The sequence below is a fragment of the Corvus cornix genome, chromosome 17 (assembly GCF_000738735.6).
Source record: "Corvus cornix cornix isolate S_Up_H32 chromosome 17, ASM73873v5, whole genome shotgun sequence".
Taxonomy (NCBI): Eukaryota; Metazoa; Chordata; class Aves; order Passeriformes; family Corvidae; genus Corvus; species Corvus cornix.
The window spans coordinates 4954958-5021855 of record NC_046346.1 but is presented as its reverse complement, the minus strand read 5'-3'; the positions used below and the strand labels follow the sequence as shown (position 1 = coordinate 5021855).

The window sequence follows — 66898 nt, the reverse complement described above, 5'->3', positions numbered from 1 at the left end:
GTCCCTCCCGGCTTCCTTTCTGTTCCGCGAGCAAAGGATGCCCTCGAAGCGCGAGCTCGCTCCCCCTCTCTGCACTCTGAACCAGCCGCTGCCATTTGCCAACTTCTGCTTTTTCCAAAAAAAACCCCGCGCCAGATCCCGGTCTGAGCGGCAGCGAACGCCCAAGACTTCAGGGCCGGGGGAACGGGTCGAGCATCGCCACAGGCAGAGCCCCCTCTCGGCCTCCTCGCCCCCTTTGCTCCCCTTTTCCTACGTTTTCGGATGGGACTGCGGATGCGCCGGCGGGGTCCTCTCCTGGGAACCAGCCGGCCAGAGACGGAGCCCAAAGGTACCGGGGGGCTGCAGCCCCTGGGCTCTGCCCGTGTGGGGTGGTCGGGGAGCTGAGGCACCGACGGCGATTGGGAACAGAGTCCTGGCGTCACCCACGATGCCGCTGGCAGCCCGGCTTGGCTCACTAGGGATATATATTATATTATTATTTTTTTTTCTTTTGGTGAGACAGTATTGTGCTTTTTGGTTTGGTTTTGGTTTTTTTTCTTTTCCTTCGGTGGAAAAAAGTGAGGTTTTTTTTTTATACGCCTATCTCAACCATCAATATCCTTATTTATTTGTTGTAAATGTTGCTGCTGTGTTTCGTCTCTCGTGTGCATGTCCACCCACCCAGGTGAGGATTTGTAAGGTTTACATGCTCGTACACTATTGCGGGGACCCAGGAGCCTGCAATAACAATGAAGCCAAAAATCTGCCTTCCCCCCTCTCCTCCCACCCCCTGTATCCCAAGCTCCGTGGGCTGGCTGCTTTTTGGAGGGGATGCTGTAGCTTCTTTTTCTCTTCCCATTCCTGTGTTCCCTGCATTTTTCTGTTCACCCTTCCCTTTGGGAGCTCAGTGCGGGCTCACTCAGCCCAGACTCTGAGCAGACCAAGCTCCATCCCTCAGTCGGGCAGGGTGAGGAAACTGCCAGGCACCAGAACGTCCCCATTTCCTTTCTTTTATTAATTTTCTCACTGCATGAAAAAGTATTAATGGAGCCCAGAGTTGGGTTTTGCTTTCAAGCAGATTCCTTTGCTATTTTCTGCTTTGCAAACGGTGGGAAGGTGTTCGGTGGTGGCTGTGAATCTTCCCGTGTGCCGGTGGGGCTGGAGGGACAGAGGGGGAGCCTTGCTCTGACTTGCTCCGTCCCCCCATCCCAGCTGGGACAAGGTGACAGGGGAGTGCCAGGCTGGGCTCTGCACAGCTCAGGGTGTCTCCTTATCCCGTCACTCCCATAGGACATGGGAGGTCTTGCTGTGAACCCAGGGCACGGCCCCAAGCGGAGCCGCTTGCGCCCACCTTGGAGGAGGCAAAGGGCTGGGAATACACACCTGGGGACACCAGGCTGCAGCCCCCCCGTCATGAGTGGGGCCTGCATGGCCTCTCCACACTCCATCAACACCCACCACTGCTCTGGGATGTGCCCCCAGCTCAGCCCCACTGGCACCCACACCGTGGGACACAGCTGGCATCTCTGCTGGAGAATGAGCCTTGTGTGGGTGATGCCTCAGCTGCCTTGGCCCCTGCTCTGGGAAAGGAGAGATGGGCATTCCCTCAGGAGCAAAGTGCAAGAAGCCTCTGGGACCCCTAAAGCCACCCTGGGGCTCACCCTTCCATCTCTGGTCCAGCTGATGGTAGCAGCATCTTTCCACCCAGCTGTCTCCTAGGATGTCTGCAGCTCCTGTGGCTGAGCCCAGACAGAGGACTGTCCCCATGGCAGTGGGAGGTGACATCTGGATGTGGAGGACAGTCTGACAGGTGTCTCACGATGCAGGAGACAAGGCAGTGCCTCAGCATTTCCTGAATCCTCCCGGCATGGCAGGGACAGATCTTCACCATGCAGCCCTGCTCCCCAGTTTTGGGGTTTTGTGCTTGTGGTACTTCTTGATGCCCATAAAAAGCCACCTTTCCCCATCCCCAAGGACACTGACCTCACGTCCATGTGCAATATTTCTGCCTCTTCTGCAGTTTCTGTCCCCGAGGGTGCCCATGTTTCACTGTGGGGGTGCTTCTGGAGGGTGTCCTTAACTCCCTCCCATGGAAACCTTTTCCTTGTTGCTCTGTGGCCAAAATGCAACTCTCTGGGGTAGGTTTTTGCAGTGCCTCCAACTTGTTGAATGCTCGTCTGCCAGACCGGTCCCTTCCCGGTGCCAATCGATGTTCCCAATGAATGTGACACTGCTGCAATCGTCTCCGCTGATGAATGATGGGCCCCGCCGCGTTTGACATAGTTCCCAGGCAAAGGCAAACCTCATTTGCTCTGACACTTTTCCCCTGGAAAGCTTTTAATTTTTGGAGGACCTGTCATGGGTTGAGCTCCATCAGTGCTCGCAGATGTCTCCCCAGGGAGTCAGCCCTGCCAGGGCTCTTGGCACACTGAGTGTCCCTGAGCAAAGCGGCTTGGCCCCAGTGTTCCCCCCGGCTGCGGATTTGGGACCGTGGCTTGGATGCTTCTAATCTCCCTTTTGGGGAGCACCGAGGGCCCCTGATTCCTCCTGAACACCACCAGGATCTGCAGTGTCTGGGTATCACTGAAAATAAGGCTTGGAGCATCTTGTGCTTGGAAATGTTGGCCTTAACCTCCTCGTGCCTCAATTTCCCCATCAGTGGAATGGCCGGGGTGAGCCATCCCCCTCTGGAAAGCGGTTTGGTGTCTGTGCCCTGGCAAGCATGAGCACTGGATACGGCTCAGGACTGGCTTGGCAGGACCCACCGAGCATCAGGCACGTGCAGAACACCGGGAACGGTGCTGGGGTGGAATTTACATCAGCCAGTCTTTAATTCCAGCCTCTGTTCTACACCTGCTCATGATGAAACAGCCAGCAAGCCCTGGTTGGTCTCTGTTTGTACTCGGGTTCCTGGTGCCTGTCCAAAGTAGATCCCTGGCCATGGGAAGGGGACCCAAAGCACAGCCAGGCAGAGGTGAGGGTCCAGCCCCGATGACTGTGGCATGTCCCCCACTCTCATTTGTCCCTGTCGGTGTTGCCCCATTAAATGCCATGTCTGTACTTTCCTTTCTTTTCATTTTTCTGTCTGTGCGCTGACTGTTGCTGCTTTGTATCCGTCTTTCCTTGAGCTCTGGGGCTGGGCTGGGCTGAGCTGTTTCCCCTGGGAGCAAGAACATGGGAGAGGGCTCTGGGGGCAGATTCCCCCCCGCCCTCTCCTCACAGCACAAACCAGGACCCGAGAGAGAGAGAGAAGTGAAGGGTTTTTCTTCTGGAGCAGGCTGTTAATTAATGCAGTTTATAACGAGACCAGGCTGGTCCCAGGAGCGCTCTCCGCTGGGTTGGTGGAGGGGGGTGTTTGCTTATGGGGAACCCCAGACCCTGTTTGTGCCAGGTACCAGCTGCATCCCACCCTCCTTCACAGAAGCAGATGCCTGTAGGTTCTTCCCGTGCCATCAGGACACCCCATTCCTGTTGGATGGGGAAGCTGAGGTTGTGGGAATCCCAGCCCAGGGTCACTGCTGCTCAGTGGGCAGGGATGCAGCTGTCCAGAAGGTGGAATTGTCTTGGAGTCTTGGGATCTGGGTTTAAGCCCCACTTGGAGGAGGACTGGCTTTGAAGCAGGGCCAGGCATGGCATGGGGGCAGCTGAAATCACTGGCAGAGCTGCCCCCTTCCCATGTATTTAGGGTTGGGGGGTCATTCGGGATGGGTGAGTGACCTGCAGCAAGCTCAGTCCCCCATCCAAGGAGGAGATTTGGGACATTTAGTGAGAGCGTCTGTCCATCCTTCCCGAGGGCACTGGAGGGGAGGGCTCTGACTGGGACAGAAGCAAGGGCTGAGGGCGAAGGAGGGAGCTGCTGGCCCCAGTCTCAGTGCACAGTTTGGGGTGCAGCAGTTTTGGAGTCTCAGTCACACATGCCAGCCCTGACTAGTCCAGCAGCTCTGCAGTAAAGTCGTTCTTCCCTTCTCTCTCTGCTCCCGTGGCCACCAGCCCCGGGTGGGTGTCCTGTCCTGCAGGTGGGACCCTGCCCGGGGGGTGGCCGAGCCCTGGGCTGAGAAGCAGCAGCTCCAGCAAAGAGCCTTGTTTGTGAAGATGAAGCCTGTGTGTGCGTCCGTGCCGGTGTCTCGGCTTGCATGCCCCGCTGCCTTGTCTTGAGATGAATTCAAGAGCAAACCAAGCAAATGAAACAGTTTAATAACAGAACAAAACAAAACCCAGGAACTTTGTGACAGTGGAAATAAAAGCTTAATGACAGTAACGAAGCAGCAGTGGTCTATGATGTGCTGGGGTGGGTGGTCACAGGGCCCCCAAAGCTGTCCTGGCGCCCAGCGGGGCTGGGAGCTGGGCTGGGGGCTGTGGTGGCACTAGCCCGGGTGTAAATAGGGATGCTCTGGGCTCTGTGGGCTGGCACTGTGCCCACACCTGTGATGAGCTGTCAGGTCTCAGCTCCAGGCATCCCAGGGCCCCTTCACCCCTAGAACACCACTCCCCACCTGTTTTTACCCAGACATGTCTTTCCCTCTGCCAGGTCCCATCCTGCCACAGTGCCTGCATCCCTTTTTCCTTTCACAGTGAAGACACTCACAGCCCTGTGCCTATTGGCACTGTCCCTGTTCCCTCCGAGCTCCATCGGGTGGGAGCTGTTGGGTCACTTTTGTCACACAGTGCCTGCAGAGGAATCCTGATATGAGTATTCCATAATTGTGTCCCACTGCCCAGACTGGAGGTGCCCCTCGGCAGCTCCCCCCACCCCTGGCAGGGCTCACGGGGGGCTCAAAGCCAGCACTGGGCTTTTCACGTGCAGCGGGGTCGCGTTGGCCATTCTGCACTGCCAACTCTTCTGGAAACGAGCACTGCCAGGCCTCCCTGCCAGCCCATCTCCGTTTTGTTTGCTCTCCTAACGAGGCTGACTAATTATTTTCAGGAGGCCAGAGGAGATGCCGTAATGGTCCAAACAAGGAGGCTGTGTTTGTGCGGGGGTTTTGTCCAGAGGTGCTTTGTGCCAGCGCATGGTGGGAACTCCCAGGGAGTTCTCCCCTGTGCCATGGAGTGGGCAAGGACAGGCACAGGCTCCAAACCACGGTGGTTACCCAGAGGCTGTGCCTTAACCCCCAGCCAGGAAGGGGTTAAAGCCCAACTAGCACATGTGCTCCTGGGACTGGTGAGTGTGGAAAGGGCTGGCTGGAATTAATTTGGTGATGAGGTGAAGCTGTTGGGGTTTCTTTGTGCCCAGCTCCCTGCCAGTGTGCAGGATGGAGCTGGGATGCAGGTTGGTGACTGGGGATGCTCTAAGGTAGGTTTTGTGGCACTGTGGGGTTGGGGACTCCCCTCAGCTCTGTGAGGCTGGGAGTGCAAGCCCTGGTTGTGGGACAGGAGGGGGACAGGCCACTGGCACAGCCCCGGGGGCAGAAGTGTCCTTGCCCTGCTGTAAGGGGGATGGATGTCCTTGCTCACTCTGAGGTTGGGCTAGGCTGAGCCCACGCTTGCAAGGATAAAGGAATGCACAGGATGCTCATCTCATGACCCACACACACTGTCCTGTGTGTGTGGGCCATGAGATGGGTAATCTCGGGAGGAGTAGGGCTGGTGCTGGGGGTGCAGGAGGTGCCCAGCCCTCGGTGCACAGTTTCACCTGGCGCCGGCGCTTGGCCGTGGCTGAGCCCTGGGTCCCGCTGCGGGGGAGTTGAGCAAGAGCAGAGCATCCCTGTGGAGCAGCCATGAGCTCAGCACTCCGCTTCCAGGGGAGCCAGGAAAAGCTCCGCACCCCCAGCCAGCTCTCCCTGCCAAGGGCTGCCTGTCCCGGCCAAGGGCTGCCTGTCCCAGCCCATGTCCTGGCTCCGGCTTTGTCTGTGCTCTGCGTGGCTGTTTGCTCCCTGTTCGTGGGGTGGGCCCACCCGAGACCCCCACAGAGCCCCCTGACCTCCAAGCCCCATTGCAGACCCCGATTCCAGGGGCCCTTTGCCTAGCAGAGGGGGAGTTTGCTTCCTTGGGGTCCTTTTGGCAGCTGTCTCTCCCCCCGCTGGGGTTTGGCAGGGTTTCCTCACAGGTGCTCAGCTGTGACCCCCGTGTCCTCCCCTAACCCCCTGCTCCCCCCAGCAGAGCAGGGTCTCTCTGAGCCAGGGGGTCGGGGCTGGGGAGGGGCCTGGGCAGTGCTTCTGACAATCCCGTGGGCTGCAGGATCTGCTTCCCAATCCCTGTATCTCCATCCCGATCTCCTCCAACTCCCACCCACATCCCTGCCGCGTCGCTGGCTCCAAAAGTCCGGTTTTTCCTCCCGCCCTCCCAGAAGTTGAACGCTGGAGGAGCAGGTCCGCAGCTGCGGAGGGCTGGGCGTTCCCTGCCCGGGGTCCCTTCTCCGTCCCCGCCGCGAGTGGCCGCTTGCACACCGTGTCCCTCCCTGGTGTGGGGACGGTGCCCGGGGGAAGGGCCAGGACAAGGACACAAGGGGTGTTCCTGGCACCCGAGAGCTTCCCCCACGATGCCACCCCACGGAGGGGTGTTTGTGGGTCTCTGGATGCTGCTGGCCCCCAGTCTGGCCGAGAGCCCCCCAGGGTGGGCCACTCTTGCCTTTGTCTTCGATGTCACCGGCTCCATGTACGACGACCTGGTGCAGGTGATGGACGGGGCCTCGCGCATCCTGGAGCGGACGCTCAGCAGGAGCACGAAGCCCATCAGCAACTACGCTCTGGTGCCCTTCCATGACCCAGGTACGTCTGGGACAGGGTGAGGACATGTGTCCTGGCAGGGGTGGGGCTGTGGGGAGCTGGGCTGCAGTTCCAGTCCGGTCTGGGTCTGAAACATGCACTCCGTAAGTGCTTGCACTGCCCCTTCTCCCTGTTTTTAATGCCCTGGTGGCTGCTGGGATGGGGATGGCACTTCAAGAGCTGGGAGCTGGGCTGGGGCTCCTGTCCCCAAGCTGCTCTGTGGGCACAAGGTGGGCTATTTCCACCGTATTAATCCCAGGGGTGCTGACACTTCATTGTGGGTGGCTCTTCCCCTTCCATCCCGTTCTAATCTCCCCGGAGTGCTCACGGTGGGTATTTCTGTTCAAGTCCACAACGTGCTTCCAGGTCACCTCAATAAAAGCTCCACTTGCTAGAGGCTTTGGTAACTCTCTGTGATACCAGAATAATTTCTTTCTGCCCTGTCTTTGTCTTCCTTTGTGCACACCCATACAAGGGCAGCTGTTCCCCAAAAGAGCCCTGGCCTCCTACAAGGACAGCGGGACCCAAGCTTTATTTTCAGCAGAAACACTGGGTTGAATGAAAACCTTTGGAGCCAGACAGGGAAGGAGGCAGAGGCAGTGAATCGATTCCTGCATCCCTTTGCTGGGAGCCTCCCCCAGTAGAAAACAGCACTGGGTTTGCAGCTCGCCCTGGCTGGGACCACCCAGTGTGTCGGGAGAAATTCCTGGGCATAGGAATGGTTTGCCCAAGTGCTCACAGTACGGGCACAGGGGGGTGGTGTGCCCAAACCCAATTCTCTCCTGGTGCCAAGCCAGGGTAGATGCTGGACTCCGAGTCTCAGGTGTTTGAGGCAGGGCAGGTGCCAGGAGTGCCGGCAGCGTGGGTGGCACCGAAGGAAGCTGGTGCTGGGTCAGGGGGCTGAGGTGGTGGTGTCTGTGTGCTTGCAGAGGTGGGACCTGTCACCCTCACCACGGATCCCCAGCTCTTCCAGCAGCGCCTGCGGGAGCTCCATGTCCAGGTAGGCATCCTCAGCCCCATGGCGCTCTGCCAGGCCTGCCTTGGTGCCTGGCCCATGGCACTTGGGGGACAGCCTGGCACTGCATGGTGCAATCCCTGCATCCCCCAGGAGTGTGGTGGGGGTTCAGGCTGAGCCAGACTGGCGGGGGGCTGTGCAGGGGGTGGGAGTGGAGAGGATGGGTAATGCTGCTGCAACAGTGTCCCCGAGTCCTGCAACAGGGCAGAGAATTCTCAGTCCACAGCTCTTGTCCCTAGGAGAGATACTGCTCCCAGGAGATTTTGCAAAGACTCTCCATGAAACCAAAAATCTCCCCTTCTAGAAGCAGTGCTTGATAATTGAGTTTTGAAATTTTTTTTTTAAATTATTTCATCTGTTTTCTGCCAGCCAAAATGTTCCCTGGGAGCTTAACCCTGCTTTATCCATCCCCACTCTTGCCCTGCCTCCAGTGAATTGCTAAATCCCTGTGGCGTTTCCCTTCAATGCAGCTGTTTTGGCAGGAGGTGTAACGCCGAGGCTGCAAATGGTTTCCCAGCCCTTTGGGGTGCCAAGCCCTGGGAAAGTGGGAGCTGGTCCTTTCTGTGGCTTCCCTGGGCTGGCTGGTTCTTCAGCCACAGGGGCGGGCACAAATGTGCCCACTAAAGGTATTTGTGGGAAACCAGTGGCTTCTGTGAGCATGGATCCCCAAAGGGGTGGTTTAATTATCATTGTTAGTGAGACAGGGCCGGGTATGTGCAGGGGTCTGTCCTGAGTGTCCCTGCAGATTCATCCCGCTGCTCTGGCCTGACTCCAGCAAAATGGGGTAGTTCCTCCCTGTGAGCACCCCCTGGGTGGAATCCTGCCGGGAGCTGAGCACTGGGTGGCTCGGTGCCTGTGCCACGTCCCTGGCTGTGTCCCTCAGGGTGGGGGGGACTGCCCGGAGATGAGCGTGGGAGCCATCAGGGTGGCCGTGGAGATCTCGCATCCCGGCTCCTTCGTTTACGTCTTCTCGGATGCTCGGGCCAAGGACTACGAGCAGCAGGAGGAGCTGCTGCGGCTGCTGCAGCACAAGCAGAGCCAGGTGAGCGGCCCTGGCGCTGCCCGCAGGGCTCCTGCGACAGCGGCTCGGGGGATGCTGCAGCAGCAGCGCATCAGTGAGGCGCAGCGATAAAACCCCTGGGCTGGGGGCAGTTGCATCCCCCGGGCCGATCCGATGTACTGGGATGCTGGTGGATGCCGGCTGTGTCCCCTCCCGTGGCTGTGTGGGGTGTCACGGGGCCGTGGCTGTGGCAGGTGGTGTTTGTGCTGACGGGGGACTGCGGGGACAGGAGCCACCCCGGGTACCGCGTGTACGAGCGCATCGCTGCCACCAGCTCCGGGCAGATCTTCCACCTGGACAAGCAGCAGGTGACAGAGGTGAGTGGGGAGACCTGGCCCCTTGTGCTGAAGTGAGGCCGTGCTTGTCAGTGAGGGGAGATCCAGGTTTAATCCTCACCTCCAGGTGCTGAAGTGGGTGGAAGAGGCCATCCAGGCTTCCAAGGTCCACCTGCTGTCCACAGACCATGAGGATGGTGGGGAGAACACGTGGCAGGTCCCCTTTGACCCCAGCCTGAAGGAGGTCACCATCTCCTTGAGCGGCCCTGCCCCAAGGATCAAGGTCCAGGATCCAGCAGGTAGGAGCCCAGGGGAGAGGGACAACAAGAGGGGGGTGATGTTGTGCCTCTCAGAAAGACCTCAGGTGAGGACAAGCAGGAAGGGGTTCACCAAACCCTGCCCTAAAACTCAAATGAAAAGGTGGAGCTACAAAGCCCTCAGTAAACAACAGCACATCTCCCTGCTCCCCTCCCAGTTTGGCTTTGCCTCTGGCTTTGAGGGTTTTCCCTGCTGCCTTGGCTGTGAGCTGTGATGCGTTCTGCTCTGCCCTGAGCTGTTGCAGGAACCAGGGGATAGACCTGGGTTTCCCATCTGGGACATTCACTTACTGTTACAGGAAAGGTCCTGGAGAAAGGCCGAGGTCTGAAGGAGCTGCTCAGCATCCCCAACTCAGCCATGGTGGTGGCCGTGGAGCCCTACGAGCCAGGGACGTGGCTGGTCACGGTAGGCTGGTGGCAGACCTGCACATCCTCTGCCTTTCCCTGATGGATATTTAGCTTGCCAGGCTTTTCCAGGTGTGGGCTTTCCCCATCCATCTCCAGCCAGGCAGAGGATGTGTGAGCAGGCTGGAAGGGGCTGGCTGCAACCTCCTCCCTTCCCACCTCCTCTCCCTTCCCCTGCCCTCAGCACTTGCCTCTCAATCTGCTTCCAGACCCGGAGCAGTGGCCGCCACTCGCTGAGGATCACGGGCATCAGCGATGTTAATTTTCAAGCCAGCTTCTCCACTCAGCCAGAGTTTGACACCAGCCAGCCCAGAGAGCGGCCGGTGCAGGGTGAGGGGTGGTGCTGCCCACGGGGCTGGGTGCTGCACCTGGGCGTTTTGCAGCCAGGAATGTTCCTGGTGGTTTTTTCTCTCCCCGCTTTCCAGGTCTGCCCATCTCCGTGCTGGTGAACTGCACTGGTCTGAGGCCGCCTGGGCGCCTGCAGGAGATTGAGCTCTTCAACACCTCGGGCCACGTCCTCCTCTCACTGCCCGCGCGTCCCCTCTCCAACTCCTCCTCCAGCTCCACCCCGCAGCTCTGGGTGGGTTCACCGCTCTGGGTCCCCCCGGGTGACTTCCTACTGAAGGTGAAGGGTGAAGATGCCCAGGGCCACCCCCTGCACCGCCTCTCAGGGGTCACCTACACCAGCGTGGTGCCTGGTGAGTGGAACCTGCGGGTGCTGAGCAGGGACCAGAGGCTCCAGCACTGCCTCTGCTTTGGTTTCTCCTTGGTCATCCTGCTTCCCAGTGCAGCTCCCAGTGAGCTTCCAAGGAGTGTTTATACATCTGCACATCCTTCCAGGTCTGCCTAAAGTGAATATCTCCAGCAAGATCCAGGCTTACAACCGTGAGCCACAGCTCATCTCCTGCTCTGCACAGAGTGAGGTCCCTTTCCGCCTGCAGCTCAGCCGCGGCGGGATGAAGCTCAGGGAAGAGCAGCTCTTCAGGTGAGCCTCTGGTATGGCCCAGTTAGCCCCAGGAGGGACCCATGTGGGCAGCAACAGCCCCTGAGCTGTGCCAGCCAGGGGGATGCTGTGTGCTGGCTGGGTGCCTTCAGGTTCTGAGCATTCCAAAAGGAAAATTCCAAGGGACAGGTCTGCAGCAAGTGGGGATGCACCTTTTTGCCTGACTCAGATGAAAAAAAGGTCCCAGGGAGTAGGATTAGGATGGTGGCATGGCAGACCCAAGGTGGGAGTGATCCATAGTTTCATCTCTCCCTTTTTGCAGGATTTCAGGGAACATCAGCTGGTTGATCCCTGCAGTGTCCGAGAGTGACGAAGGGTTTTACGAGTGCACGGCCACAAGCAAGGTCGGAGTGACACGGGCTCGTGCCTATGTCTCTGTCTCAGGTGGGGGCTGCTCGTGCCAAGCCTTAGAGACCTTTCCATGCCCGTGCCTGGGCACGGGCTCCTCTCACCCAGGCATCCCGTGTTTGTAGAGCCACCACCGCGTCTCATCGCCCCAGGCAACATCACGGCTTCACCGGGCCAAGATGTGGTCATGTCCTGCATGGTTCTGGGGGATGTGCCCTACAACCTGACGTGGCGCTGGGACGGGAAGGCGGCACAGCCAGGGGACGGCCGGACCCGGCTGCTGCAGAACCACTCTCTGGAGATCAGCCACGTGCAGCCGGGGGACGGGGGCCTGTACGAGTGTGTGGCACAGAGTGCCCATGGCACTGCCACCGCCTCGCTGTGGCTCTTCATCCAGGGTAGGCTTTGCTCCCGTGTGGGACCCTGGCCGGGGGATATTTTGCCCTGTGGGCGGGTGGTGAATGGCACGTGGGGGCTGAGCCCTGCTCCAACCCCGTGCAGAGGCGCCGTGGGTGAAGGTGGACCCCAGTCCCCAGCGTTTCAGCAGGGGCCAGGAGCTGCGGCTGAACTGCACGGCCGGGGGCTACCCCCCGCCCCACACCACCTGGAAGCGCTGGGGCTGGGCACTGCAGCAGGATGAGAGGTAACCCCTGGGGACCCGGGAGCCTCCATCCTGCCTGTCCCGCAGGGATGGTGCTCCCCTCGCAGGGATGTACAGGCTGAAGGAGGGAGGCTTGGGGCTGCCATAGCTCTGGAGAGAGGGAAGCATTGCAGTATCCCAGCCCAGGCTCCTGAGATGCTTGGCATGCTGCCGGCCTTCATTGTCTGTATTTATTTTTAAGCAGTCCTGCCTTATCCAGGTCACCGTTCCCGCTTTGCACACCTGGTGTGAGCTCAAGTCTCAAAATACTCCTTGTACTTCCCCTTAATTTCTTCTGCTTTTTGCCTTTTAACTCCTGCCTGTGTCAGGCTGTGAGTGCCAGAGTTGACTTTCAAGATGAAAAAGCCCAATTCTCAGTGCTTTTCCCTGGTTCAAAGCAAAGTCCTGCCCTGCAGCAGCTTGCTCTAAGTGCTGACCCACATCCACCACATGCCCAGCATGGCCTGAAGCCTGCTCATTTATATCAACACATTTTCCATCACCCCTGTTTTCGCAGGCCTCATTTCTCCCTTTCTCTCCCATTTGCTGCAGGGTTTTCAGAGATGCTGAGGGTACCCTGCACATCAGGTCTGCTGTCCCAGAGGATGCAGGGAATTACAGCTGCTACGCCGGCAGCACACTGGGCTGGGATGAGCAAGTGATCACCCTGGAGTTCACTGGTACCTGCTCCCTGCTCGCTGGCAGCGCACTGGAAATGGGGCTGTGTGTGATAAAGGGTGGGGTGGGACAACTCCCAGGGCTCTGGGGTCCCCTCGGGCTGGATGGCACCGCACCCAGCGTGGCAGAGAGTGACCAAAGACCTCTCTCCCTGTGACACAGAACCTCCTGCCATCCTGGCAGTGACGCCCAGCCTGAAGGTGCTGGTGGGAGAAGATGTGACCCTGGAGTGCTGGGTTTCAGGGGCACCCCCACCCCGCATCGTGTGGTACAAAGGTGAGACTGGCAGCACGCACTGGCACCCCACCGCTGCCCCGCAGGGCCATCACACGTGGTGTCCCCTGCTGTGCCATCAGGAGGGGCCCACAGAGGCACGTGGGGTGCTGATGTGGGGGTCTCGGGGCAGGGGAGCAGGCGATGGCGGCGTTCCCAGCGGGCACGCAGCGCGCGGTGCTGCGGCTGCAGGCGGTGCGCCAGGAGGACGCCGGGCGCTACGACTGCGAGGCCCTCGGCGAGGCCGGCGTCGCCCTCGACAGCACCGTGCTGCACGTGGGGTGTAAGTCCTGTTGGGTCCTACTGAGTGCTCGAGCCTGTTCCACAGCTCTCCTTTCTGGCTCAGCTCCCACTTGCTGCTTCCCAAGTCTCCCGGGCTACCCAGCAGGGAGGTGTTGGTGCTTGGTACAAACAGGAGGAAGCCTGGCAGGGTTTCCAAGCTTTGGGGAGATGCAGGAGGCTCAACAAGTGGCAAAAGATAAGGCAGTTATTACATGGGGACATGAGGGCTTGGGATGCAACTGGGGATGCAAAGTGCAATCAGTGGGATTAGGCAGAGGTGTGGGCTGACTTCTGTGGGCCTGAAAATCCAGGTGCTCGGGGCTTTCTGCTGGAGGCAGAAGGAATGAAAGAGCATGAGGAGGAGGAGGGATGGCTCTGTGTTGAGGGCACCAGGGTTTAAAGCAGTTAAAGATAGAAAAGTGCAAGAGATTTCGCTGACCCAGAGGGTGATGAGTGTAACTGGAAGGGATGGAAACTGCGACGGCTCTGACAGCTTTGGAAAAGCACCAAATGCTTCAAGTCAGTCTCGTAACTTGTCAGGGCACCTGGCTCATTGGTTTTGCAGCCCATTCCTTCTCCAGGCTCAGCTGTGGGGAAGCTGGGATACTGAACCTGCCTGAGCCCCTTCTCTGCTGCTCTCTCCTCCAGCTGCCCCTCACTTTCCTGAGCCCCTGGGTGACACGGAGGTCAAGGTTGGGGAGAGTGTGAGCCTGCTGTGCCATGCCGAGGGATCTCCCCTGCCACACGTCACCTGGTCCCGGCAGGACGGGAAGCCCATGGTGGGCTGGCAGGGACCATGGGGTGTTTCCAGCCAGTTGGAGGCTGCCCAGCTCCTCATCGACAGTAAGAGCTGAGTGTGCACGCATTTATTTGTGCTTTTAACTTGTGCAAGCTTAGCTGTGCTGTAACAGCCTGCAAGCCTCCAGCGCTGCGGGGTCTGTTCCCACTGGAGATGGTGGTGGGGTAGGGGAGGGTGGTCCCTGTCCTGGAGCTTGCTCCAGGCTCTCCAGCCCCACCAGGCTGAGGCTTCTCCCCACTGTGCTCCAGGTGCCTCGCTGGATGACCAAGGCACCTACATCTGTGAAGCCCAGAATGAGTTTGGGAAAATCCACGCAGAGGTCAAGCTCACAGTCACCGGACAGGGTTTGTTTTTCCGTGCTTTGGTTGGTGAATCGATCCCAGCTGTTCTGGCAGTGAGTGAGTGAGTGGCAGACCCGAGCAGCTGTCTCTGGTCCTGAGCTGGCCACAGTGAATGCTCAGCAACCCCAGGGCAGGGTTTGGGCAATGCCCTTCCCAGCCCTCTTTGGCTTCATACGCTGACATGGACCCAAACTGCAGCCAATATCCCCAAATTCCTGGGGGAGTGGAGTATCTGAGCTGGCTTCTGCTGAGCCAGGATCCGGACCCCAGAAGAAAGATGATCTAGATCTGTTCTCCTGAGTGTTCCTGACCAGTTTATCACTGATTAATACTGGTTCCCGTTCCCCTCTTTCAAGCAGCCCCAGAAATAGCTCTTGCATCCCCCGTGGTCCGTGTGCTCCCAGGCCAGCCCGTGTCGCTGCCCTGTGTGATCCTGGCTGGGAGCCCGTTCCCAGCTCGCCGCTGGCTGAAGGATGGGCAGATGGTGAGATTTCCATGCCCGCTGGGATGGTGGGTGTGTGGAGGGATACCTACCCTGTGGTGAGGGCTTCGCTGCAGGATGGATCCCCCAACCTGTGGGGCCAAAGCTGCTGGTGAAAGAATCCAAGGCAGCATTTGTGTTGGGAGGGCAACATGGGTTTATCTCCACATCCGGATGTTCCTGTTGCTCAAAGATTCATTTCTGGATGTGCCCCAAAGACACGGATATGTTGTTGTTTGACCCCCCATCTGTCCTGCTTTCTGCTCTCTGCCCGTGTCCAGGTGGCCCCAGGTGACCACTACTCCATCCGGGCTGACGGGAGCCTGCACGTGGACCAGGCATCGCAGGGGGATGCAGGGACCTTCACCTGTGAGGTGACCAACGCCCTCAGCTCACACAGGCAGGACGTGTCCCTGGTCATCCACGGTGAGTGTCGGGGAGCTGCGTGTCCCCGCTCAGCAGTGACATGGGGCAGGTGCTCTCTCTGCTCTGCTCTCTGCGGTGGACATGGCCCTGGTCATGCAGGATGAGGGGCTTCTCTTCCTTCCCAGTTCCTCCCAGCATTGAGCCTGGCCCTGTCCTCGTCACTGCCACCGAGGGAGCAGCTGTCACCCTGCAGTGCAATGCCACCGGCGTGCCCCCCCCTGCTGTCACCTGGGCAAAGGTAGGTGACAGGGACAGGCCGACTGCTGTGCCCCTGCCAGCCAGGCTGGGGCCACCCCCGGGTTCAGGGTAACGTGTTTGAAGCGAGTGTAGCTCCCCAGTGTGGCTGTGGCTGCCTTGGCAGGTGGCACCAAGTGCCCTGGGAAGCTGGGACCAGGGCATGGCTTGCTCTGATGGTCCCGAGCCCTCTTCTTGCCTTTGGGATGCTCAGCTCGTGGGAGAATCTCTGCCTTCCTCCCTTCCCTTTCTTCTGTAGGGCACGGAGCCCATTTCACTGAGCCCACACTACCACCTTGACCCCAATGGGACCCTCCTGATCCCTTCACCATCCCCTGGGGATGCTGGCACCTACTTCTGCACAGCCACCAATGCAGCAGGGTTCTCCAGCCGGGAGATGCAGCTCTCTGTCAGCAGTGAGTGCTCAGGACAGCTCCAGAGGGGACTGGCAGGGAGAGCATGACCTGGGAACACTCCTGGCTTCCTTGAAGCACCTGTCCAGATGGGTTTACAGGATGGGAAGAGAGGTGATGAGGGCTGTGGGGCACCTGAAGGGTCCCTGCACCAGCTGCGCTCCCTCTCCATCCAGCAAAGCCCAGGATCAGTGTGAACGGATCACAGGAATCAGACCCTGTCACCATCCTGGCTGTGCTGGGGCAGGAGACCACGCTGCCCTGCGAGGTTCAAGGAAATCCCCCTCCCCTGGTGGTGTGGAGCCGGGAGCAGCAGCCACTGCCTCTCACCACCACGAGGTAAGGAGGGTTGTGGGTGCTGGGGGCCACAATCTCCTGGCATTTTCAGAGGGATGTCAGGTCCATGAAAGGACTCAGCTGCTTGGCAGGGAGATGTGAAGGGCACCCCTGTCACCCCGTGGCCAATGCTCAATGCAGGAGCTGAGGCAGCCAAGCAGTACAGCATTAGCTCTGCTCTCCTTGGAGAGCACCAGGCTTTTTTCCATCTTCCAAACATCTGCTGGGACCAAACAGCTGCTTCCAACTCTTCATGTGCCTACCCTGGACACAGGGCTGGGGTTGGGAAGTAAAGGCAGCTCCAGTGCAGCTCCTCACCCTGCTGTCCATCTGCCTTCGTGCACATTCCTGCCTTGTGCCGTCATAAGGTCAAGGATGTGCCTGGGGATGGTGGATCCCTGTGGGAAGTGTTGGACCAGGGCTTGATGCTGGGATGAGGTCTGGCACAAATGCAGCTTTTAGCCCGGCAGTGGCTTTGTCTGCACTGGAATGTGGGGTTTTAGGCTAGATTTGTTCCAGTGAGTGCCTTCTGGAGGGACAAATCAGTTTGTTGCTGGTGTTGAAGCTGATGGCAGCCACGAGACAGTCATTTAATGTGATTTGATGGGAGAAGATAAACACATATCCAGCAATTCTCCAGGTTATCCGGTGTCTTGGTCTTCCAATGCTTTCTCAGCACATTAGGGATTCCCTTCCAGCAGAGTGCTAAAGCCCCAGGCCCCAGTCTTGGGGTTAAGCACTTCTTTCCCTGTACCTGAGGATTGCTGTAGGAAGCAGGAAGGCATCTTGGTTTTGCTCTTCTTGGGGGATGTGCTGCCTTGTTGTTCATGTCTAGTTTGCCATGGCTCTTCCTCGCTGACCTGTGCTGCTCCCCACATCTCAGCTGGCTTGTCCATGCTGGGTGATTTATGGGAGCACATGAGGAGGAATCTGCAGCCGTGGGCTGAGATGATGTTATGTCTGTGGAGCACAGATGAGGCTGGGAATGAGCGTGTGGCCAGCTCCAGCTGCAGGGACTGTGCTCTGGGGGACCCTTGTCTTCCTTCACCCCCCTGGGCTCATGTGCTGCCTCGTGCTGAGCTTGTGCAGGGGCTGAGCAAAGGGGATTTGCCCCCCTGGGCAGCTCTGCCTCCCTCTTTGAGTGAGAGGTGGCTCTGGTGACCTTTTCTTGGCTGTCCCAAGGTGACAGTGAGCTCTCAGCCCTTAGCTCCTGCTCAGGGTTAGGTGATGGATGACATGGCTGTTCTTCCCATCCAGCTTTTCTGTTTCTTCTCCCCCAAGGTACAGTGTCCTCCCTTCAGGATCCCTCCACCTGGCCGAGCCCCAGGTGACAGACACCGGCCTCTACACCTGCACGGCCACGAACGCCGCGGGGAGCGCCTCGCTCAGCTACAGCCTGCACGTCCAAGGTTCAAACACCCCTCCAGGGCTTCCTGTACTGCTGGGGTCCTGCACCTCCAAGTCCCTGGCTGCTCTCACATCCCTGTGCCAGGGTCTGAGGGTGGTCCCAGCCTGAGGTCCCCTGTCCCCCCAGCACCCCCCCAGCTGTGGATTGGACATGGGGAAAGCCACCTGACGGCTGTTGCCAACACCTCCCTGAGGATTCACTGTCACGCCATGGGCATCCCCCCACCCCAGATCCAGTGAGTGCTGCCGAGGGGTGGGTGCTGCCTGTGTTCCCAGGATGGGTGGTAGGAGCCTCTGGCATGGGGTGTTCCTTAGGGTGGGAGGCATCCATTCCTTCTCCTTGTCTGTGGTGCCCTCTGCTCAACAACCTGGGCACTGTCAGCCCCATTCCAGGTGACAAGGGGACAGACCTTGCTGCCAGCACCCAAGTTCACCCCTTTAATGTGTAGAGATGGGGTGGGTGGTGGCAGGACAGACCAAGGACTTGCTGCCTGTCCCCTTCCTCACAGGTGGCTGAAGGATGGGCACCCGCTGGATGGGCAGGATGGTGTGGTGGTGTCCGAGGATGGTGGGACTCTGCTGGTCACCAGAGTGGGGCTTGGTCACGAAGGGCTCTACGTCTGCCAGGGCAGCAGCTGGGCAGGGCTGGCCCAGGCAGAGGTGCAGGTTTCAGTGCATGGTGAGAGCAGCATCTGGGGTGAGACCCGCTATCCAGCCCATGTGTTGCGAAGAATGTGGCTGGCCAAAGGGGTGGGAGTTCTTGGCCCGAATTTTTGGTAGGTACAGGGTCACTGGCTTGATCTCTTGGGATCTTGTCCTTTGTTGATGAGGCTGAGAGCTGATGGCCACTGGCACCACAGCAAATCCTTGACTGCTGTTTCCTGGTGGAGGGTCCTCCCCCAGCCCCATTTCCCCTCCACCAGCAGGAAGTGACTCTGAAAGTGCCGGGTGAGAAACCAGGCAGGGAGGGGAAATTCCTACCTGGAAAGGATGAATGTCTCATTGGGGCAGGGAACAAACCTCTGGCTGGCTTGGGGAGCAGTGGTGGCACCACGGGGTGATGTGGTCCCCTCCCAGAGCAGGGACCGAGCTGTGGCCCTCGGCTGCTGCTCTGCCAGGACTCGGTGCGTGCCGAGAGCCACCGGTGAGCCTGGCTGTGCCCCAGGGCCCTGCGCCGTGGTGGCTGCAGACAGCCCGGGTCACACAGAGCCCGTGACAGTGGGTGCTGGGTTGCAGTGCCCCCAAACATCGAACCCAGCGCGGTGGATCTGGCCATCCCGGAGAACGGCACGGCATCCCTGGAATGCCTGGCCTCGGGGCTGCCGGCTCCCGGTGAGTCAGTCCTGCCGCTCAGCTCTTGCTCGTGAATCCCAGCAGCATCGCTCCTCACAGCTCGGCTCTCTGCTTCCCTCCAGGCATCACCTGGTACAAGGGACACGAGCAGCTCTCGGCCGGAGCAGGTGTGACCCTGTCCAGGGATGGGAAGCGCCTGGAGATCCCACGTGCCCGACTCTCTGATGCAGGCAGCTACCGCTGCGTGGCCTCCAGCGTGGCCGGCGTGGCTGAGCTCTGGTACAGCCTGCAGGTCACTGGTGAGTGCAGCCTGAGAGGTGGGGGCTTCCCCTCTGGAATATCTCGTGTGAGCGTGGGACCAGTGGGGCTGTCCCAGCCCTCAGGACACATCCTGGAAGATGGGTCTAGCAGACCCCTGTCCTCTGCCCCATTTGCAATTCCAGTCATGAAATCCCCTGTGTTCATCCCAAATGATGTCCTGGAAAGCTGTGGCCCCATGGATGGGTAGTGCCAGGTCCTCATTATGGGATCACCTACCCACCCTGTCCCTTTTGCACTCTGTGTGTCTGGTGACGTTTCTGTCCCCCTGGACTCAGTGGAGTCAGTGGTGACTCCTGGGCTGCTGCCAAGACAGGCACTGGACACTTTTTCTCACTTAATCCAAGCATGCCTGCAGCTTCCCAAACCATTCAGCATGTCCACAGCACCGGGGGCTGAGCCAGGGTCTGGCTTTTCTCAGGGATGCTCTGGGCCATTTGGTGGAAGTCCTGCAGGCAGGTGGCCAGGGAGTGGAGAAGATCCAGTTCTCCTGGTCGGGGCTTGTTCCTGCAATCTCTTCCCAGGGAAATGTTTGCACGTCTGCTGTCCTGGCTCGGGTGGATTGTTTGGGTTCTTCTGTTTTTGTTTTTCAAGGGTTTCTGGGTGTTGGGGTTTTTCTTCTCCAAACTGATATCCCTCATGGGAAGGAGTTACCATTTTCCAGCCAGCTGTATTTATGAGCAGCTGAGAACAGCATCTGATAATGGAAAGAGTTGGGTAACCTTCTCAGTGGGCAGGGCTGCCAAATAAGCTCTGTCTGGCCAACCTGACCTTGGCCTGCTTGTGGGATGCTTGGTCATCCTCTGCTGTTGGCCACGTGCAATTAAAAGCATCCCTCGCTTGGCTGGAGAGACAAGATTATTGTTTCCATGTGAAGCCAGGGCAGGGGAGGGTCAGTGTTTTCTTTTGTGGCAGCCAGCAGGGCTGCAGGGGGTGTTATCCAGCAGGATGGAGCTCCAGTGAGGAGCTCCCCTTCTTCTCTTGTCTGATGTCATCATCTGAGCTGCTCCTCTCATCCCTGCAGTGCCTCCATCCTTCTCCTCGGCAGAGCCCGAGGCCATGTCTGTGCTGGAGGGACAATCTGTCCAGCTGGCCTGCGAGTGCCATGGGATCCCCCTGCCCACCCTGAGCTGGTGGAAGGACGGTAGGGCCCTGTTCCTCAGCCCCATTTCTCCCCTCATCACTTGTGTTGACCCAGCTCTTGATCTCCTTGGAGCAAGGAGCACATTTTGTTGAGCAGTATCCAGCTTCTGGGTGGGAATTTGTCCTGCTGGGAGCCTAAGGGGAAGCTGCTCTCCCCTTCCCTGGGCAGGTGAGCCCCTCTCCACCCAGCCAGGGAGCCCAAAGCTGGTGTCCCCAGGAGGGAACATGGTGTACATGGAGAAGGTACAGCTGCTGGACAAGGGGACGTACACCTGCGAGTGCAAGAATGCTGCTGGCAGCAGCAGCAAGGAGCATCACCTGGAGGTGCATGGTGAGTGTGGGGGACCAGAGACCTGTGGGGGTGGGTGGAGGTGTTGTGACCTCTCTCAGTGCAAGGTCCAGATGGACCCGAAGCCGTTGCCTGGTGCCTTGGGTATCTTGGAAGGGGTGCTGCTACCTGGGCCAGCTTTGCCCCCCACTTGTGCACGGCTGAGGGAGTTGCTGCACATCCCCTCCACCCTGTGTCCCTCTGCCCACAGCACTGCCAAGGGTCCAGGGCAGCAGCAAAGCCCCGAGGAAGGTTTCTGTCATCAAGGGTGGCGAGACAGTCCTGGAGTGCGAGGCCATGGGGACACCACCACCCTGGGTGACGTGGGTGAAGGATGGGCAGCCTGTGGCCAGTGGGGACGGGCTCCTGCTTACAGAGCAAGGGAGGCGGCTGCACATCTCCAGGGCAGAGGTGGCCCACGCAGGACACTACACTTGCCTGGTGGCCAACGCAGAGGGGCAGGAACAGAGGGAGTTTGATGTTTTGGTGCATGGTAAGGATGTGGGATGGGGCTGGTGGCTGGGGTGGATGCAGGCAGGACCAGGAGGGTGGTGATGTGGAGCAACCTGACGTGGAGTAGATGTTGGACAATCCAGTGTGTAGAAGGTCTCAGGGTCAGCAGGGTTATGCTTCAGGAACAGCTGCAGAACTGGGCCCATCAGCTGCAGAACTGGGTCCCTCAGGTGGGAGTTTCTTTACAGAGCCATCACATACAAAGTCCTCTACTACCCAAAGACTTGAGGAAACCTCATGGGTCAAGGTCACTTGAGCTATAGAAGGTCTGAGGTGGCTCAGGCCGTGTGGCCAGCTCGGTGTGACACCTGTAAGCCGGGGTTCAGGTGTGCAGGTAAGTGGCACACACTCGCTGTGGGTCACCTGTCCCATAACACCTTCAAAGTCACCATCTCCAGGTGATGCTCATGGTCCTGGGCTTGTGTCCTGAAGCTGTACAAAGCAGGAAGGTGGGAAAAGCCAGCTTCACCCAGTTTTCCCCTCTTCACTTTGCTCCTTTGCTGCTTTGCAAGTGGATGTCCATCTTTTTCTGCATCCCCAGTTCCCCCTGAGTTTATTCGAGGATCAGGACTGACAACCAATGTCAGCGTTTCCCTGCAAGGATCCCTGATGCTGACCTGCGAGGCCACCGGCATTCCCGAGCCCACCGTCACCTGGTTCTGGGATGGCTCTCCTGTCACCCCCAGCGAGCACACACACGTGCTTTCAGGTCAGAGGTCTGGGTGCTGCGAGAGATGAGCACTTTGGGAACATGTTTTGCCCCAACACTGATGAGTTCAAACTCATGGTGGAGCTACAGCCCCACAGCAGCACCGCTGGGATGTGCTGGTACCTGGATCAGGGCTCTGAGACCTCTGCTCCATGCTTCCAGGGGGCTGGCTGCTGAGGCTCACCCATGCACAAGCCCAGGATGGTGGTCACTATTCCTGCCTGGCCAGCAACGTAGCTGGGGAGGCCAGGAGGCATTTCCACGTGGAAGTCCTAGGTAAGGAGGGGTCTTCTGTCTGCTGCAGGATTCCTGGTGGGGTTTCAGAGCTCCACCCTTGCAGGAATAGACATGAGTTAAGACTGGACATGCTGGGTGTGCTGGAGTCCTTCGTGCCTTAGGATGTGAGCTCAGAGGCCAAGCTGGCCAGCTGCTGAAGTCACTGGGGGCTTGTGTTCCTAGTTCCTCCCCACATCGAGAACGCGGGTGAAGAAGACACCTTCAAAGTGCCCGAGGGTCACCCTGTCACCTGGTCCTGCCTGGCTTCAGGTGAGCATCGAGTGGGGAAAGGAGGTGGCATGAGCAAGTGGGAGATGGGGCTCAGGGCAGACCTGAGTCTCACTTTGGGGTGTGGAGCAAATGGATGTCTCCAGGCAGAGAGATGAAAACAGCTGAAATCGGCTGCAGAGCTTTTCTTGGGATGGTTCCTGGCTTTGCAGTTGTGCTGTCCGGGAAGCGCTGGGGAGGGGACGCCCACATGGGGAGCCTGTTCCACAATGTAAGCTCCAATTTTTCCCAAATGGAGCTAAAATTCCTCTAATCTCTTTTCTCCTTTAGTGATGGGAATAATTAATCACCTCCCACGCAGGACAGTTCTCTTTCTTCTTGCTGGCTCATCCAGCAGCCTCTAAAATCCAGATCCAGATCATGATAATTCTGATTTGGGATGATGTCCCTGCTTTCCAGAAAAGCTCCGACAGTGACCCCAGCCAGGCTGTGCTCACACATGGAAAAACTTCACACGAAGGCCAAAACCTGTTTTCCATCCCTAAGGATGTTTTCCATCCCAGGCAACCCACAACCTAAGATCACCTGGCTGAAAGACAACCACCCTCTCCCTGGCACCTTCTCCATCTCCCCCGATGGCTCCTTGTTCCACATCCCCCGAGCCTCCCTGGCCGACGCTGGTCGCTACTCCTGCCTAGCCTCCAGCTCTGTGGCAAATCAGACCAAGCACTACCTGCTGGATGTTTTGGGTATGAGCTGCCTTTGGATGGAGGCAGGGTCTCAGGTGTGAGTAGACTTAGAGGGTTTTAATGGCCTGCCCCAGGTAGGTGAGGAGGATCTCTAAGTTCTGTAGCCAAAGCATGGCATGGACCTGTCCCAAAGCCCTTGTGAGACCTCTTGGAGGAGCAGAAAGCACCTGTTTAGTGCAGGATCCATCTCTGATGGTGGCTTGTGGGAAGGGGGAATGTGTCTTCTGGGTCTCTGTGTTTTTGGAGGGCAGCAGGACAGGGCAGAGTCTGAAGGTGGCACATGCGTCAAGTCCAACTCCCTGAGCTTGGATCATGCTCTCTGGTGGGGCGTGAAGTGCTGGGAAGCCTAAGTGGGTGCTAGTGCTGATCTAACACACAACCACGTCTCTGCAGCCAGCCCTACCTTTGCTCGAGATGATGCTGCCACAGAAGAAGTGACAGTGATCATCAACAACCCCATCTCCCTGGTCTGCGAGGCTCTGCCATACCCATCTCCCAACATCACCTGGCTCAAGGACGAGGTTCCTCTCAAAGCATCTAGAAATGTCCTCCTGCTCCCTGGTACCGTGCTGCTGTCCACTGGCTCTGCATGACTGTGGTGGCCCCTTGCTGTGTATGCCTTGGGGAGTGGGAGCGGGATCTTTTCTTGGTCTGGCTGGGGTCCAGCACAGTGGGATGGTGAGAAGTCATCATCCTGCAGGACATGAGGGCTCTGGCCATCAGCTGGATGCTCTTCCAAGTGCTGCATCCTCTGATAATAACTAGAATCTCCTCTGTGCTGGTTTTTATAAGCCTGGGGCTGGGCTCTAGAAGAGCATTAGGCCCCCTCGAGCCAGGCTTGCAGGTGCTCAGCAGGTCCCTTGAGATGCCTTCAGGTGCTGCATGGGGAGAGAGAGCTGTGGCTGTGAGCAGCGACCCTCTCAGGAGACCCCCTTTGCCCAGGTGGCCATGGGCTGCAGATCCTGAATGCCCAGGAGGAGGACACGGGCACCTACAGCTGCGTCGTGGCCAGCGAAGATGGGGAGGCTGTGAAGAACTACGCTGTGAAGGTCCTGGGTGAGGGGGCTCCCCATGTCCTTCCTAACTCCTGCAGTGACCTCACCACTGTAACCAGGCCACTGCTGCTCCCTTTTGCTCCCTTTTGTCTTTCCCCCCAGTTCCTCCTTGGATTGCCAGAGAGGACTCTTTGGGGGAATTTGCCGTGAAAGAGGTGAAAACCAGGGTCAACAGCACAGTGGTGCTGGAGTGTGAGACCTGGGCTGTGCCCGAGCCGACCATCCGGTGGTACAAGGACAAGCAGGTGAGGTCCCAGCTGTGACCAGGGAGAAGCTGCTGGGTTTGGGGACTGTGCCAGCTGGACGGAGTGGGAAGATACCCTTTATATGGCTGGCTGGGCTCTGCCCCACTCCTGGGTGTGTAATACTCCTCCTGCCCTTCTGTTTCTTCTCTGCAGCTCCTGGCAAGCTCTGAACACCTCCAGATCCTCAGTGAAGGGCAGGTCCTTCAGATCCACCCAGCCAGTGTCTCAGATTCGGGGCACTACACCTGCGTGGCCACCAATGCTGTGGGTGAAGATGACAGGGACTTCATCGTGCACGTCCAAGGTGAGCCCAGCCAGCACCCAGAGCAGGGGGTTTCTCAGCAAGGGCAGGGGCCCTCAGGGGTCACTTGTGGGAGGAGAGAAGGGTGAGCAGGAAAAAAGTTTAAGCCTGCTGGAAAACAACATAGCTCCAGCTGTGGTTGCACCGGGGGGTTGATGTCCCCATTCCCCACAGCTGACCACAGCCTGTCCCCGCAGTGCCCCCCATCTTCCAGCAGCAAACAAGCCCCAAAGAAGCTCTTGAGATCTTCTACCGGGAGGAAGATCAGGATGGGGAGGTGACAGAGCACCGACAGGCTGTCCTTGGCCAGCCCACCGCGCTCTACTGCGACACCAGTGCCATCCCACCCCCCCAGCTCACCTGGTACAAGGATGGGGAGCCCCTCTCCCCTGGCCCAGGGGTGCTGATGCTGCAAGGTAATGGGTAATAGGTGTGAACCCCCACTGTGGGGCTTGGGGGTGGTCCTGCAGCAGCTCCGTGGGTTGAGAGCATCCATAGCGTGGAGGAGGTTGGATCCTTCCTCCTGCCAACACACACAGCACCCGTGGGACCTCTGAAGTCACTGGGGCAGTGCAGGGCTCTGTGCAGGGTGGGGCTGGGGGGGAAATCCCACAGACCCTTCCCTGTGCCCTGCCCCAACCCTGTCCCGTGTCACAGGGGGCCGGGTGCTGCAGCTGCAGGTGGTGCAGGAGGACGACAGCGGCAGGGACACCTGCGAGGCCGCCAATGCTGTGGGACAGGACCGCCTGCACTACGAGCTGGAGGTGCTGAGTGAGTATGGGGCCAGGGGCACATTGGATTGGGGCACATTATGGCAGCCCCATAACCGCCTGCTCCCAGCTGCCCCGGCCATCCGTGGTGGCACGGAGGACCTGGTGGAGGAGGTGACAGCCACCATCAATGGCACCGTCCGCTTCGGGTGTGAAGCTACTGGGCACCCAGAACCCACAGTGTCCTGGCTCTGGAATGATCTCCCCATAGAGGCTGGCCCACGGTACCAGCTCCTGGAGGGTGGCACAATCCTGCAGGTTGGTGTCCTCCTAAGCAGGTGGCTGTGTCGGGGAGGGACACAGGAAGAGAGTGGATGGAGCACTCTTTCCTCCCAAAGGAGGCTGACCTGGTCTCACCAAGGTCCCCGTGGGAGTCCCAACATCTCCCCAGCTCGGGGCAGCCCTCAGTGGTGCTGTGCTCCCCCTCTGCAGGTGGTGATGGTGGAGGCGGGTGACACTGGGAGCTACACATGCATGGCTGAGAACGCGGCCGGGTCAGCTGAGAAGCACTTTGCCCTCGCCGTGCAGGGTAAGGCATCTCCCCTTCCCTGGGTCACTGATTTACTCCCCTCCTCCTCTTTCTCCACCAGCTGGAGTCTCCTGTGGCTCTGGAACTGCATGGCTGCCTCTGTCCCCTTGTGCTGGTCACGCTCGCCCTGCACGAGGAGGTCGAGGTGCCACACGCTCCGAGCAGGCGAGAGGCTCGGGTGCGTGCTTCCTCCTGGGGAGGCATCGACCTCCACAGTGATGGCTCCCCTTTGCCACTCTCTTTTGGGTGCACTGGAGCAGAAGCTCCCTGGAGTGTGGGTACAAACCCCGAAAACGTCGATGGCATTGTCAATGGCAGCGTCTCACTCGTGTGCGACATCCAATCCCACCCGGCTGCAGAGATCACCTGGTACAAGGATGGCCACGTCCTGCGGCTCGGTGAGGAGGTGACCGTCACCCCAGGTATGTTGGGATGAGCCAGGATGGTTGCCTGTGCCCTGGCTCTAGGTCCCCTAACCCCCCTTTTGGGATGGCACATGTGGGACTTGAGCTCAGCTTTTGGGTTGTATGACACACTAATAACACGATGCTGAGTGATCCCCTCTGGAGAGCACCAAGGGCTGCAATCCTGCAGCACTCCATGCTGCTGCTTCCTGGGAGCTCAGTGCCCCTTCCTGCTGGGCAGAACAAGGCTTTGGACCTCAAAGAGAGACCCCATGGCCAGACTCCTTTTGCACGGAGCTTGGCTGGGTGCTGGGGGATCAGTCAGCTTGCTGCCACGGTGGCCCAGACCTGGTCCTGCTCCAGGCTGTCCTGATTCCCTGCTCTCTGCTTCTTCCAGGCTCTCGGGTGCTGCAGCTCCCTCACCTGCAGCTTTCCAGCTCAGGCACATACACGTGCATGGCACAGAACATGGCCAGCCAGGCTGAGAAGAGCTTCATCCTCACCATCCATGGTACGTGGTGAGGGCTCAGCCAGGAGCTCTGTCCCCTGAGCACGTGCTGAGGAGCCGACAGTGAACCCCGGTCTGTCTCACACCCCCTGCCCCTGCTCACCCTCCTCAGAACCCCCAGGCATCCAGGACTCACAGCAGGAGACGCTTGAAGCTGCCATGGGGACATCCCTTGTCCTGACCTGTCAAGTCACTGGTGTGGCCGTGCCTGCTGTCACCTGGCTGAAGGACGGGAGCCCGCTGGGTGTGTGTGCAGGGGAACGCTGTGCCAGGCTGCCACCCCCAGCCTCGTTGCTGTTCCCCTCCAAGCAGCCCTGCCTCAGTTTCCCAACTTCTAATCCTGCTGCAAGAGACCCTCAGGGCTGCACAGGGAGGGGACAGAGCATGGAGGGGCTGGCCTTTTCCCTGCGTGCTTTTAAGAGACCTCACGTTCATTCCTGAGACTCGAAGCAATGGGATGTGGGCACAGGATGTGATGGAGGGACAGGGGGGGGATGAGCTCTCTGGGTACCAGCCCTTGGGGTGCTTGCTGCGACAGGGGTTTGCCCCCAAACTGGTGGCTCTTTTTTCTTGTAAAGCTTCAGCAGTGAACTCTGCAAAAACCCTGCTTTGCTCTAACAGCATCCCCAAACCTGGGTCTCAGGGGTGGGAAGTGGGGGGAAGCACAATGAGCCTGGGGAGGGCTCAGAGGAGGAGCACTGCTCAGCCCCCTTCACCCTGTCTCCTTGCAGAGATGAGCCCAGAGCAGGGTCTGGTGTCCGGGGGGGCCCAGCTCCAGCTCAACCCCCTCCAGCCCTTCCACCAGGGCCGATACACCTGCCTGGCACAGGGCCCGGCAGCCGAGGCACGCAAGGACTTCATGGTGCTGGTGCGAGGTAGGGCTTCCCCGAGGCAGCCTGGTCCCTGCGGGCTCTCCCTCGGAGGTGAGCCTTCCTCCCCCTCCTCTCCCTCAGCCTCCTTCTCTCCTGGGTGCAGTGGCCCCCCAGATCAGCAGTGCAGGGGACCCCAGTGAACACAGCGTGCTGGAGGGCGGCAGGGTGAGGCTGGAGTGCCGGGCAGAGGGGCAGCCCACCCCCCACATCTCCTGGCTGAAGGACGGGCAGCCCCTGGGGCTGCAGCCCCCCTCACGTGCCCGGTGAGTCTGGGGGGGAGGACACCCCAGGGGCACAGTGTCCCCACGTGCAATATTGCTAGGCAAGACAGGCTGAGTTCTTCTGCTTCTTCCTGTTGTTTGTTCTGGGATGCACTCATGCCATCTCTTTGCTGAGAAAATATCATCCTGGTTTAAGCCCTGGAGACTGGAATGGTCGCTGTCACCCTGGCAGGGTTCCACTTGATGCCCTGACCTTGCAGTGTGCCCCAAAACCCTCATCGGTGGCTGTAAACTGAGCACAGAGCACTTCTGCCCCGCGGGCACGTTGGGGATGAGCACACAGGTCACTGTCCCATTCTCCCCACGCAGGGTGTCCCCGGATGGCAGCTCCCTGCTCCTCGAGGGGCTCCGAGCTGCCGACTCCGGAGCTTACACGTGCCTGGCCCGGAACAGCCTGGGCGAGGACACGCGGCTGCACACGCTGAACGTGCTGGGTGAGCAGGGCTGGGACCTGCGGGGCAGCGCCGGGGCCACCCCCACCCCCGACAGCCCCATCAGCCCCTCTGTCCCCTCGCCCAGTCCCTCCCGCCATCGAGAGAGGTGCTGATGACTCGGGGGTGGTCCGCGGAGTCCTGTCCGCCGTGGTGACGCTGGAGTGCTGGGCACGAGGGTCCCCTCCGCTGCACGTGAGCTGGCTGAAGGATGGGCTGCCCCTCCGCCTGTCCCCTCATGTCACCCTGCTCTCAGCTGGGCACATCCTCCGGTGAGAAGGGACCCTGGAGCAATGGTCAGCCGCAGGCTTTGGGGCTGGTACCCAGGTCTGCGTGAGGGAACAGCCGCTGCTGCACCCTGAAGTGGCTGAGTGTCACCTTGGGGGAGCAGGGAGTCACCCCGAGCTGATGTCTCCTCCCCATCCCATGGGTTAGGATCTCCCAGGCACAGGTCTCCGATGCTGGACTCTACACCTGCATTGTGTCCAGCCGGGCAGGGGTGGCCGATCGCAGCTTCGTCCTGCAGATACAGGGTATGGGGCAGGGGCTTAGGGGGGGCAGAGCGGGGGGTGTCTGGAGACTGATTTTGTTGGCAGAGCACACGTGGTGCATTGCAGCCCATTCCCAAGCAGGGTCAGGAGCCATCCCTCGACTGCTGGGGTGGGCTTGGAAGGGATGGAGCAAAGCAGGACCAACCTGAGAGCAGCCCCAGAGCATCCTGCAAGAGGGCTGAGCCACCTCTGGCTGCTCGCAGGACACCAGGGAATGGCCAAACCCACCCCCAGTGCCTGGGGACCTGACTTTTGTCCCTTAAAGGGAATCCTTCCCTCCCCAGTGCCCCCTGTCCTGGAGAGCCCGGAGAGCAGTGAGGAGCAGATGGTGGCTGAGGGCTCTGACGTCACTTTCACCTGCAAAGCCACCGGGTCCCCAGCACCATCAGTGACCTGGCTGAAGGATGGAGAGCCCCTGGGGCAGCAGAGTGACCAGGTGCCTGGTGGCCCGCAGCTGAGCCTGGTGGCCGTGGGGCCGTCTGATGCAGGCATTTACTCGTGCCTGGTGGTGAATGAAGTAGGGGAGGTCAGCAAAGCCTTCCACCTCCTGGTGATGGGTGCGTATCATCCTTCTGGGATTTGGGAAGGGCAGCTTAGCCAATTTTTTGGGAGCAATGAGGGGATGAGCCCTCCTGCCTTGCTGTGTGCCTTGCAGAGCCACCCCGTGTCAAGGCTGCGTCCCACCCCACTGAGATATCCATCGCTGTGGGCACCCCTCTAGAGCTGACGTGTGTGGTGACAGGTGTCCCCATGCCCACTGTCACCTGGGAGAAGGATGGATGGCTGCTGGCAGGGCCCTTGCTCGTGTCAGGGAATGAGAGCACCCTCCACATTGAGAGCATTGAGGTAGGAGCTCCGCTTTTTTCTCCCTACCTGGGTTTTCTTTTTGTGCCTCAATTTTTCTGCTCCTGGCTGTGCAGGTGGCTGATGCTGGCTTGTACACCTGCCTGGCCACTAGCCCTGCAGGGGAGGACAGCAGGAGCTTCCATGTCAGCATCCAAGGTAGTGTGGCCCCAGCAGTGCAGCGAGGAGGGGGCTAGCAGGGGGTGCTGCAGGATGGCCCAAGCTTTGGGGGACCAGAGAGCCAGAGCATCCCTGCATCCTTCTTTGGGATTGGTGTGGGCTCCAAAAGAGGGGTCTGGAGCACAGTGATGTCCTGCAGAGTGGGGGCCTATGCATGACTTACAGGGATAGGTGTGCGGGTGCCCAACCCACGTGGCACACCCTCACCCCCTGGCCCGTGTCCCACAGCACCACCCAGCATCGCGAGCACTGGGGAGATCTCCATCATCACGGCTGTGGCAGGGGGGCAGCTCCTCCTGGAGTGCCCAGAGGGTGCTGAGCCCCACCCCAATATCGAGTGGCACCGGGAGGGCTCCCCGCTGCAGGTACCTGCGACGGGACCAGGGACGGCCACGGTCAGGGACTGGGATGCACCGGCACCATCGGGCTGGTGCTGGGGGTGGTGCTGGGTGGCTGCTGATGGGGGTCCCGGGGGTTTTAGGAGGATGGCCGCAGGCAGGTCCTGGCCCAGGGGCGTTTCCTGCGGCTGCGGGCGGTGGCTGCTGCGGACGGCGGCGAGTACAGCTGCAGGGCCCCCGGGGACACCGGCCCGCGCGTCCGGGTGCAGGTTCACGGTGAGTGCTGCCCTGCCCTGGCCCCGGAGTACCGGCTCCTTCCCGGTTAAATCCAGGATGTGGGGTATTATAGGGTGTCATAGGGTCGGGAGATGGGATGGCAGGGCTAGACTACGCCCACCCCCCAGTGCTGCTCTGGGCTGGTGTCCTCCACTCCTGAGCCTTATTCCACACTCTTGGTGGTGTCTCTGGGTGCTGCCACAGTGGCCCCAGAGATCCAGCCGGGCCCTGAGGAGGTGAAGGTGCTGCTGAACAGCTCGGCCGTGCTGCCATGCCGGGCAGAGGGGTGGCCCGTGCCCCGGGTGACGTGGCGGAAGGATGGCCAGCTCCTGCCCCTGCCTGGGAGCAACAGGTACGAGGCTCTGAGGGTTGGGGACACCAAGGACTGGCACTTAGACCGTGCCACCTTCCACAGCCACAGGTGATTTAGTGTGCCAGTCACCCTGTGGAGAGCTGTGCTCTGTCCTCACACCAGCTCAGTGGGCACGTGCTGCATGTGGCTGCAATGGCACTTGTCACCCTTCCAACATTCCCAACCCTGAACCCGCAGGTTTATTTGTTCTCCCTCCCCAGGCTCCAGTTCCTGCCAGGAGGCTCCCTGCAAATTGATCCCGTCCAGGTCCAGGATTTGGGCCATTACCTCTGCATGGCATCCAGCCCTGCTGGCTCTGACCGGCGAGGCCTGGACCTCCATGTCCTGGGTAAGCAGGAGAGCCAGATGGATCCTTCCTGCAACCCACCGTGGCTGGGCTGCTCTCATCAGTGCAATGATGTGCTACTGTTCTCTGCTCATCGCTGCCATGCCCTCCCACAGTCCCTCCTGCCATCGCCCCCGGGCCCTCCAACCTCACCCTGTTGGCTCAGCAGCCGGCCATGCTGGGCTGTGACACCCAGGGGTCCCCTGAGCCCCACATCAGGTGGGAGAAGGATGGCCGTCCCCTGAACCTGCACCTCTCATCTGGCGCCTACAGGTACCCGCAGGACCCGCCACCTTGTACACCAAAGGGTTCCCCTGTAGGGTGGGGTTTGCCCCCCATGGGACAGGGGTGATCCTGATGTGTGCTCTGCCCGCACAGTTTGCAGTCCTTAGGGTCACTGCTCATCTCCAGCCCTGGCCCCCGGGATGAGGGGCGCTTTGAGTGCATCGCCACCAATGCTGCCGGAGAGGCACGGAAGGTCTTCCTCGTGTCTGTCCACGGTGAGCTCCTGGGGCTGGGGGTCTTGCTGAGAGTGGCTTTCCCAGGATCTGTCACCACCTCGAGGGTGATGTGGGTGTGCTCCAGCCCCACATGGGGTTGGGTCCCCTCTCAAGGACTGGGCTCGGGGGTGGACAAGAGTGGAAAAGAAATATCCATGCCCATGTGAACAGGGACAGAATCCTCTTCAACTTTTGCCATACAGCCCTGCTCACTTCCCTCCCTCCTTTCTCCAGTGCCCCCCACCATCGCTGATGACCTTACAGATGTGGTTGTCACCCGGCTGTCCCCCGCAGTCCTCACCTGCTACGCCTCGGGCGTGCCCCCGCCCACGGTGTCATGGAGCAAGGAGGGGGCTCAGCTGGGCAGCAGAGGAGGGGGCTACCGCGTCCTGCCCAGAGGTACAGCACGGGGTAGCACAGCCCCGGCCGGGACAGGGGGTCCCTGCCAGCCCTGCCACTGCCTCCCCTCTGCCCGCTGTTTTCCAGGAGCCCTGGAGATCAGGCAGGCGCTGCCCGCACACACCGGCCGCTACACCTGCACTGCTCGGAGCATCGCGGGCATGGCCCGGAAGCACCTCTGGCTCACGGTGCACGGTATGCACGGCACCAGGGTCGTGCTGCTGGGGGTCCCACACCCTCTTCCCAGGATAGCACTTCCCTGCCCTTCACAGAGCCCCCTGCCTTGAAGCCCCTGCCTGGCATGGTGATGGTGATGGTCAACACCAGCGCGGTGCTGTCCTGTGAGGCCACAGGCGTCCCCCGGCCGGAGGTGACCTGGCAAAAGGATGGTGTTGGCATCACTGGAGGTGAGCAGGAGTGTGCTGGGGGCTGGCAGAGCCCGCATTGCCTGCCAGCCTCTACTTGGGGGAAGACTTAAGTGCCAGGGGTTTGTAGGCATCCCGGCAGGGTGTGGGGTGTCACTGTGCATGAGTCCTCCTGGCTCCCGGCTGCTTTCCAAGGTGGGTGTGGTGGCCTCTGGATCTGTTCCATGGAGACTCCTCGGGAAGAGGCACTTCTGTGGGGGAAGCAGTCCCTGCACATCATCCATCTGCGCCTTGGCTCAGCTGTGCTTCCCCATCCTGTCCTTCGTCTCTGCCAGGGTCTGGGCAGAAGGTGTTCCCCAACGGGCAGCTCCGTCTCCTCCGAGCAGCCCCAGAGGATGCAGGCACCTACCTGTGCATGGCTCGCAACCCCTCGGGCACGGCTGCGGGGAAGACCAGGCTCATTGTGCAAGGTACAGCAGCGATCAGAGCGCCAGCGCTCGCCCCTCTGCTCAGCCCCTTCCCAGCGCCTCACAGCAAAACGTGGCTTCCAAGGTGTGAGCAAGTCCCTGCCCTTCTGCCCCATCCAGTGCCCCCCATCATCGCTGCCGGCCCGCTGGAGCTGGTGGTCCTGGAGGGGCTGGAGGTGCTGCTGCCCTGCGCTGCCCACGGTGTTCCCGAGCCTCGCGTGTCCTGGAGCCGGGATGGAGCCCTGGTGCGGGGCAGGAAGGCCACCGTGCTGCCCTCCGGGGAGCTGCTGCTCCGGGATGTCCGGGTGAGCACTGTCCCCTGGGGCCGCTGTAAGGCTGGAGTGCTGAGCAACAAGTGTCTTTTGCTGCTGAAGAGCATTTTGGCTGCTTGTGAAAATATCTGGCAGAGGGAGAGCACCATGCAGTCCTGTGCCACAGGCTGGAGGGTTGGGGCAGTGTGAGATTGCTAATGTGGGCTGGAGAAAGTGGTTCTGTCCAAACTGTGACTTTTGAGATGCACAACAACCAGCAGAGCTGTAGCTCAGCGAGTCAGGGCTGCAGCTGGACCCCAGATTCAAGACGACTCCCTCTCATCCTCATGCAGGAAGGGGACGCTGGGAGCTACTCCTGCACCGCGGTGAACTCTGCTGGGCGGGCCGTCCGCCGGCTCTCCCTCTCCATCCACACCCTGCCCACCTTCACCCACCTGCCCACAGACACCACCGTGAGCCGGGGCGAGAGGCTGGAGCTGGTGTGTGCCGCCGTGGGCAGCCCCCCGCCCCGCGTCTCCTGGATGGCCAACGGGCAGCTCGTCACTGGTACCGGGGCAGGGGCAGAGGATGCTGAACTTGGGGGAGAAAGCGATCCTGGTGCCACCCTTGTCCTACCTTTCAGGGTCCCCGGCGTGCCAGCACGTCTGGCTGTGCGGGGTTGTAACCAGCTGATCCCCAACCACACTTTTGGGGGTTTGCACCCCGCAGATGGTGTGTCGGGGCAGAGCGGGCGGAGCATCCTGCGGCGGGAGGCAGCCACACCCAGGGACAGCGGGACCTACGTCTGCCACGCCGAGAACAGCGCCGGTGCCATCAGGGCCACTGCCTTCGTCTCTGTCAGAGGTAGGTGCTAGCAGGGGAATTGGGGTGCCCGTCCAGCCCCCCTTCTCTGCCACCCCTTTCCCTTTCCCAGAGGCACCCGTCATACAGGGAGACGCCAGCACCTACCAGGCGGAGCGCTCCGGAGGCGATGCCCTCCTCGACTGTGATGCCCAGGGTCACCCTGAGCCCCTCATCCGCTGGAGCAAGGACGGGGTGCCGGTGGTGGCCCATGGGCGCCTGCACCAGCTGCAGAATGGCTCCCTGGCCATCCGTGCTGTGCGGGTGAGCGGGGCCCGGGGGGTGCTGGCACATTTCAGGGTGCTTTTCTGGCAAAGCAAAACGCTGTGCTGATGCTGTTGGTCCTGCTAGAGCACCGATGTGGGGCAGTACCAGTGTGTGGCGGAGAACGATGCGGGCACAGCAGCAAAAGTTGTCACCCTGGCGCTGCAGAGTGAGTGCTGCCCACCTCCTCACCCTTCTTTTAAGGGACTGCAAACCATGTCACCTCTCAGCCCCTCCAACCACCCCTGATCCATGGGGAATGCTCCCAGAACCGCTGGAATGCCGCATCACTACCTGCATCCCTTTCCCTGCCCAGGCACCCCCGTGGTGACAGTGACACCAGGAGCGGTGACAGTCCATGCTGGGCAGCGGGTGCTGCTGCACTGTGTCGTGTCAGGGGAGCCCACCCCCTCCGTGGAGTGGCGACGGGATGGCGAGCCACTCCCCAAGGGTCCCCACGCCCATGTCCTGCCCAATGCCACCCTGCTCCTGCCCTCTGTCACCCACCACGACGCCGGCAGCTACTCCTGCCTCGCCCGCAATGCCCTGGGCTCTGCTGCCGCCCACGCCTCCCTGGATGTCCAAGGTGGGTGTCTGCCCCTGGCCCTGGGGGGCTTTGGCTGGCTCGAGGGCTGGTGCTGCCTGCAGTGCTGTTACACCCTGGGGTGAGAGCTCCAGGACGGTGGTTTGGGGGGATATTGCCTTTCCTTGCTTGTTCCAGCCTGTGATTCATACTCTGGTTTGTCCTGTCCTCTCTCCCACTGCTCACCTGAAGGCTTGAGCCCGAGCAGACCCTTGCCCAAGCAGCCACTGCGTGCCAGCCCTCACTGGCCTCTCCTCAGCCTTCCTGCCTTAGTTGCCCATGATTAAATTCCCGTCTCCCAGGGGCTCTGCTAAATGCACAGACACATCCTTTCCTGCTGCCCCTCGGGAGCAGAGAGCCAGGCTGGAGGAAGTGCCAGGTGCCCTATGTGCCCTCGTGTGGCTGGTGGCATTTCGCTGCCAGGCATACTGGAGAAGCAAATAAAAGCTTGGGGCTATGCCGGGACCTTGAGGTTGATACAGAGCAGGGTTTGGGGGTGTCAGTGCCTGTCGGTGTGACAAGGCACAGGGCCACGCTCACAACATCCCTTGTCAACATGGCACCGTGCCTGGAGCCGTGGGGTCCCTGGGGACTGTGCTGCAGCCAGGCAGGGACACTGCCTGCCTTGCTCTGGCTGCCTTCACCTCTGGAAAACAAGATTTTCTTGACATGCAAATTAGCGAGAGGGGAGTCAGGGAAGCCCCCTGCTCTCCCATGGGTGTGCAGTCCCCGTGCTGCTGCCTGACCCCATCCTCACTGCCCCAGGGGAGCCGCACCAGGTGCGGGGCAGCCTGGTCGGTGTCATCAATGGCCACGAGCTCGGTGTCTCTACCCTTGATGCCAGCGTGCTGGGTGACTCTCAGTCCGGCACCACCGCCCTCCGGAGCAGCATTGGGAGCATTCCACCTGCCATAGGTGGGTGGACATTTCTACCCTCACCCGTGTAAGGGTTTTGATGTCCGTCAGATGTAGATCTTGGGGGAAAGGTTTTTATTTCTTTTTTTTCCCCAAAAGCAGCCCCCACATCTGTGCCTTGTGGGCAAGGAGGGATGGGGCAGGCTGGGTGCCCCCTTAGGAGAGTGCTGGCTCCACGGTGACACCCTTTCTTCCCCATTCCCAGGGCCACTGATGCAGGTGCTGGTGACCATCATTGCCCCCATTTACTGGTCCTTGGCACACGCCAGTGGGGCAGCCCGCAGCGGGTTCCTGCTCACCCAGGGCACCTTCCAGCACGAGTCTCTGCTGCAGTTTGCCACAGGTGAGGGGTCTCTGATAAGAGAGCCCGGTTAGCTCCTGAGGAAGCTCAGACTCCATCTCCCCCATGCACCATCCCTTATCCAGGAATGGAGCTGTGTGGGGAGGTGCTGTGGGCTGTTGCTCACCGTTCCCCCCGGCAGGGGAGCTCCTGCGGGTCACCCACCTCGCCCGGGGTGCGGATGGCACTGGCGCTCTGCGGCTGGACAGTGTCATCAGCGGCTCCGTGCCGGAGAGCTTCGGCGATGCCGTGGTGCTGCTGCAGGTGCTGGCACTGCCCATTATCCCCGTGGGACCACGACTGCTGCGCCGGGAGCACGGCCTGACCCCCCTCCCTGCCTCTCCCCAGGACTTCAGCGAGCGCTACGTGCAGACAGGCGCGGGGCAGCTCTCCGGGGGCTCGGTGCAGAGCTTCCTGCGGGATGGACGCCTCGTCCGTGCCCACTGCAATCACACCATCGTGTTCGACCCCCCCGTGGGGCCGCAGCCCCCCCGGGTGCAGCACCTCCGGGCCCGAGCCATCACAGCCTCTTATGACCCAGCCAAAGAGGAGCTCCGCTTCCAGCTCCGTGCCTCACTTGATGCAGGTAACCAGGCGAGTCCCAAGGATGGGGGTGGATCCATTTGCCAGTTCTGGGTGTCTGTGAGGGTGCAAAGGCCACGTCCCTGCAGTGACATGTCACTTCTCATTCTCTCTGCTCAATTCACAGGGGCTGATAGAGACCAGTGCCCACTGGGATTCATCCCGGACCCTGGGCAGCGCTACTGCATTGGTACGGACCCTTCCTGAGGGGGCATGTGGATGGCAAGGGGCACTTGGTGCCACTTCCCTGTCCCCCCAACCCTGTCCTCTCTCTGCTCCCCAGATGTTGATGAATGCACTGAGAGGTCCCACGCCTGCCGATACAACCAGATCTGCCAGAACAGCGCCGGGTCCTACCGCTGCTCCTGCCCTCCTGGCTACCGCACGCTGGGCGTTGGCTGGCCATGCTTGGGTAGGAGCTGGGTTCTCAGGGTCCATGGTCAGCCCTGACCTGCTCCAGCCTCAGTTTCCCCCATCCGTCTGCAGCTCCCCACCTCTTTCCTCCTCCAGATGTCAATGAGTGCCTGCAGTTTCCCCCACCGTGTGCCTTTGAGTGCCACAACCTGCGGGGCTCCTACGAGTGCCTGTGCCCCGCTGGCAGGACCCTGCTGCCAGGGGGACAGTGTGCCACAGCAGGGACGGATGCAGGGGACACAACGGGCAGCGTGCCCCGGGACACCCCCATGCGCTGGCAGGGGCTGAGCAGCCGCCCACGGGGACGATCCTTCCACACTCAGCTCGCCCTGCGCCGCGTGGCGAAGGATGCAGGGATGGGTGCCCGGGGCCCCCCCTGCCCCATGGGCTACATCAGGAGGAATGGCACCTGCACTGGTGAGTGCACATTGGGGAAGGGTGCTGCAGGGAGTTCAGAGACCGCTTTGTCCCCAAAAGGTACCTCGTGTCCTTCTTGCTGCCCTGTCCACCACTTTGTTTGTGCCCTGTGGTCTTTGCTGTGCTGGGAAGGGGAGGCGAGAGCCAGGTTGGCCCCAGAGGGGCACCAGAGGCACTGGTGCACTGCAGTGGCACCAGAGGGGACTGATCCTTCCCATCTTGCCTTCACCCTTTCTTGCCCTGCAGACCTCGATGAGTGCCAGACACTGAAGCAGTGCCAGCACGAGTGCAGGAACAGCCCGGGCAGCTACCACTGCCTCTGCCCCCCCGGCTACCGGCTGCTGTCCAATGGGAAGACCTGCCATGGTCAGTGCAGGGGTGCCCAGTCCCCATGGTGCCCTGGGTGTCATCTTTTGGGGGCTGCAAGTCTTCCTCCTCTCTTGGGAGGGTTGTTCCCAGAGCCAGCACTCCACAGTCTGAGTGCTCGTGTCTCACTGTCTCTGTGTCCAGGCAGATGTGGGAGGGTGGGGGAGCTGGGGATTGGACCCCTATCTCAGCCATGGGCACCCCAGCACCCTCAGACCTGTCCCCTCTCTCCCTGCAGATGTGGATGAGTGCATGGAGGACACAATCCAGTGTGGCTCGAGCCAGATGTGCTTCAACACCCGTGGAGGTGCCCGGTGCATGGATGTGCCGTGCCCGGCCGGGTACCGGAGAGGCTCCCGCCCAGGGTGAGTCGTGCTGTGGGGCTGGGGGTGCCCATCCCGCTCTCTTCATGTCACCACGATCCCGAGTGTCCTGTCCACTCTCTGGCACCCACCACATCCCACATTCTCCATCTCTCATGCAGGCTGTGCGTGGGTCGCTGTCCCCCGCTCTGCGGCCCGGCCGGTCCCCCCACGCTGCAGTACCAGGTGCTTCCCCTGCCCCTCGGCATCGCTGCCCGCCGGGACGTGGTGCACCTCAACCCGGCCACCGCCCTGCGCCACCGGCCCGTCTTCAGGCTGCTGGAGCAGGACCCCGACAGCCCCTTTGCCCTCCGCACCGAGAGGGGCCACGGCATCATCTCCACCGTGCGGCCGCTGCGGGAGCCCGGCACCCACCGGCTCAAGGTGCAGGCGCTGGTCCCAGACGGGCAGCGAGCACCCAGCATCTTCCTCCTCCTCATCTCCGTCTCCCCCTACCCTTACTGACACAGCCGAGGGACAGGAGGGGATGCAGGGTCATTTCTTCTCCTGTCCCTCCCCACCCCATCGGTAGGGCACGTGGCTCAGGGAGTGCTGAGTTTGTACCTCTTCTCTCCCTCCCAGACACCCCCTCGCCCCTGAGCTGTGTTCCCGTCACCCAGGGCTGGGCCCTGACTCAGCAGGAGAGTCAGGATCCCAGGGGGGATTAGATGTCTCACCAACCTCTTGCAGTGAGGTCCCAGATCCCAGAACAAACAAAGCTCTGGATGGCCTTGGCCGCTATCAGCCCCCAAATGTGGGGGGTGGGAAGATGAACTGGGTGACAGTGGACAGCGAGGGTCCCACCGGGGTGCAGGGAGGGGTTCCCTGAGCTGGGGAGGATGTGGGGCACCCCAGCACTAACCATCTATTAAATTGAAATAGTCTTTTTGGTTTTTTAAAATCCACTTGGTTTCTGTGCACTCTTACTGATTTATGAAGGTGTTTTGTGGCTAAATATTAGCTGTGCCTGAGGAAGATGCTTTCTTCAGTGTGTGGGAGAATTTCCAGGGCTTTGGACACCTCCCTGCCTGGCCTTGGACCATAAAAGGGAGGTTGTCTGGATGTGGCAATGCCAGAAGGCCAATGTCCAGCCCCTGAAGCTCCAATCCTGCCCTGGTGTCAAGTCCCTCAAGCAGCAAGAGCAGGATGTAGCCTCTCTGCACATGGTGAACATGGAGACTGCTCCCAAAGCACTGTCTCAGTCCTAGTTGATGGTGTGGGATGGGAGGTGCTGGCCCCAGGAAACATGAGCCCATGGTCACCAGGGCTGGGCCATAGAGGCTGATGGTGGCCATGAACTTTCTGTGGTCAGATCCTGTCGCTGGAGCTGGCTCTTGCTGCACCTGTCTGAGATTCCCCTAAAAATCTCTGTCCTTTGGGATGGAGCCTTCCTGTCCTCCAAAGCCAGGTCTGCTGTGGGTCTGGGGTGCTCTGGGCATGTATGAGGGGGAAAGGTGAGTTTGGCTCCATGGACAACCCTCTGCCCTGTCCCCTCCTGCCCACCCTGGCTCCTGCATCACCTCCTGATGGAGGTGCAAATAAATCCAACCTTCCCCCTTCTTGCTGGTCCAGGGAGGAAAATCAGGTGCTGCAGAGCACTGTCTCTTCTCTGGCCCCATTGTCCCACTCCTTGGGGGCAGCTGACTCTGTGGAGTCCCCCCAGTGACACCCCTGGGTGCTCTGTGGAGATTGCTGAGGAGGTCAGGAGTGGGGGGACAGCAGTGGCAGCACCCAGAGCAGCCATGCTGGGGTTGGGCACTGGCTCCATCCCGGCCCGGGGGCAGCTTCTCCCCCCGTTCTGCCGGGCACCCCGCGGGCAGGAGGAGCGCAGGACCTCTCCCGGGGACCGTGCCCAAGGGGGGACTGTCCTGCGGCGGCTCCGCCTGCCTACGCCCGGTTATAAAGGAGAAGGAGGAGGGGGGAGGATGCTCCAGGCACCGGACCAGAGCACCGAGGGCAGCCGGACACCAGGAGTGCGTGAGTGCGGGCACGGCATGGGGGGGAGAGGGGAAAGAGTGGCCTTTGCCTTGGGGGATGTCCCCTCACCCTGTCTGTCCCATTTCCACCCACCCACGGGTGTCCCCCACCCCTGGGTGCTGGAGCAGGGCAGTGGGGTGCCAGCACCTTCCCAGCGCTGTGCACACTGCAGTCAAGCCCTTCCTAGCTCAGTTTGGGATGGGAGGGGGGCTTCCAAGAGAGTCCCATTTCCTTGAGGGGCCCCTTGGCCGCCCTCAGGAAGGCGAACTGAGACCTCAGCCGGCACCACCTTGTGCTCTCTCTGCTCTGCTCTGGGGATTTTGGGGGGCAGGATGGGACCTCCACGAGCTGGAGGAGTGATGGTGAGGAAAACCCCAGTACCAGTGAGCATATGCCTCTGCTGCACGAATCCCTGGAACGGCTGTTCCTGTCTCTCCTGCCTGCCTTTGCCCCTGTCCTTGCCCCTCCTGCCCGTCCCTGACTTTCCTGGCTGCCTCATTGCAGCCCACAGGCAGCAGCCCGCCTGTTCTTCCAGCCCGGCTGGCGAAGACAGTTCTTCTCTTTACCAAACTTTCAGTCTTTTTATTCCCCACCCTCTTTATATCTATTTCTTGGGTTTAAAACCGAATGCACGGTGTTCCTTTGGTGTAGGGCAGCTCCAGTCTCTCCAGTAAAATCCCTGCCCCGACTCACACGGAAATTGCTACGGAATAATAATAAGGGCTGAGAAAGTCCCGCCGCGTTCCTCTTCACTGAGCTTTGTTTGCTCTGATTTATTGCGGCCGAACGTTGAAACTTCGGGGCTCTCCCTTCCTGGGCAGGCGGGCTTGGCACGAGCCTTGTTTCCAGAGCTGGGAATGCTGGTGGCCCCACCCCCTTTCTGGGATGCAGGATGCGTCTCCAGGGCAAGGTGCCCCCAGGCCCCTCGGGCATTGCGACACTGGGACGTGTCTGAGCAGGCAGGAGCTGGAGGCATTTCCCTATCGCACTGCTGGGCCACTTGTAGAGCGAGCGCGCCTGGTCTCAGAGGCGCTTACTCAGCCTGGCAACCTCAACAGCGATGCTGGTGGCCACGGCGGGGAAGAGTTTAGAAGTAAAGGAGGGAAGCTGTCTCAAAAGGAGCCGCAGGCACAGCGTCAGGGTTGGGCTGGGCCCTTTTGGGAACTGCGACTGCCTTCCTGTAAATGCCCCGGTGAGGAAGGGACGGCTGAACCTCGCTTGGCAGGGACCCAGTTTGGCACAGCCACAGGGCCCCACGAGCAGGGAAATGCTGCTTGCACAAGCCTGGGCACCGGGCGCTGCCTGCGTGGCAGCCTGACGGGCACAGGCAGGCTCGGGGAGCCGGAGGGAGGCTACGGGCCCGCCAGACCCCTTTGTTCCTCAGCAAGAACCTGGCAGCAGCGGGGCAGAGCCTGCCCCTGGCTGGCTGCACGCCGTGCCCCGTGGGGTGCTGGCTCCACACCTCGCTGGCAGGACCGGGGTGCTGCGGCACACCCCGGCATAACCGCATCCCACTGGGAGAGGTGCTGGGTGGGCCAGCCTGGAGCGGCCCGGCACGGCGCCTTCCCGGCCTGCAGGAGCAGGATTGTGCTGACTTGGCAGCAGCAGTGTGAAAGTTGCTCGGGACGGGGTTTGGCCGGCTCCGCCATCCGCCTCCCCCGGCCAAGGGTCAGCTGGCATCGCCTCTTCGTGGGGCCCTGGGACTCATAGCCTGGCCCAGCGACTGCAGGGACAGTCCGGAGCCCCTTCCTGCCCAGGACCCCCAACCCTCTCCTGAGATCCAGGCTGCTGCGTCCTTCACCATCTCCTGTTGTTGGCTGAAGTCCTCGGTATCCTTGGCTGGAGGGTGAGGGGCACTGAATCCCCACGTAGGTGTTTTGTGCTGGCAGAAAACACGTGCAGCGCAATTAGAATAAATGCCCCGTGAGCGTTAATTAGACTTGGGGCTGGGCTGGGCTCTAGGTGATGCTGCCAAGCCCCGCAGTCCTGCAGCCAGTGCAGGCCAGGCAGTGCTGATGGGCACTGGGGGCTGAGCCGGTGGCAGCTCTCTGCAGACGGCCGGGACGTGCCGTGTCGTGCCAGAGCAAGGCATTGAGCTGTGCCTCTGCCACAGCCGGGCGCCTGCGCCTGAGCCCCGGCTCCCCAGCATTGCAGGGCACTTGCAGAGCGTGGGGCAGGCTGTGCTCTGCCAGCACAGAGAAAAGGTAAGAGCAAAACAGCCCTCGTGGCTGCCCTGGCCTCCTCCATCGCCCAGCCGCCACCGGGTTCACAGGTTGGTGCACAGACAGGGTGTTGTCCCTGGCTGAGAGCCACAACCTGGACACTGTCCCAGTGCTGTGGCTTTTCCTCCTGCCCCCAGCCCTGCCCTGGCTCCTGGCAGCCTGGGAGGGCTCTTGGCTCAGCTGATCCTTCCTGATGCTGTGGCTGGTGGCATCATGACCCCCTTTCCCTTTGCTTTGGCAGCACCATGGCTCAGTCCAAGGGCACAGTGGTCCTTGCCTACAGTGGGGGGCTCGACACCTCCTGCATCCTGGTGTGGCTGAAGGAGCAGGGCTACGACGTTGTCGCCTACCTGGTGAGCTCTGAGCTGAGCCCTGTCACAGGAACCCTGTCCCCAGGGGCTGGGGGTGGAGGATGTGCTGGGCTGTTGGTCTGGGGGGGCTTGGGGGAGCAAGGCGTGTCCTGGTGTGTGCGGTGACCCTGCTCGCTCTGGTTAACCATGGCCCAGCCCGCTGCTGCTCTGCTGAGCTGCCAGCCCTGTGTGGCACAGCCTGTCCCTGCCAGCTAATGACCCTCTGCTAATGAAGGCAGGGAATCAGGACAGAGCCAAGGGGCTTGGCAGAAGGGGTCATGGCCCTGAGATATCCGTCTCGGGGGGTGGAACTCCCTTCCTGCTCATCCTGGGTAGCCTTAAGCCCAGCCAGCATGGGCTCTGTCATGCCTTGCATGATGCCCTGTGCCAAACTGGGCTTGCACTGGGTTTTATGATCTTGTTCGTACTGAGTCTTGCTGATTTCCTGCTTTCCAGGCCAACATTGGGCAGAAGGAAGATTTTGAGGCAGCACGAAAGAAAGCACTGGCGCTGGGGGCCAAGAAGGTGATGGTGTCCCTCCCTGCTTCTGGGGGCTTCGAGTTCTCCCTGCTCTCCACCATGGGGGTGAATCCTTTGGAGAGGGGACCGTGCCAGTGAGAAATCCCTTTTCCAGAGGTTTTGCCCCAAAGCCTTTTAGCAGCATTTAGGAAAAGGGAGACAAAGAGACTTTTCACTGCACGTTTCCTAAAACTCCAGAGGAGTGGGTTCCCCCCTTAGCAATGCTCCCATCAGGAATGTCCCATCGTGCTGGCAGGTTTACATTGAGGACATCAGCAGGGAGTTCGTGGAGGAGTTCATCTGGCCGGCGGTCCAGGCCAACGCGCTCTACGAGGATCGGTACCTGCTGGGCACGGCCCTGGCACGGCCCTGCATCGCCCGCAAGCTCGTGGAGATCGCCCAGCGCGAGGGAGCCCAGTATGTCGCCCATGGGGCCACGGGCAAGGTGAGGGGCCACACGGGCACCAGGCAGGGATAGCTCGAGGTGCTTGGATGGGGGAGCTGGTGAGTCTACAGGCCAAGCTGTGGGTGTCAGGAGAGGTGCACGGGGTGTTTTGTGGGTGCTTTTTGGGGACTGTGCAAAACTCAACCGTGTTTCAACACTTCCTTCTCACTTCTGGGATTTCTGTGCCCAATTTCGGTTCCGTCTCGCTGTTGGGAAGGCTGCAGTCACAGCTGAACGCTCTGTTTCTGCCAGTAATTTCAACATGCTGCGGCTTCCCGGGCCAGGAGCCGGCTGAGACTGAGCCAGCACAACCCGGAATGGTTAGGGGCATCCTGGGATAGGTGCGACTGTCTCAGACCCTGTCCCTATTCCTGTCCCCAGTTCTGGCTGTCCCGGTCCCTGTCCCCATCCTTGTCCCCATCCCCCGCTCTCCCGGTCCTTGTCCCCATTCCTGTCCCTATCCCGGCAGTGCCGGTCCCTACCGCGGTTGTTCCGGTCCCTGTCCCCATCCCCGCTGGCCCCGCTGGCCGCAGGGAGGACACTTTGCCGCTAGAGGCAGCCAGAGACCGCGGAAAGGGGATGCTCGGTGCCAGCCCCTTCCTGGACAGGGGGAATCCCCCACGGGGAGCGTGGTGGGGGCGTGGGACCTGCGAGACGTGACCGTGGGTCGCCCCTGGCACCGGCAGCCGCTACCCAGCCCTGGGCGGGGACACCTGGGGCAGGCGAGGGCTCAGTGGGTGAACCCAGGACCTGCCGGGTGCCTCTCCCTCCTCGTCCCACAGCCCGTGCCCAGGGGTAAGGGGAGGTGACCTCCTGGGGGAATGGCAACGGGTTTGGGGTCCCCACGGTGGGGACTCTGCTAGAAGGGGGATGTTAAATGCAAGCCAGGAGACTGCCGAGGGACATGCCGGCACCCGGGAGATGGGGCAGAGGGGCAGCTGGGGGGGCTACATGACTACAATAACTCTCTCTTCTGCTGCAGTCGGGTTCCTGCACCCCTTTCCGTCCATCTCATCCGTCCCCAGCAGGCCTCTCTTGAAAGCCCCTGCTCAGAGGCGCCCTGGAGTAACACATCCCCAGTGCGGCGGTGTCCCCTCTGCTCCCAGGTGCCACCAGCCGTCCCTGCTGGCAGGGGCACCCTCGGTGGCTGCCCTCCCCAAGCCATTAGCCGCGGGCACAGGCAGGGACTGACTGCGGGTAACTCGACCCGGCTGCGGAGTCTTAAATGGGACCATCTGGGGTGTCCCGGCTGCCGGAGCAGATGGACATGTTTTGGGCCTGTAAGGGAAATGAGTGCTCTGCTGGATGTACTTGCCTGTGTGCAATAGTCCTTCGGGAATCCCAGCCCGGGTGTAAATGTATCCTCCGGGCCAGGCCGATGGGAGGGAAATGGGGGTCCTTGCGCCCCTTGGTGCAGGTGGAAAATAGGCTTCAGTGAGTGCTGTTCCCTTGGAAGTGCTCGTAATTCCCAGCCTTGCTCCTGCTCCTTGCCCCTTCCCATCTACCTGGACTCATTAGTGGGACCTAATCAGCAAGGGCCAATTAAGGTAAAGGGAGGTTCTGTGCTATTTAATTATGAGCTGCTGCATCCCTCTGCTCGCTGCGGTCGTTCCCCCACCTTGCCCTCTTCCTTTTTGTGTCCTTTGATGCCTTTGGGGGGAAAAATACCCAAATCTGGTTTGAACACACAGCTATCAGGAGCTACAGGAAAGGTGGTTTGGGGTTCAAACCAGCCATGGAGAGGGACCAGGAGTGATCCCATGGGACAGAGGATGCTTGCCCTCTGTGTCCAAGGTTTCCAGTATCACCAGGAGAGCTGCGAGTGGAGCCAAGCAGCTCCTCAGAGGCTGCGTGTGTGTTGCCACACCCGGGGCTGGGGTGACCCCTCAGTGCCTCCCATTCATGTTTCAGGGCAATGACCAGGTTCGGTTTGAGCTCACCTGCTACGCCCTGTGTCCCAAGATCAAGGTAAGGCACCCAAAACCATCCCCCGCCTCTCCCCTGCCAGGCTCCTGGCCTCTCCCCAGCTGGTGGGAATTCTGTTTTAACACCGATGCAAATGGCCCTGCCTCACTTTAACAAGCCACCAGCTGCACGCAGCGACGTTTTGGCATTTCAGGGGGCTGTAATGATCCTTAATTGACCTATTTTTGCCCCAAACACCACAAGGCCACAGAGGAAACAGTACCAAGGCAGCTGCTGGATAATCGATGCTGCCTGCTTCCCCCTTGCATCCAGTGCCTGGTTAGGGTCGGGGTTTGGTTTATTCCCACCTTGTGCTGGGAGATTAAATTTCAGCTGGGGGAGCAACACCCTGTGAGTCTTGGCTTCCTTGGCAGGGGGGCAGAGGGGACCCAGGGCCTACAAGAGGGATGGGGGCTTCTCATCTCATGCTCCTGCTCTCCTGCCAGGTTGTCGCGCCATGGAGGCTGCCCGAGTTTTACCAGCGCTTCCCTGGGCGCCGTGAGCTGATGGATTATGCCAAGGTAGGAGCTGGTGTGGGGTAGCCACAAGATTCCCAGGGCAGCAAAAGGTGCTCAGAGTGGCTGTGAAAGCTCAGGGTAGCCATGGGATTCTTGGAGTGACCATGGGATGCTCAGGGTGACCGCAGGATGCTCACCATGACTTGGCGGGTGACAGCAGCACATCCTGCACAACATCCTTGCAGCATCACCTTGCAGCCTCCTGGTCAGGGTTTTTGCCCCCCTTTCCTCTATTTTTTTTTTTTCTCTTTCCTTTCTAAAAGCCTCATAATTACCTGGCTATTAATGGTAACCCGCTTTCCAAGGGAATGGGTCCCAACTCCCTGACTTGCATAACGGACAAAGCAAATACATTCACTTTTGTTGTCCCTTCCTTTTTGAAGTACAAGTTACAATAAAACACATTAGAAGTTTTGCATCAGGTTTTTATGTGCCCACCAGGGTACCTTTCTTTTTTAGTGACTTCATGGAAATGCTTGACAACTCGGCTCAATCAATCAAAAGGGAAAAGTCAGCTCTGTGCATAAACCAGAAAATTGCTTCAGTTTTTAAATAGCTGCCATCGAAGCTGCCTGGGTAATCTCTGGGAAGGCGAGGTGTGGAGCTGGAGGGATGTGGCATGGGGTGAGGAGCCCTCTGAGCCCCTTAGGGCTGCCGGGAGAGAGCGGCGTGTTGAGGATTGTGTTTGCCATCTGCCGTTGTATTATGAAGGGGAGAGTTTACGAGAGCTTTCCATATGTTGCCAAACAAATTGTCAAATAGGGGAGTTATTAAGAGCACTGTGGTTTTATTATATGGAAAATGGAACATGTGTTTTGGGTTTGGGGGTTTTGTTTGGCTGTGGGGATTGTTTTGTTTGTTTGGAAGGAGGGGAAAGGGAAATGAAATGGACTGGGGGCCCCGTTCCAAGAGCAAAAGGTTGTGGGGTGAGGCTTTTAGTACTTCTCAGTCTCTGGTTATCTGTTACAAAAAAAGGTGGTTTCCCTTCTTTTTCATCCTTAGGAGAGGGAGATGCATGGCCAGGTCCTTTGAGCACCTGGATATGCTCACCTTGGTGCTGGGGGATTGTAAAATGATGATGTTTGGGGCTCCATTAGTGCCAGGGAAAGTGAGGATCTGTTTTACCGTGGCACAGCTCTTGCCATGGATTTGCTGCCCAGGGGCTGGAGCCAGCCTTTCTCTGGCAGCAAATCCCTGCCACTGGCTGCTTCATCCTCACACACCTTAATGAGAACAGCCAAGCTCTCCCGGATGCTGCTCCAGGATTAGCCTTGCCACAGACAGAGCCAGGTGAGACAGATGCTGAGAACAAAATCCCTGGCACCTTTGGCTCCAGCCACGGCTGCCTAGGCTCAGTAGATGTTGGGTCTGGACTTGGAGGATGCTCTTTGAAATGGGGTGAGGATGGGTTGGGGAGCACTGGCTTCCCCAGCTGCCAGGAGGAGGCAGAGGCAGGAGAGGACTGGCAGAGGACACGAGTCAGCTCAGGATCTCTGGGTATTCAGGTCTGAAAGATGGATTTGTACACTCCAGGTGAGATGGGTGTGCCAATGGTGGGTCTCTTCTCGCAAGTACAAGATAGGACAAGAGGAAATGGCCTTAACTTGTGCCAGAGGAGGTCTAGATTGGATATTGGGGGGTTCCAGTGGGCCCTACACTGGAATGATAGTGGGGGACCAGCAAATCAGAACCCAAGAGCCTGAGGCCATGTCCCCCCAGGAGCAGGGCTGAGTCAGTCCCTCTGCAACATTAGGAAATCTCAGAACCTTGTTCCCACCACAGGTGATGGTTTGAGGGCTGTGATGTAACAACCACAAGCATTTCCTTCCCCCCTTCCTGGCAAACAAGAAACCTCCGCTCGGCCCCTGCTCCTCTGTTCCTGGCTGAGGCCCTGACTGATGTCCCTGCTGTGGTGACACTGAAATGCCAGAGCTGCCCAGCAATGTCCAGGCTGTACAGACACATCAAGGCACAGTGGAAGCTGCTGTCTCCATCCGTGTCTTTCTGTGGCTGTCCCACAGCCAGCCCATCGTGGCTCAGTGTCTCAGCAGGGTGGGCGATGTCCCCACTGGCTCCAGTTGTCAGCCTGCTGCCATCACCTTTCCCGCGAATTCCCCCACGAATTCACCTCGTCTTCACAGGCAATTTCCCCCACTGAAATGTCAGTGGATAAATGAGCACACTGGTGACCTTGTTAGGGAGCCGGGCTCTGCGCTGCATCGTGCCAGGGAGGCAGCCGGTGTGGGGCCACACATCCCCGGGCATGGTGTGCTCGAGGTGCCCGGGCTCAGGGGGACACTGCCGCCTGCTTGGGGTGTCTCTGCTTCACTACGTGTTTGCATGAGGCTGTGGGGATGCATTGCTCTCCCCCCATGACAGAGCATTAGCCCTCTTTAGGCTCTAGAGCATCCTGTGGATTTGAGGACTTGTGTCCCTGTGTCACTTCCCCTTGCTGAGAAGCCTGGCTGGGGGAATCATAGAATTGTGGAACATCTTGAGTTGGAAGGGACCCACAGGATCGTTGAGTTCAGCTCTTGGCCCTGCAAAGAACACCCCAACCATCCCACCACATACCTGAGAGCATTCCACCATCCTGGCCCTGGACCTAGGAAAAGTAGACAACGTCTGTGCTGGTGTGTCCATCTCTGGGATTCATGGGGTGCTCTGGGGCCCCTTCTCAGCCTGTGGCAGGGCTGGGGCAGCCGTTGTCCCCTCAGCCACACCGTGTCCCTGATGTCCCTGTTGAGGTGGCCCTTGTGGTGGGAGCTGCTGCTGCTCAGGGTCAGGAACACAGGAGTCCGCCTTGCTCTGTGCTGCCTTGCTGGTGGCCATGGGTTGTGCCTTCGTGGTTTTGGGGCTGCTCCTGCTGGGAACCAGTGTCAGTGAGGGCTGGCTTTCCCTGCAGGCTGTCTTACCCCCACTCTCCTCCCGGCAGAAACATGGGATCCCAGTGCCTGTGACACCTCAGACGCCCTGGAGCATGGATGAGAATCTAATGCACATCAGGTGAGGAGCTGGGCAGGTGAGGAGGTCCTACGAGGTGAGGACCCGGGGTCTGGGGCCCAAGTCCCCTCCATCCTACATGTCCAGAACAGCCCTTTGCAATCCATTGTCCCAGGCTGCCCCACCGTATGCTGACCATGGGCAACTCCAAATCCTCCATCCTCCTTTTCTATCCAGTTGTCCACATTCCATGCGGCAGCTTCCATCTCCTGGGCTCTCCTAAGCCTGGCTCTCCTTGCAGGCTTGCTGCTAAAATGCCCTGGAAATCCCATAACGTGTATTTATGTCCATCCTCACGGGGTGGGTGGGAGTGGGGGTCTCGTCTGGGTGGGTTTTGGGGTTGCAAGTTGCAGGTGCTGCAGTGACTTCTCTCTCCTTCCCTGCCTGCTGCAGCTACGAAGCCGGGATCCTGGAGAACCCCAAGGTAATCGATCACGGCCACCGTGCCAGCACGGCAGCCACGGGGCCGGGGGCGTCTCGTGTATTTGCAGCCTAATTGGAAATTTCACGGCAGGGCCGCCCGTGTGTGCGGGGAGGCTCCGCCGCCGCCCCGGCCCCTCCGCCTCTCCCGGCGCGTTAATTGCTGCCAGCGTGAAGAGGGGAAGGGACCGTTCAGGGTGACATCGGAGGGGACAACGTCGCGGGGCAGCAATAAAGGAGCAATTAGACAGCCGCGGTGCTGGCGGCAGAGTCAGAGCTGGTGGCGGGTGGCAGAGGTTCGGGGTGTCCCCTGCAGCTCGGGTCCCCTGCCCGTGCCTGCAGCTCGCCCAGCCCTCCTTGCTTTCCCAGCCCGCTATCCGTGGGCGTGTGGGGTGAAACCTCCCGCTGGGTGGGTGGTGTGGAGCAATTCATCCACGGCGCCACGGCTCTGGCTGCCAACAGGGACTTGCGGCCGGGCGCTGCCCGTGACAGCGCCACATCTCCGGCCGCTCCGAGCTGCGCTCGTGGTCCTGCTGGCCCTGCCTGCGCTGTTCATGCTCCAGCGGATCACCGCGCCCGGCCGCTATTTAAATTATCCATCAGCTCTAATTAGACAGCCCGGGGCGAAGAGGGGAAGAAGGGCTGGCGGAGAGGGAGCGGAGCCGCTGGAGCCCCGTGCCCGCAGCCGGCTCCCGCGGAGGGGCCGAGAGGAGGAGGAAGGTGGGGAGGGGGTCCCGCTCTTCCTCTGGTGTCCTCCAGAGGGGTGTCTGTGGGTCAGGCTTTGCAGAGCCGGGTTCCCGTGGGGTCTTCGCCTCCCGGAGAGTGGTTGGCACCGGGTTGGTGTTCATGTCTTTAGCTGAAGGTAGCACGGACTGACCCGCACCCATCCTGACCCACCCTGCCGCACCCAGCACCTGTCCTTTTCTCTCGGGGAAGATCCCCACTATCCAGGCTCTGCCAAGCCCGCTCCCTTCCCAAAACCAGCTTGGAAATGGGGCTGACCAGTGCCCTGACCCCATCCCTGAGCATCCTCTGCTCGGGCACCTCACCCTGTGACAGAGCTGGGAGGTGGCTTCCTGGAGCGCGGTGTCACTGCTGTCTCTGTCACTGCTGTCCCCTTCCCCGGCCCGGGAAGCGGTGCTGGGCACAAGGTGGCCGTGGCAAGATCCGGGGTGCCAGGCACGGCGGGCTCCCCTCCCCAAACCCTCGGGACCTGCCAAACGCAGGGATTTGAAAGCAGATGGTTGAGCTATTTTCTGCCTCTGTGAGGCCCGATTGAAGGGCAATGAGGCAGCTAATGTGGAGAAAGATAGAAATTTACTTGCTTTAACTTCATATGGCACTCTGAAAGAGTTCATTCAGTCCCGGGCACAACAATATCAGCCGGATGAATAAACCATTTGCGGCATCGATAGCTCTGCATCATGGTTTACTTCATGGACCATTTGCTTCCAATTTCTTCTCTTCTTGCCCCGTTTTTCTTGCTTCTTTCTTCCCCCCTCCCTCTCTCACTTTCCACACACTCTTCCTTTTTTTTTCCCCCCTTTTTTTTTTCCTCTCTCCCCTTTAAAGATGACATCGCAGGACTAGCCCCCCTGCGGGGAGGGATAAATAGAAGGCATTGATACACTGCAACAAACTATTTGTCATTTGAACTGTGCTTTTAGGAGAGAGAATAAAAAGAGGACAGGCTCGCACCGTAATGATGGAATGCAAGCCAAATGTCACTTTTATTTCTATTTAGTTATTTTATTTAATAGGGGTTTTCATAGTTGGCTCGGAAAATTGGAAACTACCTGACTTTGACTTCCAATGTTTAGTAAAGAGTTTTTAATACTTTCCCGTATTTTTTCTCCCACCCCCCTCCATCTTTTCCTTTTGAACTCAAAGTTTTTCATCATCTCTCACAGGTTCATCTAGTTAATAAGTGTGATCAGGGCTAGGAAAGGGCAGACGATATAAAATTGAAATCCACAGCCCGTGTAATCTGTGCGTGGGGGCACAGGGGAGATGCGCCTGCCTGCCAGCGCCTCTCCCTTAAAACGAGGGAAAGGGGCAAAAATGACATAAAGTGGGAACTGAGGGGGGGTGCTGCAGTGAGTGCTTGGGAAGCTATGTCTGTATTCCCAGGATTTGGCTGTGGCTGGTGTTGGGATGTGCGCTCCGGGGTTTGGGGTGAGGCAAGGGGTACCCCCCCCCCCCAGTGTGGAGGGTGGGATGGGGTGCTTGCAGCTGTGTGGGCTTCCCTCAGGTGCTGGCAGTGATCCAGCAAATATAAATACATTTGGACCAAAATAAATGGAAGTTTTCACTAAAATTCTTATTGCCTGTCTGGAAACATTTCTGATGAAAACTTCTTCTGTAGAGAAATTAATTTTCCCTTTAAAAAGCTTAAATATTTTTTTAGAGCAATCACTTTTGGTTGGATTATTACGGGGCTTTTTTTCCTAACTTGCTTTATACCTTATCATTTTTTTCCTTGCTGGAAAGCAAGAGAAGGGAGGAAAAGGGACATTTAAAGGTCCCTTCCATCCCAAATTATTCCATGATTTGATTAAGTGAGCAGAAGTCTGGGCTTTAAAAAGGAAAAGAAGAACAGGGTGAGCATGGCCCAGGCATTGGGCGGGTGGGTGCAGGCAGGGCCCCACTGCCCAGAGATGCCCAGAGCTCCAGTTCTGTCCAGCTGGGCTTGGCAGGGAAATACCAGTTTGCCACCCTTTAAAAGGCTGCTTGACTCTCCATGGTGCTGCACATGCCCTGGGCACTCTGTGCCTCCATTCCCCCTCCACCTCCTGGACCTGTGGCTGGGTGGGGAGTCCCTCTGGAGACAGGACTTTGCAAACACAGATCTGAAAGTATTTTGGGGTCAGCCTGTGCAGTTGCATCATGGGTGAGTGCCGAGGGGCCACGTGAAATTGCAAAGCATTTGCTCTCCGGGACGGAAAGCTTTTTTATATTATATTTCCCCTCGCTTCTTCTGGCACGCACTTCAATTGCAGCAATTCACCATCAGCACCCGAGCCTCTGCTGGCCTGCCTCTGATGGAGATAAAATGCCTCTTCCCTATAAATCTCAGGAAAAAAAATATACATAAAGGTTGATGTGCTCTGAAATGGGTTTTTGCTTTGTTGCTCTATTTTCGCCCGTGTGTATTAACCCCGGGGACACCATGAAAGAGCCGGTGTGCCGGGAGCACCTGCTGGGGTCAGGCCTCCTCATTAGTTTTTTCGGTCAGCGCCGAATAAGCCCGGCCGTGGTGCAGGGACACGCGGGTGCCCGCCCGCCCCGCCGCTTGCTGCCAGCGTCCTGCTTTTCCCTGCCTGACTTGCTTCTCCGCAGCCATCCCGCCTCCAGCTGTGGGGGCGTTGGAGGAAAAGATGAGATCAAGTTGAGGGGAAAAATTGGCTGATTCTGCCAACCCCTTTGTTCCCAGGGCCCCCGGTAAGCGCCGGTGCTGTGCTGTGCTGGTCCTGTGCTTTGGGATGGGGGATGTGCTTTGGGATGGGGCGTGCGCTCCAGGGTTGGGGCTGCCAGCAGTGTTAGCCATGGCAATGCCATGACTGTCCCTCTTCTCTCCCTCTCCCTGCAGAACCAGGCTCCTCCCGGGCTCTACACGAAGACCTGTGATCCGGCCAACTCTCCCGACACCCCAGACGTGCTGGAGATCAAGTTTGAGCGGGGTAAGAGCCTCCTTGCTGCCAGACCCTCGTCCCTGGGCCCCCAAGACAAGCCCCGCTTCCCAGCCAGAACTGGGGTTCCCTGGCAGCTGGGAGCATCCCCAGGGTGGGGGCAGATGGGTGAGCCCTGACTCGTGACATCGGGGCTGAGGATGGTGCTTGCAGCACACCAGGGCTCTTTGAGGTGTGCAGAGGGTCTGGTTAGATCTCAGGGGCTTTCTGGGACCCCCCTGAGAGCGGAAAGGGGTCTGAGCCCCCTCAACCCACCATCAAGGTGCAGTGGGCACAGGGTCCCCTCTCCTGCAGGTGGCACACAGGTGGCTCTGGGGACATGCAGGTGATGCTGGCCAGTGTAACAGCTGGGGAGACACTCCAGCAGGAGTGATGCTATCATAAAGGAGACAGGGATGCTCCATTACATCCCTGGGGACACACGGCAGAGCACAGACCCGGAGCCATCACTGAAGAGGGGACACTGAGCAGCATCTCCACCTCTGCCAGCCACGGCCATTCCCGTGCCACCATCCATCCTGGCAGCAGTGGCGAGCCTAGCACAGGCTGGGGGGAGACCCCGCTGGGAGGGGATACCCCCTCCCCGTTGCCAGCCTTCCTGCTCCATTATAATGATCCCCCTGCAAGGAGCAGCCCCCCTCCCGGCAGCCCATTCAGCCCCTAGTTAATTTATTTGAAGTTTTAATCTAATTATTAACTATTTCAAAGGCTAAGCAGCTTTCAGCAACAACAGCCCCGACAACGTCGGCTCTTCGCCGAGCGGACCCCGGCCAATATCCCGGTGGAGGATGCGGAGAGAAAGAGCTGGGGCGAGGGGAGGGCGCGGGGTGGGGGGGCCTGCGCCGAGAAGCAGCTTAAGGTTCATTATTGCCGCGAGTTTACATTTAATAGCAATTTACAACTGAGTTTATAAACCCCTGGAAAATAGGGGGTTTAAGGGGGAGGCAGTGGGGGGGAGCTGACAGCCCCCATCACTAGACAGGGCTCTTGCAGGCGCCTATATAATAAAGACTAGAAAGGGAGGCATTGAGGCTGATTGGCAACTGATAGTTCGTTAAATGGTAATGAGGAGGGCAGATGGAGGGGGGATTAGCCTCCAACTCCGCACCGCTTTTCTTTGTGGGCCCCGCAGCCCCCTTGTCAGCTTCCTAATACATTTATTGCTCATTTCACACCGCTAAAGAAAAATGCCTCTTTCTATTCAGCATCCCCCCCACCACCCCGCTCTGCTTTGCTCCTGCCCGGCGCCCTTAAAAAAAAATTTAAGGGGGGGGGGGGAAAGAAAAGGTGCAATAATTAATTCATGGCGGGGAGCACCCCGCCGCGGGGTGCGTGTGCGTGCGTGTGCGAGCAGCCGTGCCCCGGTGTGGGGGTCCCCCCCAGACACCCCCCATGCTGGCGAGGGAAGGAGGGGGAGCACACATTTGTCACTCTGTCCCCCCTCCCCGGCAAGGGCTGGTGGGACAGAAGGTGCTGCGCTGTAAGACAATTGCGGAGCGTGAAATTCAATTAGTTAAGGGCCTGGTTGCAATTTCACAGGCCCTAAAAAAAAAGAGAGGGAGAAGAGAGAGGAAAAGGGGGGGTGACGTTTTTATGGCCTTTCTTATTTATTTATTTCGCTCCTCTCCCGAGGTGGGTCCCCCTCCCCTCGCCTCCCCCTCGCACCAGCTTGGATATGCCTTTTTAAGAAGTTATTTAGAGTTCATATCTGTCACATCTATTTAACGCCCATGGAATGATGTTCCGGGGGGATCCTGACACCGGCTGATCCTGCCCGTCCTCTCTCCCTGCCTCTGCAGGTGTCCCAGTGAAGGTCACCAACACTGGGGATGGAGCCACTCGTTCCTCAGCCCTGGAGCTCTTTGTGTACCTGAACGACATCGCGTGAGTGCCAGCCTGTCCGGCTGGCAGAGGGGACAAGGGCAGCATCCCCAGGGTGGGGTGGAAGCAGGGTGCTAGCACAAGACACATCCTGATGAGCCCAGGGATGGTGGTCAGCGATGGGATGGTCCCAGTTGTGTCCCAGTTGTACCATAAATGCCAGGAAGCAGAGCTGGGCACCACGGCCAGGAGCACGAGGGTATAATTACCCCAGGGTTTTGCTCACTGTGCATGAAGAGGATTAAGAAGCCCTCTGAAAACTTTCTGGGCTGCCTGTGTGCCCCAGTTGCCCTGCCCACTGCAGGGCACCCTTTACTTGTTGTCCCAGCTCAGTCCTGGACCCCCTGCTCTCACATCTTGCCTCACCCTGCCTCCCTGAGAGGGCTCAGTGTCCCTTTTGTGTGGAGAGTTGACTTTTTTGTGCCATGGAGACCTGCCGGCCAGGTTCATTGCCCTTTTTCTACTCCTCTCTCCACAGCAGCAGCTTCTTTGGGGTTTTCTTTCCTGTGCCACCCCATGCCTGGCTTCTGCTGCTGCTGGCACAGAGCCATCCTCAGGAGTTTTCCCAAAAATACAGCAGCACCCATGAGGGCACCCACTCCTCCTAAGTACCACCCAGTGCCTGGCCAGCCTCCTCTGTCTCTCTGCCTTCATCCTCCTGGTGGTGAATGGGAATGAACTTTTCCATGTAGCTCACTTTTTAAATGGTTATTAAGTGGTTTTAAAATTACTTTGGGAATATAGCTGTGGCATGTCCTGTCTCCTTGCCCAGTTTATTTTCCAGTGGCCTGGGTGCCACAGCTGCCTGTGGCACTGGTGGAGAGAAAAATCAATTTCCTTGTCACGTGCCTTATCTGAGGTCTCTACTGATGGTCTGCAGTGCTGCTCAGGGGCTGGCCCGCTGTCATTTGGGGGTTTTTCCCCATTGCCCACCCCTCTGACCCACTTTTCACAGCCACCTGTGTCCCACTCTGGGACTGCTGCAACCTCCCTTCTCCTCACAGGGGCAAGCATGGGGTCGGGCGCATCGACATCGTGGAGAATCGCTTCGTTGGGATGAAGTCCAGAGGTGAGTCCACCCTGCCCTAAAAAGACAAAAAAGTGGGAAAACCACTTTTTGGTGGGATATGGTGGGTGCTCAGTAATCCTGGGGTGCTTTGGTTCAGGTCACACCAGCAGCCCTCAACCTTTCCTTCCCCATCAGTTTTTGGCAGAGATTTCCCTGTGACAGGGACTTCCTGTTGCTCTCTAATGACAGTAGCTGCCCACTCGCTGCCACTGCTGGCACCAGCCCTGGGTCCCAGTGCCTCCAGTGAGACCTGACCCCAGTGGGAAACACACCAGGCTGTGGGCTGGTGTGGAGAGATGCTCATGGAAGGTCCTGGATGGTGCCAGACTCTCTAATACCTGTACAAACCACAGGAAGCTGATGCAAGCTACTGTTTGGTTTTTTGTAAAAAAGCGAATATTTGATTTATCTACACATTTTTGAGGCCGTGACTCCTAATATTGATCTTCCATTGAGATCAGTTTCACTGGAAACCTCTGGAGGCAGAGAGCTGCCCTGTGCAAAACTAAGTAAGGAGGTGGCTCAGCATCATTTCCCAACTCCTTACTCCAAATCTTTTGTCTTATATCTCATTAATACCTAATTAGATGCTTCCTTTCTTTAAACTTGCCCTCTGCGCAGGACAACAGCAAATATCTTGGTTAGACTAAGCCTGCGGTCTTCCTCCCCACCACAGGGCACCGGCATCCACTGCAAAAGGCAAGAAACAAATCCCCAAATCATTTGATTTGGTTTGAATAATCAAATTAACACCAAAAGAAGGCAGGAAAAACCCCAACCCCAACCTGCACGCGCCAGCCTGTGCATTTGCATGCAGGATGCTGAGTAATTTGTCAAAATCTATTTTATTTTTTTAAGAGCCACTGACAGGCTCTAGTGACCCTTCCAGCATTTAATAATTTCTCTAAACCCCATTTAACTGTCACGTCTGTCTCCTGCGTGACATCGCCGAGCGATCGCTGCCATGTTTGTGCGGATGCGGGAGGAGCAGGGGTTCTGGGGACAGCACTGCGGGGATGAGACCTTGGGGTAGTCTCCCCCCTTGCTTTGAGCAGGATCCTGCCACTGGTTGGCTTCTTGGGATTAAGAGAAACCTCCCAGAAATCTGCTCTGTGGGAGAGATGGAGAGCTGGGATGGGAGCAGGCCGGAACAGGAGGGTGCTGTGGGTACTTGCACCATCTCCCCGGTGACCCTACCCCTGCCTGGAGCATTTTGGACCCAAAATGGGTTTAGGATCAATGGTGCAGGAGATGGGAGCTGGGCTTGGAGGAGACAATCCCTTAAATCCCAGCAGTGTGCAGTGGCCCCACAGATTTGGGGTTCTGCAGGGGAAACTGAGGCACAGGCAGGCAGCAGCGTGGCCAGAGCCTTCCCTGTCATGGAGGTGGCAGTGAAGGTGCCTTCTCTCCCTCATCCTCCAGTCCCAGGAAGTCAGAGAAGAGAAAAATTCATTTGCATTGATTTTTACTAAGCTCCTAATTGAACTTCGTTAAGGCCTAATGGGCGAGGGGCGCATGGAACGCACCCGCACCAGCCTTTTAAGCCCCATTAACTCGGTTTTGCCATATTTGTTTTAGTGGGAGGAGGGTGGCTAATTACAGGGTGCCAGGAGCGGCGCTCCAGCCGGTCGGGGGGCACGGCTGGGCCGGGGGCTCTGGGCTGCAGGAGCACGGCCCTGCCTCTCCCTCCCTTTCACATCCTCATTATCAAATTATCTTTTTAACTCCGAAGGGGGGCTAATTAAGTGGAGTAAATGAAATCAGTGGGGAGGAAGAGGGAAGGAGGGGTGGCGGCCGCTGCCAAAAGCTGAGCGCTGCCGTCGGCTGGGGCTTTTCCTCCCCTTGGCTTTCTCCTCCTTTCTCCTTTTCCTCCTCTGGATGCGCTGAGCTGATGGAGGAGGAAAGTGGAAAACCCCTTCCCTGCAATGAACACACACCAGGCCAAACTCGGCCTCCAGGCTCAGCCCCGGACCTGGACCAGGGGTAGACATTTGGGCAGCATTTTCCCATGGGCACAGCACTGCCCTCGGGAAGGCACCACATCCCTTCCTGTCCCACGATGACGTCGGGAGTGACAGCCTGCACTCAGAGCAGCAAAATTGCTCGGATGGAGGTGAAGTGACAGCCGAGGTTACAAATTAGAAAATTTTAAGTAGCGGCAGCTGTCTCCTTGGCTGCCCCCCTCCACATCCCCCCTGCTCCGGTCCCCCCTTCCCCAGCAGTAATTATGGGGTGATTGAAGCATCGTTGGGCTGCAGTGCTGACACCTCTGTCTTTTTCCTGTAAACATGGGGAGATGAAAATAGACACTTGGAGATGCTGCAAGTGTCACTTTGAAGGTGTCTCTTGTCTCCTCGGCAGCGGCGAGGCTGCAGAGTGGCTGTCAGCTGCCCTCCCCTCTGCCCCAGCTGACACTCTCTGGTCCTGTCCTCCAGCACCCGCAGATGGGCAGGAGGTGGGGGTCAAGGCATGTACCCAAATCTTCAGTCTAAAATGGCTTTAACATCTCCTAAGGGGAAGGAGAGGGAATATCAGTTGTGTTAGTGGTGGGCTCAGCTCCACAGTCAGGGGCTGGAGGGGACAAAGAGCAGCTCTCTGTGCCCCTGCCGTGCCCATGGGGACAGCTGGCGTTTGGTGTTAACTCGGCTGTCTGCTCCCACAGCCCTGAGGGAATGGATGTTTGGTGAGCACCTGAGCTGCCCCAGGGACTGGGCTGCAGCATCACTGGGGTGGCTGGGGAGGAGGGGTTGGCTCTCCTTTGGGACGGTCGGATTCTGTTATGTGCCTGCAGGATGCTGAAATTGTGGACGCTGCTTGGGATGAGGTCTGATGGAAGAGGCTTGGGCAGCTGCGCTTGTGGCTCCCGTTGTGTCCGTGGGACTGTGGCCGCACTAGGACAAGACATGCTGAGCCTGTGCCACTCTCCAGGGCACTGAGAGAGCAGAGCCTGGTGAAGTTCTGAGCCCTGTGGGCTCCCCTCAGCCTCTCTTGGGGCTGGGGCTGTTTGGGGGCACATCTCTTTCAGAGGGTACAATTTCCTACAGGGTTCCTTTGTGCCCTTTGCCATTCCCATGAGTGTGTCATAGCAGATGCCCAGCACTGGGAAGGGACCATCCCTGTAGGCAGGCAGGGGATGGGGATATGCTGGTGGAGCAGCCCTGCCTGTGGACAGGTTACAGCTTTTCCCATCACATATTCACTGCCAAACCAGCTCAGCATTTCCACCTGCATCCAACACGGATGGGAGCACTGGATGTCCATACTTGTATTTAAACACCAAACAACCACATCATGCGCAAAACAAGCCCTGAACGCCTGGAACAAAGGAGCAGCTTGCTGAAATAATTAAGCATCTTCCATCCCCAGGCCTTGTGCAATGGGGGGGGGTGGGGGGGGGGAGCAGAAAGGGACTGGGGGGGCCCTGCCAACCCCAAAGGAGGTTGCCCTCCCAGCCCCCAGGTAGCCTCATTGCTTCCCAGCGGATGCGCGGGGCCCTTTCTCACCAGCCGAGGGGAGAGGAGGGTATTTCAGGCCCTGCGCTCCCCACGCCTGTGCCCCGCTCGTTCTGTTAATTACAGGTTTTCAGCTGCAGACCGTTGGGCACGGATGGGTGGGGGGATCGGTTCCCAAACCCTGTCATTTAGCCTCGTCAGAGTGCCTCTTCAAAGAGGGGAATCTAGAAATTTTCTCCGCAAGGTGCGGAGTGGACTGTCTCGGCCCCAGCATGAATATAATGACAGATGCATTTTACAGCGAGCTGAGACTGAATGCGCTCGACCACGGCTCCTTCTGTCAGCCAAGTCATTATTTTTTGTCATTTGCTGACAGTTTTGGTCTCATTCGTTTCTCTCTCTTTTTCTGCTTTTCCCCCTGCCTGGAAAAATGGCTAGGTATCTATGAGACCCCAGCAGGAACGATCCTATACCATGCGCATTTAGATATCGAGGCCTTCACCATGGATCGGGAAGTGCGGAAAATCAAGCAGGGGCTCTCCTTGAAATTCTCGGAGCTGGTGTACAATGGTACGTACAGTCCAGTCCTGCCACCACAACAGCCTCCCAGCCTTCCTCCTCCCTCGTTGCTGCTGGAGGTTGCAGGTGCCACTGGTTGTAAAACTCAGGTCCAGGTGTGGATTTTGAGGCTGCTCCTGGGGAGAAAGATGTGTTTGGGCTGAGCAAAACCCCACGCTCTGCGTGCTTTCCTGCCAAGGGAGTGCCATGCCTGCTTTTGGGAGGCAATGCCATCTTCCATGAGGGCTTGCTCATGGCATCTCTCCCAGCCCCATGCCACCACTTCATCCCAACTAGCACATTCAGATGTAATTCACCATCCTTTTGCCCCCTCTCGTGTCACCTTTCCCCAGCTCTCCCCTCCAATCCCTTCCACCTCTGCCTTTGCCTCGTGCACACTGCGATATGGGGCACCCAAACTTTAAACTTAAAACCCTGCCACAGGATTTGAAGCTGGAGAGCTGTCCCTGTGCCCTGGCAGTGTGGCACAGGGGACTCTCGAGGTGCCGGGGGATGGAGGGTCCCGGCTCTGCTATGTGGTGCACAGCCCACACAGGGGCACTGCGGGTTGGGGCTCCCGGTCTGGGACAGGACAGCGCTGTCTGGAGAGGGCTGGGAGCTGTAAGGGATGAGAGGATACCGGCTCACCCCGGCAGTGAAGGACAGCAGTGAAGCCCTGTGTCCTTCCTCCTGTGGAGCAGCTGCAGCTCCAGATCATGGCTTGAGTTTGAGAGGTCGCAGCTCAGTGTTTGCTCCATGGATCCACCCTGACCCCAGTCCCTGGTGCTAAATTGAAGGAAGTAGGATTTGCCCAAAATGCCCTAAGTGGTCTCAAAACCCTGTTGCCCACAGCTGGGTCCTTGGTTCAGAGCTGTCATCCTGGAGGCCCCACACCAGGGAGATTCCTGCCCCATGGCCAAACGTTTGTTGTCTACAGGCCCTGATTTCTCAGCCTCCCAGCTCCTCCTCCCATCACCTTTCAGATGTTTCTAACCACAAGGGCTGGCGTGATTCCTATGGGATCTTCCATGGGAAGATACCCTGGAAATAACCTGACTGTGGGAGCTCAGGCTTTGGGCAGCAGCAGATCCAGTAGGACCAGGTCAGGCTATTTTCTCCGCTGCAGTTTCTGGTGCCAGTGCTTGTCACCTTCCCCTCCAAGGACATTCCCTCTTGTATCTTTCTCAGCACCTGGCATTTAATGACTGAGCACCTGGCATTTAATGCCTGAGCCCCTTTGCTGCTTAAATCACATTTTAGGGCCTGACAGGGGCCACAGAGGTCTTTGTCACCTTCCTCTTGGATCACAGCCCCTGCCCTCATTCATTCTCTGGTACCATTCTTGCCTCTGGCCATTTTTATTAGACTTTGACCTGGGCTGCCTTTATTTTGACTATTTTTTTTTGTTGTTGTTCAGGCATAAACCTGTTTGTTTGTTTGTTTATTCCTAACCACTCACTTGTTGTGCAGCCACCAGGTTAAAGAGCCACTCAGGGAAGCATGGTTTAAATTCTCCCTTCCCACCTCTGCCAGGCAAAGGCTGCTGTTTCCCTGGCTCCACATGTTGAATCCCCAGGGATTTCCAGCTTGGTCCTAGACTTCCCTGCCAGCCCATCCTGAATCCAAGGAACAACCCCAACGCTAAGCACCCCGGGGGTCCCCTGGGTCCCCCGTGCCGGAGGCCAGGCTTTCAAGCTCACCTTCCTTTAACACCTCATTATTGCAGCTCGTCCAGTTTTTAGGAGAATTAGTGTTTATCTTCCCCCTGTTCCTATTGATCCCATTGTGGAGAGGTGGCTTTGAAGCCAGCTCCCGTCCTTCCCAGGTGCGGAAATGCCATTGTCCCCCTGCCTGCGCCGTGATTAGGGCAGGATGGTGGGAAGGTCATTAAGGGGGGATCGCTTCCAGTGTCTGCAGTGGGGGGTCGGGAAGGGGGGGGATGCTTTCTCCCACCTGGAGCTGTCAGAGTCAGGACTCAAGCAGCTGGTTATTATTTTAATGTGTCTGGGGTTTATTTTTACAGGGATTTTTACATCCATCCTGATATTTGAAGAGTTGTACCTGGAGGGTGGTTACCAAAAAAAGGAGCGTATTTGCCTGGAGCCGGGGTTCCTACTGGCATGGCAGTGCTGATTTCAGGACAGGGGTCCCTGAACCCCCTGGGAAGAGGTCCCCAATCCCCCGGCCATAGTATGGTGGAGCAGCTGGGGGGGGTCAGTTCAGGGAGGTGGATTTGGTGGTGAGGGGCTGCAGGGCTGTGGTGCTGTGCCTTGGAGCAGGGCCACATAGACCCCGGGGACAAGGCTGCAGGATATGGCCCTGCTCAGGGGCTGGCGAGGCCAAACAACAAAAGAAATTGTTTGTTTCTTTAATGGCTTTGGCCCCAGAGCCCAGCTGGGAAGGGAAAGGTGAGAGGGCACCGGTGCGAGATGGGAGAGATAAAACCTGGGGATGACCGGAGGGCAGTGAATGGGCTCTTTCTTTCTCCACCTCTATCTCCTTCTTCATCTCCCAGGCTTTATTCCCGGTCTCCAAGGACTCCCTGGCTAATAACCCTGCTTAGGGACTGGAGGGGGCATGGGGGCGGCAGGCAGGACCACAGCCCCGCCATGCACCTGCAATACCAACAGCTGCTCCCCCAGGATGTGTTTTGGGGAGCCGTGGTATGACTGCACATCACCCCAACACCCAGCCTGGGCTTCAGCTCAGGGGATTTGGGCTGCCAGGGGCTGCCATCCCCACTGGAGCAGGGTTAGATGGTGTTTTCCAGGGGTGCCAGCACTGGTTCCCTGTGTCCCACCAGCTCCTCATGCTGGGACCAGAGGGGGAACAAGTCAAACTTCCCCACAAGCAGCAGCAGGGACAAGCTGAGCCTCACTGACTTTGGGGGGGCTGGGAAGGTGGGGAGCCCACTTGGGGCTGCCGAGACACCTGTGCCCCAAAGCACAGCCCGATGCGGCCCCCATGTCAGCCCAGGCTGTGTGATCTGGGGGGAGCACTCTGCTCTGCATCCCTCTGGGGTAGGGAATGGGAACCACTGGGGTGACTGCCCCACTGGGACCCCCATTGCTGAGTGGGTTTCCCTCCCCAAAGCTGCTGGGGGGTGAAGCACTGCTGTGGAGCTGCATCCCCCTGAGCAGAGTCCATGGGCTGGGGTTGGCCCTTTGGGGCAGATCCCTTCTCTGTCCATCCCAGGGGAGAATGGCTCATCCCCTTCCTGGGGGGCTGGGAGCTGATCCCCCCCCCATTTCTGTGTCCATCTGTCTGTCTCCACCTGGCCTTCCCAAAGTGGTGAGTTTTGAGGGGTAATTTCATACCTCCTTAACGAATCTTTTCATTTCCATGATCAGCCCTGCCCAGCAGAGCTGGAACAACGATGGCCCCACGGCCCATTTCTAGTTTGTTCCATCCTCTTCTCCCAGTGAATCCTGAGGGCCACCAAGGAGAAGGGAAACACATGAGGTCTCCATCCCTCATGGCTGAACCTGTGTGTCTGAGCATCTCATTTCCTCTCCCAGTCCTGCAACTGTATCCCTTCCCTTGAAAATTACCCTTGCAAGACTTAGCCTGGGGACCACCCTAGGATGCCCCGGGGTACCACCTGGGATCCCAGGCCCCTGCTGACCCCATCTCCTGTCCTCAGGCTTCTGGCACAGCCCTGAGTGTGAGTTCCTCCGGGAGTGCATCGGACGCTCGCAGGAGTCGGTGGTGGGCACCGTCCGCCTCTCTGTCTTCAAGGGCCAGGTCTACATCCTGGGCAGGGAGTCCCCACGGTCACTCTACAACGAGGAGCTAGTGAGGTGAGTGCAGCTTGGGAGGTCAGCGTGGACAGGAGGGGCGACAGCGAGCCTCCCATCCCACCCTGCAGTATCCCATCCCACCTTGTTGCATCCCATTGCATCCCACTCCATCCCATCCCATTCCCAGTGGCACAGGTGACACCACGGGCCCAGCCGAAGCACGAGCCATGTTTTCAAGTCAATATCGGTTTTTTCCCCTCTTGCTTTTCCCTTTTTTTTCGTGTTGTTTTCTCGCTTGCTCGCTCCCCTCTCAGCCCTCCCTCAACCCCTTTCAATCTCTCTAAACACTTTATAAGCCATAAATACACCCGAATGAGTTTAGATCAGTCGGAGTAAATGTCAAATTATCTTCTCTCTTTCTCTTCTCTGGCTTTTTTTCCTCCCTTCCCTCCCCCTCAAAATCAACAGCTCCTAATAATCCGTCCCAACCCTTCATTATGCTTCGCACTCTCACTTGGAGAGATTAAATGAATAAAGTATTAAAAAAAAAAAAAAAAAAGAGGGAAGAAAAAAAAGGAGGATGGGAGGGGGGTGGGACGGCGGAAAAAGAGAGAGGGAGAGAAAAACAGGGGCACTTATTCTCCCTGCATCTCCAACCATTTTCCTTTTCTTTTTGATTTCTACATCGCTGGTTTGAAAGCCTTTGAGTGACGGCGTCACAGGAACCCGAGAGAAAGCTGTGAGAGGCAGAGCTGTGTGGAAATGCCTCTGCACAGTAGGTAGAAAGTAACGTAATTATAGAGCAGGTCAGAACCACTCGAATGAGCAAAAATAAAAGCACAGAGGTTTTTCTGTAGCTCGTCAGGGGAGGTAAAATCATTGTAAACTCTTTTTTTTTTCTTCTTTTCTTCTTTATTTCCCTCCACTTCCTCCTTTAAGGTTTGTGGTTTCTGGGAAATGAGCCGTGTGTTTTGGGGATGTAGGAAACTGTCAGAGTTGGGATTCAGTGGGTGGCTGCTGCCTTGGGGAAGGGAATGTGCTCAGTGTTGCACCGAGGAATCAGCTGCCAGGTCCATAAACCCCCACACCAGTGTGGGGCTGTCCCTGCCTGGAGTCCTGCTCATGCCTGGGGCAGTGTTTCCTGCCCAGGATCCCATCCCTTTTCTAGAGCCTGCTCTGGGACAGCCATACCTGTAGGATTGCTCTGGAACAGGGTGAACATCCCTATGTGGTGCCAGAGCACGGGGAGGAAGGGTGCTGATGCACATGAGGGACCAAGGAGGGAAATTTCGGGCTGTGTCTCTGGCAGGGCCTGTGGAGCCTGGGGACAGCTGCTCCTGAGCCATGTGCCCTTCCCTGGGGGCTGGCAGGGACCCTGACCTGAGCCCCCTGCAGCCACCAGTGGATGAGGGGGCAGCAGCAGCTGAGAGCAGCCAGGTCTGGGATCCCCCACATCTTCTCCCTTCCCAAAGGGCAGCCCCAATTCCTCCCGGGAATCCCATCGCAGTGACAGTGCCTTTCTCTCCGCAGCATGAACGTGCAAGGGGACTATGAGCCTGCCGATGCCACTGGCTTCATCAACATCAACTCGCTGAGGTCTGTGCGGTCGAGCAGGACCCTCCCCGATGGGGGGCAAAAGCCCCCAGCACCCCAGGGCTCTTCCCCTTCCTCACTCGGGCTCTGGGGGTGAACCAAGCCCCCTGCACAAGCTCCCCCTGAACGGTGGGGTGCCACCAGCCCCCCCAGTACCAGCCCTGCTTAATTGCAGCCTTCCCCAGCACAGCCAGCCTCGTTATTTTACTTATTTCTCAGACCCCTTCTCCCCCCCCTCCCCAACTCCGGGGCTGTAAAACACGCTGCATTTACATAATGGGCTCTTAATTTTTCCATTGCCTGTTAACTGCTTTGTTCTCCCCGATCCTCCATGTCCCCCCGACTCCTCTAAGATAAATTAATTACATTATCTTGTGGGGGAAAAAAAAAATAATTAAACTGTACAGGCCTTAACAAACGCCTGCTCTTCACGCCCCCTCATTCTGCTTAAATTAATTGAAAGGAAATGTGTGTTATTACTGTTAATTTACAATTAATTTTTTTTTTTTTAAATCCCGGTTTCCAGGCTGAAGGAATATCATCGTCTCCAGAGCAAGGTCACCGTAAAGCAGGATGAATAGCAATCAATCGCACGCGAGCCTCCCGCTCCCTTTTCTAATTTCTCTAAGAAGTAGCACTAATTGTGGTGGCAATTTGTAATTGTAACTCGTCTCCCTGGAGCGGAGTGGCGGCGGAGGTGACGGCTTTGTTACGGGGCTGCAAGTGAAATGCAATCAGGGGAAAGAAAAAGGTTTGTCCATCGGAGAAGTGGGGAAAGAAATAAACCCCCAGCCACGCGCGGGGTCCGGCATTGAGAGCCGGGCTTTATTCCTACCTCGTTTGTTTGCTCCTCTGGCCCAGCGCTTCCCCCAGCCCGGCTTTGTGAAGTTGGTAATGGATTAAGTGGCTGCGAAGGACGTGGGGGGTTGGTGGTACCTTGTGGGGAAGGTGGGGAGCGAGGGACGTCGGCGCCGGGCTGCAGGGGTGGGCTGGGTGGTTAGGGGTTAATGGGGTTTGGTCCTCTCTGCGGTGTTCTGGTGAGTTTTAGAGAGCGAAAAAGACAAAAAAGAGAGAGACTCGGGAAAGACAAAAATGCAGGAAATATTCCCTGGTGGTGTTGCAGGAGGAGAGGAGTGCTCGCTCCGGGCTGGGCAGC

The 66898-nt window shown here is 58.8% G+C and overlaps 3 protein-coding genes across 8 annotated transcripts in view; all 3 read left to right on the top strand.

Moving 5' to 3' along the window:
- Nucleotides 1–4241, top strand: part of NCS1 (neuronal calcium sensor 1) — a 21876-nt gene extending 17635 nt beyond the window's left edge. Inside the window, exon 8 of the mRNA XM_039561688.1 lies at nt 1–4241. This exon is cut by the window's left edge and continues 57 nt beyond it. The gene's annotated coding sequence lies outside the window, so the exon portion shown is untranslated.
- A 2038-nt stretch (nt 4242–6279) lies between these two features.
- Nucleotides 6280–39246, top strand: HMCN2 (hemicentin 2). The gene is made up of 79 exons (XM_039561936.1): nt 6280–6686; nt 7613–7683; nt 8582–8740; nt 8953–9075; nt 9161–9332; nt 9650–9756; nt 9965–10085; nt 10181–10453; nt 10596–10740; nt 11021–11142; nt 11232–11504; nt 11608–11749; nt 12299–12426; nt 12587–12700; nt 12831–12980; nt 13628–13822; nt 14027–14122; nt 14479–14603; nt 14882–15026; nt 15152–15264; nt 15520–15676; nt 15850–16012; nt 17291–17418; nt 17544–17652; nt 17926–18095; nt 18653–18748; nt 18832–19008; nt 20052–20171; nt 20340–20501; nt 20710–20991; nt 21553–21720; nt 21883–21996; nt 22180–22266; nt 22788–22973; nt 23367–23534; nt 23916–24029; nt 24131–24273; nt 24427–24577; nt 24772–24990; nt 25232–25345; nt 25415–25602; nt 25777–25873; nt 26134–26295; nt 26675–26788; nt 26898–27029; nt 27517–27660; nt 27761–27920; nt 28248–28372; nt 28458–28641; nt 28805–28902; nt 29205–29477; nt 29576–29766; nt 29841–29922; nt 30172–30308; nt 30425–30557; nt 30762–30909; nt 31131–31258; nt 31372–31528; nt 31634–31755; nt 31990–32154; nt 32242–32349; nt 32427–32561; nt 32855–32989; nt 33107–33291; nt 33591–33804; nt 33967–34101; nt 34172–34362; nt 34450–34531; nt 34679–34948; nt 35711–35860; nt 36066–36203; nt 36343–36464; nt 36549–36786; nt 36910–36972; nt 37066–37194; nt 37293–37613; nt 37860–37979; nt 38218–38344; nt 38464–39246. Exons 1-79 carry the CDS (start codon nt 6458–6460, stop codon nt 38804–38806), a joined length of 12177 nt encoding a protein of 4058 aa, XP_039417870.1. The 5' UTR covers nt 6280–6457; the 3' UTR covers nt 38807–39246.
- Nucleotides 39247–40256: 1010 nt separating this feature from the next.
- Nucleotides 40257–66576, top strand: ASS1 (argininosuccinate synthase 1). Of its 6 annotated transcripts, none has more exons than XM_010397741.3 (15): nt 40257–40314; nt 42782–42893; nt 43347–43415; nt 43666–43854; nt 45766–45822; nt 46266–46340; nt 49273–49343; nt 49734–49764; nt 53350–53440; nt 55249–55333; nt 56335–56399; nt 60290–60421; nt 64053–64209; nt 65680–65745; nt 66269–66576. In XM_010397741.3, exons 2-15 carry the CDS (start codon nt 42786–42788, stop codon nt 66321–66323), a joined length of 1251 nt encoding a protein of 416 aa, XP_010396043.2. In that variant the 5' UTR covers nt 40257–40314; nt 42782–42785; the 3' UTR covers nt 66324–66576. The 6 variants fall into 6 exon arrangements, with proteins under 6 accessions (XP_010396043.2, XP_010396042.2, XP_039417746.1 ...); XM_010397740.3 differs by having other exon boundaries at nt 40265–40318; XM_039561812.1 differs by lacking the exon at nt 40257–40314 and adding an exon at nt 42034–42147.
- The last annotated feature ends 322 nt before the right edge of the window (nt 66577–66898 follow it).

What these genes read in the sequence shown, in the direction of transcription:
- HMCN2 (XM_039561936.1), top strand. Translation starts at nt 6,458, where the DNA reads ATGCCACCCCACGGAGGGGTGTTTGTGGGTCTCTGGATGCTGCTGGCC. An exon ending in CTGCTGTCACCTGGGCAAAG is followed by an intron (nt 15,265 to 15,519) that starts GTAGGTGACAGG and finishes TTTCTTCTGTAG; the next exon opens with GGCACGGAGCCCATTTCACT. An exon ending in CTACCGCGTCCTGCCCAGAG is followed by an intron (nt 32,155 to 32,241) that starts GTACAGCACGGG and finishes GCTGTTTTCCAG; the next exon opens with GAGCCCTGGAGATCAGGCAG.
- ASS1 (XM_010397741.3), top strand. Translation starts at nt 42,786, where the DNA reads ATGGCTCAGTCCAAGGGCACAGTGGTCCTTGCCTACAGTGGGGGGCTC. An exon ending in AGCTGATGGATTATGCCAAG is followed by an intron (nt 46,341 to 49,272) that starts GTAGGAGCTGGT and finishes TCCTCCCGGCAG; the next exon opens with AAACATGGGATCCCAGTGCC. An exon ending in GAGAATCTAATGCACATCAG is followed by an intron (nt 49,344 to 49,733) that starts GTGAGGAGCTGG and finishes TGCCTGCTGCAG; the next exon opens with CTACGAAGCCGGGATCCTGG.